Source organism: Falco rusticolus, chromosome 5 (genome assembly GCF_015220075.1).
Source record: "Falco rusticolus isolate bFalRus1 chromosome 5, bFalRus1.pri, whole genome shotgun sequence".
In the NCBI taxonomy this organism is placed as follows: Eukaryota; Metazoa; Chordata; class Aves; order Falconiformes; family Falconidae; genus Falco; species Falco rusticolus.
In genome coordinates, this window is record NC_051191.1 from 13,880,131 (window position 1) to 13,952,219 (window position 72,089).

General features: G+C 41.4%; 2 protein-coding genes and 1 long non-coding RNA gene across 4 annotated transcripts; 2 read left to right on the forward strand and 1 right to left on the reverse strand.

The window, feature by feature from the left end:
• Window positions 1-23,883: 23,883 nt before the first annotated feature.
• LOC119149108 lies at window positions 23,884-31,150 on the reverse strand. The gene is made up of 3 exons (XR_005104574.1): window positions 30,815-31,150; window positions 29,636-29,964; window positions 23,884-23,988 (listed from the first exon to the last, which is right to left on the reverse strand). It is a non-coding gene; the product is annotated as an uncharacterized LOC119149108 (long non-coding RNA).
• A 297-nt stretch (window positions 31,151-31,447) lies between these two features.
• Window positions 31,448-35,150, forward strand: SMIM30 (small integral membrane protein 30). Of its 2 annotated transcripts, none has more exons than XM_037389842.1 (2): window positions 31,448-31,602; window positions 32,368-35,150. In XM_037389842.1, the coding sequence occupies exon 2, from the start codon at window positions 32,439-32,441 to the stop codon at window positions 32,622-32,624; it is 186 nt and encodes a 61-aa protein (XP_037245739.1). In that variant the 5' UTR covers window positions 31,448-31,602; window positions 32,368-32,438; the 3' UTR covers window positions 32,625-35,150. The 2 variants fall into 2 exon arrangements, with proteins under 2 accessions (XP_037245739.1, XP_037245740.1); XM_037389843.1 differs by lacking the exon at window positions 31,448-31,602 and adding an exon at window positions 32,053-32,208.
• Window positions 35,151-53,860: 18,710 nt separating this feature from the next.
• GPR85 (G protein-coupled receptor 85) lies at window positions 53,861-58,153 on the forward strand. The gene is given in 3 exon segments (XM_037390407.1): window positions 53,861-54,377; window positions 55,468-56,690; window positions 56,693-58,153. Coding segments are annotated over 2 exon segments (1,125 nt in total). The 5' UTR covers window positions 53,861-54,377; window positions 55,468-55,642; the 3' UTR covers window positions 56,770-58,153.
• Window positions 58,154-72,089: the final 13,936 nt, after the last annotated feature.

The window sequence follows — 72,089 nt, forward strand, 5'->3', positions numbered from 1 at the left end:
ACACAATTTTTTTCTTATATCAGCAATGTCCTTACATTGCATGCAGGTCAAATCACCCACTCTTTAGAAGTACACGGTCAACCTATATAAATAGACTTATGCAAGGTCTTAAAATTAAAACATGATACATTCTGGGACTTGTGCAGGTCTTAATATATGGTATTACTGTAAAAATTCTGTCATCGTTTGATATATATTATGTCACAACCGTGTACTTGGTGAACAGGTAGCAAATACATGCAATGCATAATGTCACTGCATGTAGACAGCAAGGTTCTGAAGGCAGTAGACCATGGAAATCCAATGGAAAAAAACCAAGAATCTACACAACTATACTTTTTTTCTTTTTCTTTTTTTTTTTGTTTAGGTCTTGGCCTTATTGTCTTGTGTCTCAGTCTATCCATAGGAGCACCTTTACTACTTCAAAACATTTAAGATTTTGAGCTATGCATATGATACAGTAGTATCTGAAGGTCTGATGTGATTACATAAATAGCTATATTATTCTCCATGTCATTCAATATTTGACTGTTCAACTGTTCCAACTCAGGTAGGAATCCATGACCAACAAAATCACCCCTCTCCACATAAACCAGGATTCTACAGTTCTAATGATCTTTGATGCCCAGATCTTAACGGAAACACTTCAGTTAGTCCATTTATCTGGAAAACTGAATAATCCTAAAACAGCCACTCTCACCTAATCTTTTCCTTTTTATAGCAACTTTGCTAGCTGATGCACTTACCCTGTCTCCTTTTAAAGGTCAAACCAAAGTAGTCATTTTCTGAAGACAACACAGGGATTTCTGAAAAGAACATTATCTCCTGAATAATCTGAATGAAGGTGGAAATACAAATCAAAATCCTCATGTGCAGATGCAGAAGTACCCATTGAATTTTTAAAATAAAACACCTATCTATACATTCCATGAATGAATACAGAAGCTTTCACTGGTTCATAACACCATCACATTCAATGTCAAGATGACCTTACTTTTTCTCATGAAATTTTCCAGGTGCTCTAAAATCCACATGCTGACCTTGATTGCCTTGAAAATGTCCAGATCTTAAGACATTCAGACAAGAATGTCTGAGCAAGGCACAATGCAGACAGATACCACACTAAAAAACAAAACAAAACAAAACAAAAAAAAAAAAACCAAAAAAAAACCAAAGCAACCCAAACAAATAAAACACCCAACAACAAACAGCATTCATCATTTTTTCCTCCATACCCCTAGAAATTATGGCTTTAATGTGTCTCAAACTAGTGTGCCACGCTTTTTGGGGGAAAACAGTCCTTACAATTTTTTCCATAGTGAAATCTGAATATCTGAAAACTCCAGGTAAATCTGATAAATAGAGCCTTCTGTGAACAACAGGTTGTTTTAAAGGTAGCCTAGTGATGCTATAGCAGTGTCACTCCCCTTAATGTGGATTAATCACAGACTACCTGTCATATCCTGTGAGTCTGGATCCCCAAAAGCCTGTTTACTAGAAGTGCATTATTCTCCGTTATTCTCCATCTATACAGCAGTGAATTTCTCCCAAAACTTCTGATTTACGACATGATGGATAAGATTCATTTGCTATAAATTAAGACATTTTCAAATACGGACATCAAAGTTTGAGTGAGTTACCCAATGACCAGTGGACAGAAAAAGACATCTAAAAGAGGTGTTTTATCTCAAGAAAGATGTCTAAAATAGGTTAAATAACTTCTAGAGATGCTCATTTCCTCACTTGTGAGCAATTGATGACTAAGTCAAGTTGATGCATGATTGTGGCAGGGGTGGGGGCAAGAGGAAGACACAGGACAGAAGAAAGTGGAGGAAACCAGAAGTGGGAGCAGCCCTTATGTAGGAAGTTGTGCCCAGCTGGACAAAACTGAAGTATTGTAAAGTGAGATGCAGCTACAATAGATCTGGAGACTCCTGCCTTAAAGAAACAATATCAACCAGTGAATTTCCTTGTCCAGATACCATTCTCCATAGAATGGCACTCCAAGATTAGGACCTCTCCTGGATACCAATGTTATGTCCTTGGTTTTGCAGATACTAGCGCAACAATAGATACTCCTCTATAACCAGATTGTTGTATTTTATTTTCATGTCATTTTCCTTGGGATTTTACCAAGAAAATTCTCCTTCTATTTCAAGATGATAATGCTTCCACTTTTAGTTTGTAAATGCATTTAATCTTACTTAATAAAAAGCCCTTACCAAATTGTAAATGGTTAGTTTCACTGAAATTTCTGGACAGAATTACAATAGAATCACTAAAGACAAAACCAAAGGGGAGCTCTTCCAATAAATATCATAGTAGAATCCTTAAACAGAAAGGAAAAGAATAAGAAGCATTTTAGCAACAAATGTAGCTGATGAAGATCTCCTACACATATTGGTTACCTCAATTTGAAATGAATTTTAACACTTCTAGATATTTCAACAGGAAATACTACCAATTCTAATTTTTTATTCATGTTAAGTAGTGTAACTGGCTTCTAGAATCACTTCCAGGAGGAACACATAACTGTAAATGTGGTTAGAGACTGATCTCCCTGCATAATGCATGTATTTGTGTTGGTTTTCACACTTTAGTAATTAACAAGCAACTTGCCAATATTAAGCTTAATTCTTGCCAAACGCCCTGTTCTTGTAGTAATCAATCAGCATTTGTTCCACAGTAGTTTAAGTTCCACAGAAACATTCAAAATATGCCACAAAGTACAGGACTACTTGTGAGAAAAACGATGCAGACACTGTTTGCATCACTAACTGCATGACTTTCTCCTGTTATGACCTCAGTAAATATGATTACAGTAAAAACACTGCTTTGAATTCTGCATTTAGCAAAAAAAAAGATACTTTAAAGTGTAATAGGTAGTAAGCAGGCAATTAAGCCTCTGAAATCAATTCCCTCACAGTGAGGAGATAAAAACAAGGGTGAAAATCAGCAAATGTTTTCCAGGCAACAAAAGAAATGTTGCCAGCTGAACAATGACCTCTTTAGGGCTACAGAGGTTTGAACTCGCTAAAGCTAAAAGATCTGGCTTAGAGAGAAAATGATGCGGAAGAAGCTACAAAAAAAGGAGGTTACTGACTTCCAAATTAATTATTGGACCAAAAAGCACTGAGATGAACATTGAGGAGCACAGTTTCAGATAGAGACCCTACAGTAAGGAGCCTGGACTAAGACATTTTTGGCCTTGATACAAAATGCCAGTGCACGTTGTTTCTTCAGAATTATGAAAAGGATAAGAATTTGAGACTCGATTGTGAATAGTGGGAATTTCTTCCTGCTGATACATAAATATATACAAAAATCAATAAATGTTGGTATATCAACAATTATGATAATGGGGGGAAAATAAATATAAGACATAAATATACGCTAGAAGAGCTTTTTGTGGTCTTATTGTTAGCTAATGAACCACCACTAGGAAATTCAGAAAAGCTGACGTAACTTCTATAGAGGCTTACTTAAATGTATTGATGATTTCTAGGTTATGCAGAGAAGCAACAGCTTGCTAGTATTCAGAACTGGCTGAGCTGTAATAAGAAAAACTTTAAGCAAGAACTGTTCAATTTACTTGGCAACATGCCACATGAGGAGTACAATGGAGCAGTTCTCAAATAAATCCTAAAAAAGAGGGTAAGCGTGAATATTCAAAAGCATAGGTATATAAATTTCAAAGAATGAAGAACAGGAAACGAAACAAAGTTCCAGCAAGTTCAAGAGTTATCCCAAGCTGGTTTGAAATGGACATAGCTCCCCCAAAGACTCAAGGCAGGATGAGAAAAATCACCTTCTTCAGCTTCTAACAGATCACGTCGATAGTGGCATCTATGTCAGAATTGCACATCTGAGGCCCACATCTTCAGCAGCTGTAAATTACTCTGAAAAAATAGTCCTATTATTGCCTCTTCATGTGTTGTGAATTTAACAGTAACAATGAACAAGACTGAAAGAAGATCTTTGTAATGTTATGATTGTTGAAATAAAACCTATTTCTTATACTCAGTCTTAAGCTATTACAATCACAGTGGGAGGAAATCAAGCTGTTCCTTTGAGAAAATAGGTATTAAAGAACTGGGATCCCTTCAGTGGGTACAGTGTGAGGTGGCTCCTGGCCACGATGAGTCTCAACTTCTGCTGCCAAAACATATTTCTAGGAGCAGATTGTCACTCTAATAATCTGCAGCTAGTGTGTGTGTGTGTGTGTGTGTAAGGCAGCGCAGATGTATTGGCTTTTACTAAAACGTCTGCAGGTTGTAACTTTTTTGGTGGGGCGTTCAACACACATGGATGCCTACAGGCATGTCCACACCTGACAGTGTGATTCTCTTCATGTGCCTTGCTGCTGTAACTGCTTCTTCTAGCATCAAATCCAAGTCAAGCTGCAGCCTGTCTGACACGCAGCAGTCCTTATGTTACATGTGAGATGAACCCACACATTTTGTACAAAACCCTTTAGCAAAGCCAGTGTTGCATACAGGTGTGAAAAACTATGCCAGAATTTCCCAAAGATAAACTATCCCCTGTGAACTAAAAGGAAAATTTTTCTCTTCCATAAAAGACATTTCAAAAGGAAAAATAGTTATCCATCTTACTGCAACAGTGTTAGATACTCTTACTGCATCACTCAGGAAATTAAAGGACAGCATGATATCTTAAACCATGTCAGATCAGGAGGAAGACAATCTTGTCTTTGGATTTTTTAAAAAAATCTTAAATTATTTTTAATTTTTTAAGTTAAATTTAAATTTAGATTTCCTAATACTTTCCAAATCCTTCTGCACCCCATCCCTCTTCCCACAGTCAGATACAGCCACAACCACAGTAAATGTTCCCAGAGGTAGTTATCTGGAAAACAAGAGCACTGAGTTTTATGGGGGCTGTTTATATACAACTGTCTTCACAATCATGAAGACTGTCTTCAGATTGCTCTTACGTGGTCATACCTCCACTATACAGCGTTTACTGTGACTGAAGTAAAAAGTGCCTGCACGCTTTGCTCTCTGCAATATGTCTTCATTCATGCTCAGGAAGACACTGGCATGAAGCAAGACATGAAGAAGACATGAAGACTAGTACTGCCTGGATAACCCAGAGAAAGCTTTACACCTCCTCTTCCCTCACACAGGGGACTTATGCCCTTACACTGTCACCAACGTCCCCAACCTGTACTGCCTGTACCACCTGCTCCAGCCTGCCCTGGCATGGTGGGATGGACACTGGCAGGGGTCTGAGGAAGTCAGTCCCTCAAACAGGCAGAAAAATAAAGCCTCATTTCCTTATTGAAATTAATGCATTTGCAAGGGCAACGCCAACACAAGAGGGAAGAGAATCAGGCCTAGATTTGTGCTTACCCACTTTTCTAATGACATAAATTACAAAATGATTTTATGGCACTTCGAGAATAGCAAATGCAAACTTCCACAGCAGTACAAAATAATATTACATCATTATTACTGTATTATTTGAAAAGTAACATGAAAAATTTCATTTCTAATATCCTCCAAGAGGCCTTCCTTCTTCAGAAAAAGATGTTATTTAAGGCAGCATAAAAATAAGAATAGCAGCAATGAGAGCATGCTCACAGCATCCTCCCTGTGACAGACCTGCTAATGGACATACACAAGAAGCTACACTGCCCTTGCAGGAAGATAGCCATGACAGATTAACTTCAGGAGATATCTCTGCAGTTGCTGATGCAAAAGACTTACCTGCAAATCTTCTAACAAGGCAATATGCAGGAAGTGCAAATCCGTGTTTTACAGTGCATACATTTGTTTTACCCGAACCAGATTAGAAAAGAGATAAAGAGCATCCTACCAATACACAGCTATTTAGTGCACAGTGATACCTTTGACACGCAATTTGTCTTTCAAGAGGGGGAAACCACTGCCTGCATTTTAAATCTCTTTTTAAAAGATTATCCAGGCTGACATACTTTTGTGTTTCCTCTCTGATCTGAGGTAGCAGAATCGACAGTAATGTTCCTCGGTGTCACAATCAGGCTGCAATCATCAAGATGCCCACTTCCAGAGAGGCAAAAATTTACCATGTTGACATATTCTTACTGGCAGTGTAGCTGTTTCATCTCACGCAGAAGGAACATACTGCCGTGTTAGGTTTTGACAGGTCACCAGAAAAAAATTGCACTTAGCTGGCAACTTCTGTGCAGAGACACCGTGATATCTAACCCACTTTCATGAAGACCGACAGAAATATTTTCATTATTATTGACAATCACCATGATATGGATTCTCATTATAGCATATTCTTGTTAGTAGGTTTTTAGTGAAGCTTTAAGATTAAAAATACTGTTTTACTAGAATCTAATCTCCACCAAGAAATTAAGGCCATCAATAAAGCTGTAATAACTAACATTTTTTTAGTTTGTTAGTTCCTCCCTCTGTGCCAGTAGCTGACTGAAAGAAGTTTTGACATTGTTACTAACTCTGTAGAAGACACTGCCATTTGAAATCTGAAGTCTAGGATGTTGCTGTCTGTGACCCCTTGTTTACCTGAGAGAAGTTAAATAAATTCAAACTCCTTTGTCTTCATGCTGGCATCTGATCAGAATTGCTGCACTGTTAAAAGGCAATGACCATTTATTCTTAACACAAATATACTCTCTCTTGGAAAAAAAATGCATCCTAGTTTGGCATGGGTTTTATAGTCACCAAACTAAACAGCATGTTACTATAATTGGGGGATAAATATTCTGCCCTGCTGCACGCCCTTTCCTCACTTTTCTTTCATGATGTTTTTCTCTGGGTCCTGACCCAATTATTTGTCTTGAGTTATCCTTGGTGTGATCTCTAACGCATTTGCTCCATGGTTTACTGTACTGCTGTGCTCTGCTTTTGGTTACTGAACAAGTCTGACTCTTGGGGATTGCACCTGACAGAACATATTGGTGGTGGTTGTTATCATTATCATCATCAATAGTAATAATAATATGTGGATCACTTTAAAAATTGTGAACAAACATTACTAATTAATTATATAAAGCAGCTGGAAGGGCTTACAGATAAATATTTTGGATAGTAGCTAGACATAATTGTCATCACTTTATAGTAGAGAAGCCAGAACAGCATTGGGGATACAGGGATCTGCCCCAGAATATCTAAAAATTCGGTAGTGGTGCCAGGACCAGAATTGCTCCAGAGGCAGCCTGCAAGGCAAGAACGAGGTGTATATTTGCAGTGACTGAGCAGTATTGGACCACACAAAGATCTCAACAGGGTGGGGTGAGAAGGGACTCAATAAAATTACCCTGTTAAGCTGGTAGCACCCAGATACCTTCTTTCTTACATTAAAACTCCCTATTTGTCCAAATAATGGTGTATGAAATCTTTCCTATCAATAATGTTTTCTACTTGGTGCTGTTCCTACCATACAGGCTTCTAATTCCAGTAGGATAGAAATGAATCTGTAGTATTTGTCCATGACTAAGTACAAAGATAATCTTCATTTTTAGAACCACCCATACCAAGGAGAAACGTTAATTCTACGTTACACTGCCAGCCAGAGCAGCTAGGCCTTGGTATACTTCTCACCAGTTAAAGAACCTGAGATGGGTCTGCCATGCCCTGGAATGGGAGCAGAAAAGCCTGTGGTAGGACAGTGATGACAGTACATTGGTTTGCTGGATTTCCAGCACACAGGAACCTTACCAGAAAAGAAAACTTATTAATCTGTTTGGGCCCTGCACTAACAAACCTTAAAGTCGCTCTGACAAAGGAGTGAAGAGAAGGGAAATTAATCATTTGTGACTATAAATTGCAGCTTCTCAGCTTGTAAACTCTGCCTGGCATGTTATAGAATCATAGAATCATTTAGGTTGGAAAATACCTTTAAGATCGAGTTCAACTATTAACCCAGCACTGCCAAGACAACCACTAACTAAACCATATTCCTAAACATCACATCTACACATCCATACATCCAGAGATGGTGACTCCACCACCTCCCTGGGCAGCCTGTTCCAATGCTTGACAACCCTTCAGTGAAGAAATTTTTTCTAATACCCAATCGAAATCTCCCCTGGCACAACTTGAGGCTATTTCCTCTTCACCTGACACTTGTTACTTGGGAGAAGAGACAAACATCGACCTCACGGTGACCTCCTGTCAGGTACTTGTACAGAGTGATTAAGTCCCCCTGAGCCTTGTTTTCTCCAAGCTAAACACCACCAGTTCCCTCAGCTACTCTTCATAAAACTTGCTCTTTAGACCATTCATCAGCTTTGTTGCCCTTCTCTGAACACATTCCAGCACCTCTATGTCTTTGTTGAAGTGAAGGTCCCTCTGAACACAGTATTCAAGGCAGATCCTCAGCACCGTCTTCCCTAGTCCACCGCCCACACTGTTTCTGATACAAGCCAGGATGCTGTTGGCCTTTGGGGCCACCTGGGCACCCTGCTGGCTCATGTTTAACCGTCTGTCAGCCAGCACCCCCAGGCCCTTTCCCACCAGGCAGCTTTCCAGCTGCTCTGCCCCAAGCCTGTAGCATTGTGTGGGCTTGTTGTGAACCAGGTGCAGGACCCAGCACTTCTCCTTGTTGAACATCCTACAGCTGGCCTCGGCCCATCAATCCAGGCCATCCGATCCTGCCCTCAAGCAGATCAACACTCCTGCCCAAATTGCTGTCATCTGCAAATGTACTAGGGTGCACTCCATCCCCTTGTCCAAATCACTGATAAAGATAGTAAACAGAACTGGCCCAAATGCTGAGACCTTGGGAATACCACTTGTGACCAGCCACCAACTGGATGTATCTCCACTCACCACCACACTGTGGGTTTGGCCAGCCAGCCAGTTTTTTACCCAGCAAAGGGTATGCCCATCCAAGCCATGAGCAGCCAGTTTCTCCTGGACAATGCTGTGGGAGATAATGCCAAAGGCTTTACTAAGGTCCAGGTAGGCAACACCCACAGCCTTTCCCTCATCCACTGGGTGGGTCATCATGTCCTAGAAGGAGATCAGGTTCGTCCAGCAGGACCTGCCTTTCATAAACCCATGCTGGCTGGGCCTGATCCGTCCCTTGTCTTGCACATGCCACATGATGGCTCTCAGGATGATCTGCTCCATGACCTTCCCCAGCACCAAGGTCAGGCTGACAGGCCTTTAGTTTCCTGGATGCTCCTTCCTGCCCTTCTTGTAGATGGGCACCACACTGGCTAACCTCCAGTCTGCTGGGACCTCCCCGGTTAGCCAGGTTTTTTGATAAATGATGGAGAGTGGCTTGGCATACTTTTCTGCCAGCTACCTCAGTACCGTGGGGTAGATCCTATCCAGCCCCACAGATCTGAGTGTGTTTAAGTGGAGCAGCAGGTCACTAGCCATTTCTTCCAGGACTGTGGGGACTTCATTCTGCTCCTGATCCCTGTCTTCAAGCCCAGAGGGTTCAGTACCTGGGCAGGTAACTGGTCTTGCTATTAAAGACAGAGTCAAAGAAGGCATTAAGTACCACAGCCCTTTCCTCTTCCTCTTTTACTGTGTTTCTCCCTGCAGCCAAATACGGATGGAGATTATCTTTGGCCCTCCTTTTGTTTCTAATCTATTTGTAAAAACATTTTTTCTTATCTTTCATGGCAGTGGCCAGCCTGAGTTGTAGCTGGGCTTTAGCCTTTGTAATCTCCTCCTGGCATAACCTCATGACACCCCTTTCATCCTTCTGAGTTGCCTGCCCCTTCTTCCAAAGGTGGTAAACTCCCCTTTTTTTCCCAAGTTCCAACAAAAGCTCTCTGTTCAGCCAGGCTGGTCTTCTTCCCTGTTGGCTTGTCTTTTGTCACATGGGGACAGCCTGCTCCTGCATCTGAAGGCTTTCTTCTTGAAGAATGCCCAGCCTTCCTGGATGACTCTGCCCTTCAGGACTGCCTCCCGAGGGACTCTGTCAGCCAGTCTCCTGAACCCGCCAAAGTCTGCCCTCCTGAAGGCCCTGGTGGCAGGTCTGCTGACTCCCCTCCTTACTTCCTTGAGAATCAAAAACTCTACCATCTCATGATCTCTATGCCCAAGACAGCCTCCAGCCATCACATCACCCACCAGTCCTTCATGGGAACCAACAGAAGTTTGGAATCAGATTAAAAAAAAAAAAAAATCTTTAAGTTCTGCAGCCCGGAGCACTGCAGGGTTTAAAATACTCAGAATCCAAACTCCTGAATTAATCCCCTAGGCTTCCTCTGCAGTGTGTGGGGAGACCTACAGCCCAAGGACAGGACGCTAGGAAATCGGCTGAGGAAGGACTAGCCTAGTGCCAGCCCTTCAGAAAGATCTGTGGACAGGCACATTACAACCGCTGCTCCTGCCAATGAATCACGCCTTCTATGCTGCAGGGTAGTGCTTCCCTACACCATACACAGGTTTGCATTCCTGCACCTTTCGCATGACCTGTGTTTAATTTTTTTAACCCAGGGATATTGTACAAACATGTTCTCGTGTGGGTGCTGGCTCTAGACCCACTCCAGAGCAAGCACTGCCTGCAGAAACTGATGAAGAGCAGTGAAGGCCATCTAGCCAGCCCAGAGCAGTGCTGCACCAGGACTACACAGGCAGAAAATGGAGTGTGAGGTGGGGTGGGGTGGTACACACATTTCAGCCTTCTCTTAAAAAGTAGATGCAGGGGAAATCTAGATATGGGCAAAAGATAGTTTGAGAAATTACTACCTTAATACAATCAAATACAACCACCCCCACCCCCCCCACTGAACTACACTTCACATCCTAGAACCCTCATATATGCTTTCAAAAAATAGTCTGTAGCAAATTTAAATTGCAAATGAAGCTACTCTAATCTTAGCTATTTCAAATACCTTACTACATGGATCCTTCAGGGTGACAGATGACTAGATTTAGATTTCTTTCAAGTTAGTCTCATGACAACTGTTTGTGAGATAATACAATCTCTTATTTTTCTGTAACTCTGAGGTAGGCTGTGGCTGTTCAATACACACTAAGGACACCTTTGTTCCAGCTCCTTGATGTCCTGCCCAAAGGAAAGCTCAGCTGCTCCTTAATTCTTAGCCCAGGGTCTGTGTAAGCCTCTGTCTGTCAACAAAAAAAAACCTAATCACCAACACTGTGCAAACTGTTGCTGAGGATATAGCAACTACATCATCCACCTGGACAATTACAGCATTTCTAGTGTCTAAACCTTTCTGGCAGAGTGATTTGAGATTTCTAATGCAGGGAAAATACTGTCTAAAACTAAAATCTACTGCATGTTATTTATTGGTTAATCACCAAACGGTAAAGTTATTGGGACAATTTCTCAGTAAAACTATATTAAACTCAATTGAAACAATTTAGGAAAAGAGATAATGCTCTGTGCTCTAATAGTTTTTTAGCTGAGTGTTTACTATTGATAAATTTTTTGAGGACATGTAATTTCAAGTGACACATTTCAAGCCCACAAATCTTGTGCCAACATTGCTAGGAAAAAATGTCCTCTATTACTCCTCATCTCAGTAGCTGCAGTGGGATTAAATCAAGGAGCAGAGTTCTAAACTGAACCATTACTATTCTTATTGATGTAAATAACAGAATACTTCAGAACTAAACCCACACAGGGAGAAGTCAAAACCTGATTGGTTTTAGTTTTGCTAGATCACGTCGTAAGAAACTCCTATATCAATGTCAACATCTAGAAATTCAGAGTGAAGACATCTTTTCATTTTAAATAGTCTGACAGAAAAAATGATACCCATATTCTTCAAGTAGAATTAATGACCCATGCACAAGCCCCAGCATTGTTTCCGTACATTAGAAATAAATCTGAACTGATGAGTTCCTTTAAATAAAATATCTGCAGCTATGTTGTCACACGGGACATTTCTAAAAGGACATGAGACTTCTGCCTTAGGATGACTGTCATAAGGGTAAATTACTTTTATACCATTTCCTACTCCTTCTACAGGTTTTATCGGGAAAATGAGTATATCTTACAATGCATTCTGTACTTGCAGCAGTCTGTCATAGGAATGAATTATCACCAAATTTTAATGCTTCAATACTGTGCATTTTTATTCTCATTATACTCTCCCTTTTTTCTCAATCTTGTGAGAAAAATTATAATAATAAAGAGAAAATAGCAGAACATTTATCCATTTATCCATTCCCTTGACACCCTTAAGATTGTAACCAGAACAGAAAATTATATGAAAATGATTTGTTCTTACACTAAATATAGACACAAGGAAAGGAATAAGTTTAAAATTAATCAGTTCCCTGAAGAATATGAATCCTTGGTCCATCTTCAGTGCCCTAAAATGTACTTCTACATGGAGCATTGTCATCAATTAAAGCTATAGACAGTATTATACATTGACATCTGCTACTGTGATGTGGACCGCTGTGAAGTAAGACTGCAGCTGGACACGATACCCCATTTTGTTACAATGAGGAACAGAGAAAAGAAAGGCAGAGCACTAGACCTCTGAAATGTTTTATAAAAGCATAAATGTTAGGAAATCTGAACTTTACAAGTCTTTGTCACTAAACCAGAGAGGGATACACTTCTGCTAAATATGCAGAATATGTTATATTTAATGGGTTTTGGTCGTTCCTTCTTTTAATACAGAATGAGATACAGGTGCATAAATTAATTTCTTTCTCAGTACATAATATTTCCATACCAAGGAAGAAAAAGAACACCAAACAGGTGTTTGTAAGAGTACCATTTTATAAATATTCTCCCTTTAAAAATATTTGTGTATATATATTTACATACGTATATGTATCTATATGCACACATATATATACAGAGCAATGATATTCCAAGTAAAAATAGTTGAACAACTTTTTGCGGGTGACCTTAGGATGAGCTTGTAGCTAAGTATGCTGTCGTAACTGTCTGTCTGCATGTCTTTACCCAGGGATAAATGTAACAAAAAATACCCTGGATGCCTGCAGAGTATGCATATACTCAATAGCAGTGACCATGGTCAAGTTCAAATTGCATCTTTTTCTGATGTGACTGGTTCACCTATATTCCCAGCGTCTGGTCTGTCCTGTAAGGCACTTTACCATCATGCAGTCAATTGCTATTCCTGTCCCAAAGACATTATAAACTGTATCAGTGAGAAATAGAAGAAACTGAGGCACAAAGACTGACCAAGGGCATAGAAAAAGTCAGTCATGAATACGATCTGGGTTTCCTGACTGTCGTGCCAATATCTTTTTCTAGGAAGCATAATGTCTATTGACCAACCTGCAAAGCAAGATAATTTATTGACTGGAGCTGAGGTGAAGATTTTTTCTTTGATATTGGTGAAATACATCCAAATGCACCTGATATTTTAACCACCTTTAGAAAACACCTGGTGCATCACAGTTAATCTAAAGAATTCTAAACATTTTTCAAACTACAAGTAACTGCATTTAGCTATCTATGTATTCAAGCTTGGATCAGAAGCAGTGTGAGTGAATTCAGGGGCTTTAAATCACATCATGGGACAGACTCAGATCCCCTGGCTGATGCTGGGAGGCATGCTACAGTCTGTTTCCCTCCCCTGGTAAATCCCTACATCTGTCCTGACCCTTATCTCTGCTCATAATACTGCACCTTCTTTTTAAGGACAGTTAGTTACTAATAAAGTATATTCATTCTTTTGCCCACAGTATCTTCCACTGGATTCTAAGAACATGAAGACATGTTCTCATAAACAAGAGAATAACTAGTAAACTAGTTCTAGTTGTTGTGTTAATAAACTCATGTTGATGAGTTCACACCAAAATCAGCACTCCCTGATTTTAAGCAAACACAACGCAACATAAACGTTTTAGCTTAGCACTTCACTTTGGTCAGGTAAACCATAATTCATGTGGAAGAATCAAAATGAATCCTTGGTTTGAATCTTAGTAAGCATAACAATTTATCACATACCATACTTGGCATCATCCCCACCCCCAATGCATTGGTTTTGCTTAAAAATAAATTTCTCTTATTGAATTTAATTTAAAAAGATAAGTTCCGTCCTAGAACTGAATAACATCACTTAATCCAGAATCTGAGTTTAGGAAGGTCATAATAAATTCACTCATTATTGGTCTGAAAAGTACTTTTGTGGATATACACAAAAAAATCTTGTTGGTAAGAAACAATTAGCTACAAGCCTTAGCAGAGTCTTGAAGTAGTTAAAAGTTCACATTATCTGCAAAACTAATAACGAAATCTGTTAGCCATGTATCTGTGTTGTAGGCAAGCTTTAATAATTTAAAAATCAAATAAGACCTCCATTATCCCCAGTAAGTAAATGATTTTTGTATTAATAATACAGTGGTATTATTATATTACCATAGCCAAGCTCTTTTCCTAATTATGCACTCAATACTGGTAAAAAAAAAAAGGAAGTAGAAATCTACTAGTATTCAGAAAGAAAACGGAAAACTATGGTCAAAGTCCATGGCAGTTGGAAAAGACGTCAGATTTTGTGGACAAGGAAAACATAGCTATCTCAAAGATCATAAATTACAGAAACATGGGTCACCGTCTAAATCATATAGAAAGAAATCACAGCCTTTGACTTTGTTATGAGCACGTGGTAAATTACTTCTTTCAGACGGAATCCTTTTCTGGTCTTGGTCAAAACCTTGGCAGAGCTATTTCTGCCACAGAAAATTCTCATGAAATTTCAAGAAATTTTCTGGATCAGATGTGTGGGCAATACATGAGAACAGTCCATAGAAGTCTGAAAATAGAACCATAGAATCAATCATAGAATCATTTAGGTTGGAAAAGACCTTTAAGGTCATCAAGTCCAACCATTAACCCAGGACTGCCAAGTCCATCACTAAACCATGTCCCTAAGCACCACATCTATGCAGTTTTTAAGCACCTGCAGGGATGGTGATTCCACCACATCCCTGGGCAGCCTGTTCCAGTGCTTGACCACCATTTTGGTGAAGAAATTTTTTCTAATATCCAATCTAAACCTCCCTTGGCGTAACTTGAGGCCATTTCCTCTTCACCTATTGCTTCTTTCCTGGGAGAAAAGACCTACCCTCACCTACCTACAAGCTCCTGTCAGGGAGTTGTAGATAACAATAAGGTCCCCTTTGAGCCTCATCCCCTGCAGAATAAATAACTCCAGTTCCCTCCACTGATCTGCATAAGAATTGTGCTCCAGTCCCTTCACCAGCTTCCTTCCCTTTCTCTGGGCACGCTCCAGCACCCATACCTCACTCTTGAAGTGAGGAGCCCAAAACCAAACACAGTATTCAAGTTGCAGCCTTACCAGTGCCAAGTACAGGGAGACCATCACTTCCCTGGTGGCATCTGGGCACCCTGCTGGCTCATGTCAGCCGGCTGTCAACCAGCACCCCCAGGCCCTTTCCCACCAGGCAGCTTTCCAGCCGCTCTGCCCCAAGCCTGTAGCATTGTGTGGGCTTGTTGTGAACCAGGTGCAGGACCCGGCACTTCTCCTTGTTGAACCTCCTACAACTGGCCTTGGCCCATCAACCCAACCTGTCCAGATCACTCTATAGAGCCCTCCTGCCTTCAAGCAGATCATCACTCCTGCCCAAACTGATGTCATCTGAGTGTGAACTGATCCTCTTGGCCTGCTGCCATGTAAATTGACCTATGTTCAAAAACCCCAAAATTCAGCCAGTGACACCAGGCCTGGGTAGAATGGTTTGGGCTGGAAGGGACCTTAAAGACCAGGGGTCCTCAAACTACAGCCCGCGGGCCAGATACAGCCCCCCAGGGTCTTCAATCCGGCCCCTGGTATTTACAGAACACCCCCCACACACACCCCCGCCCGGGGTTGGGGGGGGAAACCAAGCAGCCGCAGGTGACTTCCTGCCGCTTCATCCACACGCCAGCCTCCTGGTTAAAAAGTTTGAGGACCCCTGCTAAAGATCATCTAGTTCCAACCCCCTGCCATGGGCAGGGACACCTTCCACTAGACCAGGCTGCTCAAAGCCCCATCCAGCCTGGCCCTGAACACTTCTGGGGATGGGGCATCCACAGCTTCTCTGGGAAACTGTTCCTGTTCCTCACCACCCTCACAGTAAAGAATTTCTTCCCAATACCTAATCTAAATCTACTCTCCTTCAGTTTAAAACCATTCCCCCTTGTCCTAGCACAACATACCCTTGTCAAAAGTCCCTCTCCGACTTTCTTACAGGCCCCCTTTAAGTACTGGAAGGCCACAATAAGATCTCCCTGGAGCCTTCTCTTCTCCAGGCTGAACAACCCCAAGTCTCTCAGCCTGTCTTCCTAAGAGAGGTGCTCCAGCCCTCTGATCATCTTTGCAGCCCTCCTCTGGACTTGCTCCAGCAGGTCCACATCCTTCTTATGCTGGAGGCCCCAGACCTGAACTCAGTACTCCATGTGGGGTCTCACGAGAGCAGAGCAGAGGGTCAGAATCGCTTCCCTCAGCCTGCTTGGTCACGCTTCTTTGGATGCAGCCCAGGATACAGTTGGCTTTCTGGGCTGCAAATGCACACTTGTGAGGTCATGTTGAGCTTCTCATCAACCAACACCCCCAAGTGCTTCTCCTCAGGCCTGCTCTCAGTCTGTTCTCTGCCCAGCCTGTATTTGTGCTCGGGATTGACCCCAACCCACGTGCAGGACCTTGCACTTGGCCTTGTTGAACTTCATGCGGTTTGCACAGGCCCACCTCTCAAACCTGTCAAGGTCCCTCTGGATGGCATCCCTTCCCTCCAGCATGTCAACCACACCACACAACTCCGTGTTGTGAAGGGCAGTATAAATTAATTAAATTTAATATCTGAATTTAAAACGGCAAATCTATGGAATTAGGACTTTTTAAAATGGAAGAACTTAAAGAAGAAACCAAAACCAATGTAAAGAAAAACCTTTACATTCACCACAAAACGCAAAAAGGTGTCTTAACTTCTTCTCTAACTCTTAGAAAATGATAGCAGACTTGAAAGAAGTAGCAAGAATAACAAGACTTAAGATCAATGAAGATATAAACAAATTTGTGCTTGTACATTGACAAGAATAACTTGCAGAAGCTTATATAATAGTCAACAACCAGAGATATCAATGTAAGAATCTTAAACACCTAGCAAAATTAATTATTTAGTAGCTATTGGATGAGGAGGAATATTAAGACATGAGAATTTATTTTTTTTTCCTCTCTGATATTGCTTAATTCTAATGATCAGCATGAAGAACCAATTTTAAGACAGCTACGCAAATCTCCTACAGGAGACCCTTCAGATGTAAGATATTAACCTTTACAAGAAGTAACTAAATAAGCATTGCAATGAATTTTAGAGTCAGAAAGAAAGATTAAGAAAAAGATTTAACAGGAAAGTGTGGAAGCCTCAGGGACAACATCTGTAGCAAATACAGTGAAATTCTGGCAGCTCTGATGGGTGGGCAGTACACTGAGTTAAGACATGATGCATATCCTCTAAGAATATGAATTTCCCTCTATTAGAATTTTGCAAACTTTTTAAATACCTACCTTTTCTGTACCCTTTAAAGACCCTCTGTGGCTAACACTGCGTAGCCTGAGACAGTACAGGTCAGGGTCTCTTGGCTTTTTTGCTGTGCAACCAAGAAAAAGGATCTTACTATGGATTATCAGTATTCAGAAGAAATATGGTCTTAGTGAAACTGCGAGAGCAGAGAGGGACCTTTCAAGTGCACAGTTTGACCATGCCAGGAATCTGCCATGCTAAACACACTGTTCTAATACAAAGGTACTTTTGATATGACTCCTCTCACTGCCTTCCCTCCTGACTATGGTGGAAAACTGATGGTGTCGTCTCCCCTTCAGTTCTCCTCCAGGCTAAACCACTCAATGCTTCTCCATAGCCTGATGCCTAGAAAACTTACAACAGCAAGTCATCATTTTTCCACAATCACTTATCTGATCTCCATTTGTTGTGCTCTCGGGTGTTACAGTCTGTTTTGGGGCACTGTTTATCTGGATGTCTTCAGCTGGGCACTGTATTTGCAAGTGGGATATACAAGCCTAAAAGTAAAGAGCAGTTTTATTATCATGACGAGCTATTAGGCATCAGTACGCTTACTGGCCTGAAAAGGTCTTTGCAGGCTGGGAGAGCTCATTCTCTGCAGCTGTCTGGAAGGGATGTATTGCTGAGCTGCCATCCCCCACCAGCTCCATTAACACTGGTAACTACAGTGACTCAATTCAACGTCCGTATGATTCCTGGACTAACCCTTAATGACCCCCCTTGAGATTTTCTTTTCAGGTTTTACACCTGTCCACGCTGTATTTTCTTCTTGAGTGTTTCAACTGCTAACAATCCTGTCTCAACAATATCACTTCTATCTATAAGTTTAGCTTTCTGATCTTTCTCAGAACTTCTCACAGGTCTTTCTCAGAAGTATGAGCAAGCGTTATGCAGTGGGTCTGTATGAGAACCAGGACTTGGAGCCTGGGACACAGATGCAGGACCCCTGGGTCCATCTGGGTGCACAGAGTGTATAGTCCTTGCTATTCTTTGCCAACTTCTGGATCACTGTTCACACATTCCTAAGAAACTCTCTCCATTAATAAAAAGTTTAAGAATTTACACAAGTTACCGGAAAAAGTCATAAGCCCTCAAGTACAATGACAATAACTATACAATTAAATACCCCATGAACATACCCAGAGGGAGCACTGAAGAAGACCTGTTACCACAAAATGATCAAAATGAAGGACCAGTGTTAATGCCATGATATCTACCTAGTTCGGATTTGTAGAATTTTTACACTGATTGGCAGAAATGAGGTATTCTTACTACATTTCCCCAAGATAGCTATAGCTTCAGTTAAGTGAGAATTTTTTTCTGCCAAATCTGCTTTTGTCAGACATGCTGCATCTGGCAGAAGTGCCTGACAATGGGCTTATAGCTTGGAGGACATAAATTTAAGCAATTTAAAATTATATGACTACCTATATGATACTGATATGAACTCCCAATCAAGAATAAAACAATGTCAAAACAATAAACCAGTACCCAGATGGTTGGTCTGTCTGTCTTCAGTGATACAGAAGATACAGGGTGATACAGTTATTAGGGCTTACTCAGTGTCTCTTGACTTCTGATCTGGATATCCTGAGAAGCTTTATATAGATGCATTGAGATCCTGAAGACTGCTGATATAGGTATCATTAACACACGCCATTTCTCTGTTGCTCCTTCTGGTGCTTCTGCATTTCCATTCCCTCTCCACTCATATTAGTCTTCATGGTTCTTTATAATTCCTTGCATAGGTAATATAACCACAAAATTATATCAATGAATCATATGCTGACAGCTCCTGATGCTAAACAAAAACAAAACACCTGCACAGGTAGAAAACAATGTCAGAGTCAATGAAGAACTGCAGGATGAGCAAGAGTCAAATTTGGTTTTAAAATAGACCTATCAGTATTCCAGGAGCTGCCACCGGTTCCTGAAAATGACTCCGTTCGTCTCTGTAATGAGAAACTACACTCCAGAGGTTGCCCCATGGCTTATGCAAGAGTCGTTCTCAGCGAATAAATATGAGACATGGACAAAGATGTTTAGGAGACTGGGGAGGAGGAAGGACTGAGAGATGCGCCAAAGAAGGCCACAGACAGGGAACAAGCACAGTAAAATATCTGTAGCACAAACAGGTATCTGCACTGCCACCCCCAAAAGCCATCACACTAAGGGACCGGCAACTCTTTCATCCAAGCAACTCAAAGATTAAACGAACACAGTTAGCACAGTATTTATTTGGCTGTTTGTTAATGTGTTTATAATGGCACAACATATTACTGGTATTTTTAATATAATTTTTAATTGTCAGCAGGAAAAGGAAGAGATGACATTGGCCAAAAATGCTTTCAAAGACTAAGCTTCCCAGGCAGAAAGTCTGTGTGCAGCACAGCAGAGCCTTCGAAGCCCCACACTGCTGACTGGAGCCAAACATGGACTGAGCCTGACCCCTGGTAGGATCCCCAGCACTGCACAACCACAAGCGGAGGATGCTACATTTTTTTGAGAGTTCCTAGCTCCGGGATGCTCCCAGTCATGGCTGGAAGCTGATTACCAGGCATCTAAGCCCTCTGCTACTAGTGCAGGGACACACTGGAACATAATTCCACCATGTCATAGCACAGTCCCCAGCCTCTCCTTGCCACTGTGCTGTGTGGGGTGAGGGGAGGCCAAAGACTCACTCTACGAGATCCTCAGAAGCCATGTAAGATTTGATTGCACAGGAAAAAAGTTTGGGCTCAAGCGAAGCAGCCGACCTCTCTGGGACCCCCACTCATTTCTGCCTGGAACACCAAACTGTACGTCTTTCTGTATCTAAGGACACTTAGCCTTCCTAAGAGACAGAGCAGCTTGGCAGCCAGGACGCTCCTGTCTTATATCGAAAACGCAAGTTCAAGTGCCTACTTTAAATCAGGTACAAGTAAAGATCTGAATTTTTGGGGTGCAAGGTGTTTCTCCATGCGGTACACTATTCTGTATGCAGGCGGACATTTACACACCTGGTTCCTGGGCTGTTCCTGGAAAGCTACCTCCAGCTGAAGCACACCACCAGCACATCCAAAGTCTGCGGCCACACTGCCATGGTGGAGACACCTCCAGCTGCATTAAGGATCCCATTTCTGGAGCTGTCCGTTAACATCTCTCCTGAACAATTAATGGGTAACTTGTTAACCATGGAGCAGTATAAACCCAAAGATGGTTCCGTACACGCCTGGTGACATGATTGTAGACACTCACGGGTTAAGAGGCAGTCAGGTAGTATCCATGACCGTGGTATTACATGGATATACATACAGGACCTAAGTCTTCTTGTCAAATTTGACCTATATTTGTTAAGGTTATGGCTGCAGTGCTTTTAAGGTTTGATATTTTGAATTGCCTAGTGCTTTTCCATCAATAAATTGCTATTGGTATTGATAAAGCCATCAATACTTTAGTTCAGATTCTTGCTCATAATCAGACGTCACAACTGAAACACTGAAAACAACACTCAAGAGCTCAGTTCAGTAATTCGTAGAAAGGGTAAGCATAAAGAAAAAAAAAAAAAAGGTGCTATGCCAAATTTCCTTAGATGATCACAGGGAGGATTAAAGAACATTCATTCTCTCACTACTCATCTCATCATAAGGTTAACTGCATCTAAAGGCTAAGTAATACACTTTTCTGTAATACTGAGATCTTCAGGCAAGTATGACTGCTGTATCTTACGGCTTGGAAATGTCAATTGGAGGAAGTGAACGAAATGAGACGGTAAGGTTTATTCTACTTTCGCAATTATCCTAAACTTAGAGCAGATACTTAGAAAACTGTTAGAAAGAAAAAGAATAAACACATTCCACTTTCAGAAATAAGCTATTTTTCTAGTATCAGCTAAAAGGGGGAAAGACTTTGTATTGAACTTCAGCACGTTAACTCCAGATGCAGCCCTGAGCCTTGATCTCTCTATTAGTCGTTCACTAGGGTTTGTAATGCTAACAGGTAGGAACACTTTTCCTACCTCAAACTGACACCAAGGGATTATCATTTGCCCTTCATGTAAACAGCAGGGCAATTGACATTCCACAGAGACATTAGGAATAAAGCCAAACACCATAGGATTATTAAATAGTCCAGGTACTTTCCTCATCTTCCTAAGAGCAGGTTTTGCACGTTATAACTTTCTACAAACGTATTACTGTCACAATGACTTACTGTTGAGGTTTTTAGTCCAAGCACGACGATAAAAAGTGATCCTGTGCAAAACAAAGGACTACAGTGTGAAGAATGTTCAGTAACAGTTGCTGACCTTTCACTACAGAAAACTGTCAGAGCAGTGAAGTAGGAATGAGGATTTCTCAGTGGTTGCTAAGGGGTTGTGCAGCCTTTCATCTATGTACTAATTCAAATCCCACCTGGACCAGCATTCTTCTTCCAGCCACACTCAGCTGACGGTTCCCCTGCTAGTGAAATGATTGCCATCAGCTTGAGTGTGGGAAAAAAACGTTAACTCTTAGCCTTTTTTTTATTATCCAATACAATCCCAGTTCTGTGGGACTTCCCAAGACAGACTCAGCATTATAGAGCAAGGCACCAGGTCCAGTGGCAATGAAAGTTGCAGAACTGATCAGAAATTACTGCTTTACAGCAATAAATCTAGGTCGCCTCCATCTGACTTCACATCTTAACACTCCTCAAAACCAGTCTTCTATTTCTTTCCCATAATGTGAAGAAGACAACCACTATCTGCGGCTTGCAGTGTAATCTTCTACCCATACCTTCCACCAGGCACCTAAATGCCAACAGATCTTGACATAGCTTTCTCTTTAAACCAAAATCCAACCTTTTCACTCTATACCTACTGTTAAAATACTACTCCATGCTCCTGTCAGCTCCCTCTTTGACCCATCTAACCTTCTCCTTTATGGCCTCCCCACGACCTGCATAAATCTTTTCTGATGCATCAAAAATAATAAAAAGGCATGAAACAGAAGGACAATGTCTTTAAGGAAAGCAATGTCTAAACCAATCTGCATATAGCTACTGTGTTCCAAGATATGCAGCCTAATGGATATATGCTTTCTAATTGTCTGCAATAATGGATAAATAAGAGGTTACATTACTACAGACTGGTGAAGAGAAAGTGTGACTTATTATCTCTATTTGGGCTGCAAGTCGTGAAAGAGTCAGAATAAATTCTGAATCCCTCAGTGCTTGACACTTCCAGAAGATGACAGATACTGGCAAAAGGCATCCCCAGAGATGATGAATATGAGCAATTAGCACCACCTATTAAATATTTTCAAGATATTCTGCAATGGAAACAGATGGACAATGTGTTTATAATTTAGTCAAAAGCATTAGAATGCAGATGCTCAGACAAAATTGGTTTCAAACGTAGTAATCATCTATCACCCCTTTTTTAGGAGTTTATTCTCCACATTCTCAGAAGCATTACACATCAGAATCCATTTTCAAATGGTCTTTAATGTAGATGCCTTTTCTACACGTTTGCATGTGACTACGAAGTTTGTCTGAACAGTCATTGCTGTTTTGTACACAGAGGTAGATAACACTGAGGCATAAAACCTGGCTTCCATACACTGAACATCCAACCTGAATGCTTAGAAAAGTCTCATCAAAAAGTGGGATGCCAGCTGCAGGAATTTATTGCCTTCTCCATTTGCTGGGATACATGTTTAGGACTTTATCTGTTAAGGAACTGAATGTGCTGCTCCTGACATCGTAAAGCAATCAAGCATGTGAGTAAATTTAAACAGCCAATTCATCTCATGGATTGTCCAGATGCCACATATATGCGCTTCATGGGATGTCAGCAAAGACGTGCAGACTGTCACACTGCTCAGACTAAGGGGGAAGTAAAACATCCTAAATACTTTGAGAGCGTATGTGTGTTTATGCATATGTATATACATAGGTACATATGTTTACATACATGTAAACACATATTTGAGTGCCTCTGTTTTATACATTTAAATTATCATAGGCATTGGGTATTTTACCTAAGTGACAAAGTCTGAGCCTTGCCCTGTTGATATTGACGGGTTCACAGACAAAGATTAAATGATTGCAGACCATGTTTACAGACATTTTTTAAGAGAAATAACACTTCCCTAATGCATAAAATGTGTAATTTTCCCTACTCTGGCCCTGGTGTAAGGTCTGTGATTGCACAAAACAGCAGCCTCTGCTCCATTTGACCTCAGCACTGGTAAAATAAAATGGTTTGTAATTTAAGATGCTACCAAGAAATTTTGAAAATATTGACATAAGTATATATCTATGTTTGTACATATCTTTACAGCTACCATCACGGTCATCTTTGCATCTCTGCTGGAACGTAAGTCTAGTGAGCATGGAAAAGGTAGAATTTGTCATTGCAAAAGACATGTCCTAAGATACTCATGGACTTTGTGATTTCAGCAGGAAATTCCATGCATCTTGACAGAGACTTCTCAGTTTCACAGAAGGATTTTCCTTTTCTGTTTCCAGAGAAATCCATGGAAGTTATCATCAGCTACAATGGAAACAGAAGTGGCAAGAATAAGAAGGCACAGGATCCTTCCCTGACTTTGCTGTTGATCTTCAACAAGAACTTCAGGAATTCATTTCATCTTTACAAGACGTGATTATTCCAGATGTAAAATAGGGATATAGGGATGACCATCCCCTCTGTCCTTCATAACATGCCAAGAAAACCACGCATGAAAGCAAATATTTAAACATGACCCAAAATATATAAATCCATGAAAAAAAATTTTCATTAACTTTGGTGGGTAAGTTTGCATTGAAAGCTCTAATACTAATCTGGCTATTATTAATTTTTATATATACTTATATTATTCTTAAACATACACATAATATATATATAGCTTGCCTATTTCACTTGCCTTAGATTTTTATCACCATGGTCACTGGAGCCGTTAAGGTAAGATGTGTCAGTTTTAATTACATGTATTTACAACAATATTTCTCAGTTTACACATCATGAGTGATATTTCTCACTGCATGAATTTTCAGACTGGTAACAGAAGCTAAATGCATTTTCCTTTAAAAGTTTGTGTAATCTGTGAAACACAAAGGCATTAAGCAGTTATATTTTTGTGAATCATGGTGCCTTTTGTAACAACAGCTGTGTATTTAGTTCAACAGTAAAACCTCAAACTGTTTTGCTAATGAAAAGGGAGCCAAATAACCAAGTGCTGGAATGAATGGCAGGCTATTGAAAGCGGACAGTTGGCTCATTACATGTGCCCCTCATGAATGATGTCCCTTCCATTTAGACTGGCATTGAAATAATCCAGATATACTTTGTATTCTGCAAAGTATTTTTAGGGCTTCCTGTGATCAAGATAAGACAAGATACAGAAATACATTCCACAAATAAAATACAATTTGTTAACTTGCAGCAGCAAAACTTCAGCATTTACCAAACAAATGCACATAGCTTTTAGGATAAGTGACTTTCAGTGTAATTATTTATAGGATTTCCTGTGGGTTTACCACTATCATTGGACTGCCACACATGCATCAGAAAATTTATGAAATTTTGGCAATATTGGGAAGAATTATTGCCCCTATTTTTCAGATACAGGTAGAAACATAGCCTCACTGAAGAAAATGGGAAATTTCCAATACAGGTCAATGAGGCAATATTTCATATAGGGAACTCAAGCTCAGAAACACTAAATAATGACATCTAAGATGAACTGAAACATTTTTATTAGTTCTGAATAGTCTCATCTGCAACTATGACTTCTTCTTCCTTTAAAGAGTTGAGTTTTATTCTCTTCTCTGATTCCCTTTAGCAAGTCTCACCCTCAGTTTCACTCTGTATGGCTTAGATCCTTTTTACTCCTCCTTCTTTTCCTTCTCTAGGCTTTGTTCATTTTTAATTCTGTGTATAAATTCAATTGCTTCTTGCCTCAGACATGCTTCCACAAGTCTATAGCTATCTAAACTTTTTGTGCGTGGTGGCAGGACTGCTCACTCTGCACACATAACAGCCAAGCAGCCTGGGTCCTGACCAGGATATTGACAATTGACCATGACGAAAGGGTTCTGAAAGATTTGATTCAGTTCAAAAAGTTCCTTTTGAGCAAGTTCTGACCTGATGAACAGAAATACCGAGCTGCCTTTTTAAGGATCCATTACAAGGACTACACAAAAGCATGTTTTAACTAGCGCCCTAGAACCGTGGAGCATTTAGCGCGAGCGTGGTAACTTTAACAGCTGTCCACAGGTGTATAAATTACTCCAAAACCTTTCTACTACTCAGATCAGTGTAGAATTTGGAGGGTGCAGCAGTATTGTAGGGAAATCCTGTTTGCCAACAGTATCCTGGGCTGCATTAGAAAAAGCACTGCCAGCAGGTTGAGGGAGGTGATCCTTCCTCTCTACTCAGTCTTGAAAAAAGTGCATTTTGGGCATGCAAATGTAAGGGAAACTTTTTATAATACCAGTTTTCTCATTTATGACAAACACACTCAGATTTAGATGGCTAGAACTCCATAAAGTAGGCAAGCTTTATTTCTAATAATGCCTAAAAGCTGAGGAATTTAAAAAAAAAAAAAAAAAGCTATTGACATGTTCCTATAGATAAACTGGTATCCAAATATGGATTAGATCTAAATTTGAAACATATGATAATAGAAGTTTATGATGTTTAAATCAATTTTTACTTTCATGAAATTTCTCGTACTTATTACAACCATATGCACAGAAGTCAAGAAAACATCTGACAGCATTGCTTGGGAAAAAAGATGTACTATAGATGTACTATACAAAACAATATGTGGATGACAGCTGCTACTCCCCCTTTAAATCTCATTCTGTCCTTGTGTTGAATAGTATCTTATTTTGCTTACTATTCAATACTCAATTGAATATTCAATAATCAATATTCAATATTCAATGAAGGTGGCATCCCCAGGCCCTCTGAAGCTGAACTGCTTGTGCTGTATACATTTCCCTTGCTAATATTTTACAATAACTTATTTTTCTCAAAAAGAACCAGACAAACAACACACAATATTCAACCTACCTGTGGCAATACTGATGAATAATGTGAGAACATCTCAATAGCTTACATTAGCACAAAGACTGAAACCAGGAAGACTGGATTAAGACTTTATTTCCTCAAAGCTGGAGGGAGTTTGGATGCATCATTCCAGTTGGTATCTACCTCTGCTTCATTATGCTTCTACAAAAAAACCAAGAGCCTGCCCCTCAATCCAGAAAAAGCATGACGGCCCTCACAATAATTGCAGGGAATCCTCAGATTTGCCATTATTGATGGGTAGCTCCCACATTCCCCTGTGGAGTTCAGCAGGGAAGTCAATCAGTGGGTGTTTAACTCTGGCTGGCATCCTCTGCACTCACTCCTGCAGTTTTGCTGCTCCTGCCTCCTGCCAGCACCAACTCCAGAGCTTTTTTCTGCAGGGCTGGCAGCTGCCTCCATGCCTCTCTGCTCCAGCCAGCACTGCACAGAGGCATCTCTGAAGTGCTGGCAAGAGAACTCAGAGATTCCAGCGGGCAGAGGCGATCCCCTGCCAGACTAAAGGAGCAAAGAACTGAGGGAAAAAGAATCACTGGGCTATTTAATCTTTTATATTCATGACTGTATAAAGGACAGCAGGAAGTGTGTGGTACCAAAAGAAAGAATTTTCCATCAAAAAGCGATGCAATTCTCTCTGTACACCTTTCTGTGCTCCCAGAAAGAAGTAACTTTTGCTTCTCAGAGGGATCAAAAGGAGCCTGCTAGGGGTGACAAAAGAAAAGTAGAAGTTAACCTCCTGACATGGCAATAGGATAAGCCAGTACGAAGGAAGATTATACTCAAAGACCTTCTAGGACTGAGAAGAAAATTGTCTTTGGTTCAGCAAAAGAGGAAATGCAACACCAGAGAGGAAATGTAACACTAAGAAGAGAGGGAACACAGCAAAAACGACAAACCAGAGGCCCCTTCGCAGCAGCACTTTGAATAAACAAAGCTGCCAGGGGTCGCAGAGAGAGACAAGAGCAACTGTCAGGACAGGACTTTAGGTCATACAGTCAGAAGAGAACTGTTAGGCCTAGGAGCTGCTGTGCTACATGCAGGAAGACCTGAACACCATCAAGTGGGAATACAAAGAGAGGGAAGACAAAGAAAAACATGAGTTAAGGATGGTATTCAAAGCTATGTTTGTTGGTAAGGCCTGCCAGGGACAACGTCTAGAGGAAAAAACATTGATGGATGCCTAGCACACTCTCAGCAGCAGAAAAGGAGGACTCTGCACTAAAGATTCAAGAAGCAGAAGTGAAGACCTGGGAAAGGAGGAGGGTTTCTTTAATGGAAGGGTTGGGGGGTTTTAAAGTCTTTATAGATTTAGGAAGAGGAATGAGAGTTTCAAAAGCAGTCAATTGGTCAAAGAGACAATGATGAAATGCAGGCCTTCATGATTGAGATGCTAACTAGAGATACCAATGTGAGCAGCTCCAACTGATGGAGGAAGGAATGAGCCATACGGAAGATGTAGGATGCAATTACAGCAGTTTTGGACAGCATGTTTGGAGAGGTTAGAGATGACAGGAACAAAACAAATTATTTGGTAGTTACAGGAAGGGAATCCAACTGGTGTTTTCATGACAGGGAAGGTCTGTGACTACCTGCATTTATTTGAGAGGAAACTTAGGGACTTTGAGAAGTAGAAGGGAAAAAAGAAGGCAGGGTGAAGTAGTCACACATGATATGAAGGGCAGGGATAATGACAGAGGAAGAAACAGAACGGATGAAGTCAACATTTGTGTGACAGCAGGCTGAGAAGCAAATGTGGAAAAGGTTAATGACAGAAGAAATTCATGCTGTATTTGAACTCTGGTTTTTTTCTGCAGAAGCAAATGAGGTGGTTGTGGTAGAGTCTATTTTCTCAAAGAAAGGGAAGCATCCAGTGAAGTCCAAATGAAGCATGTCAGTTTTTGTACAAGAAAAACTGGATGTAGATCTGTGACTGAAGTGAAGAGATGAGGACACAGTGATAGGCAGCTAAAATGTCAGATTAAGTATCAGCAGGGAAAAGTAGCTCAAGGGTGAACATGTTGATGTAGAAGTGATAATCATTGCCCTGTAGTCAATGTCTTATCGGTAATCTGTTAGCATTTCTCATTGCAGCAGTACAAGTGAAGCCCAAAAGTTAAGCAGAAAGTTTCTCGGATCAGTGTGGTCATGCAATAAACAAATGGCTCCCAAAGGAAGATGAACGAAGCAGAAGCAGAAAAAAAAACAACAACCAAACAAAACAACAAAAAAAACCAAATACCCCCTTCAGCTATTCAGGTCTTGCTCTGTAATTATTTCATAACTTTTTCCTCTCCAGAAAGTGCACTTTTATTTTCAATTTCCAGTCTCACGTATACCTCCTTAGCCTTGTGCTCAAAATTTACAAAGCTTTAGCTTGTCAGCTCTGGGAATTCTCAGTCTTTCCTCTGAATATTAGTTACATAATAGCTTGAGCTAAGCAATCAAAGCGGTGATAGGTCAAAAGGAAGATTTGCCTGAGGTCATGCAAGAAGCTGATGGCAGAGCTTGAAGCTGAATACACATTTTTTCTGCTATTCAGACAGCACAAAACCTGACAAAGCCTCCCTCACCGTTAAAATTTTGTTGGCTTTTTTCCAAAGCAGCGCTGTTTCTGAAGCCAAAGCTACAAAATGCAATAGCATTGAAAGAGCTAATCAGCCAAAGAAATATCCCCAAATGGCACTGCTTTCTAACTCTCAATAGCACTTCCATGATATTACTAATAAATTATGTATCTTACAATCAATATTTTCCACATCCGTCCTGTACTTTGTGTCATTTCTACTGCCTGTAAATTTGTACAGTTGTTGAGAAGAGGGACGAGACAGTAAAATTAGTATGTTACACCCAGTTTTCCCCTTGGATTTTACACTTGCCTTCAAAATACTTAAGTCCAGAGATGCCATAGCTCTTTGGTACTGACATTTCTAGTTATAAAAGATAGACTTGAGAGTCATTGTTCGACTCTCTCCCATCTGTTTTGTGGGACTAAACAAGAACTATTGTAAATTTTAGTTGGTAAGCGGTGGTGACAGCAAATGCAGCACTGAAATGTACAGGGATGATTGAAACATTTTTTGACATTGCAAAACAGTCTAGTATTTACCTGTCAGCAGTGCAGGATGCAGTAAATAGGCCAAGCAAGGCACCAAGAGGGCCAAGACTCCAAGGCCCACTCTCTGAGATGACAGAAGTGATTAAGATGACAACTACCTCCTGTACTTCAAATTGCCACTCGTCAGCTTCTGTAGGGGTTATGGTTTATCTGTGATTCACTAAGGAATGGGCCAGGCGTCATAGCATTACTCCTCCATGCCATGAGAACTTGCTCGGAAATGTCAGGATTTTGCTCCAGTGAGTGTATCTGGCATCAGCTTCTTGAGAAAATGCCTTCAGAAGTGAAAATGAAGCTTCGAGTATTTCAGATCTGAAAAACTGTGGAATAGATGTTTCATGAGTAGAAAGGACGCTTACGAGTTCATACAGATATGTGTTATTGTTTGTATTACCACAGAGTCTAGGCACTGCTGCTTATAAAGAAGATGCTTTCATGCTACTTGGTATAAAGAGGAAGCAAAAAGACTTTTCCTCTCCGTGGAAGTTTATTGTCTAAGACAATTGACAACTGATGGATCCAGACAGATGGGGGAAAGAAGGGCACTAATAAAAGAATGATGAACAGCACAATAGTAACATCCCACCTGAGACATAAGTAGTTCCTATAAGCATGAAGAATGGGTTGCTCAAGGGCAATTACAGTGAAATTATATAAGGCAGAGGCAAAGCTTTGTGTATGTTGAAGCCTCTCTGGGTTTCTACTGCTCTTTAAGAAGCTCATCAGAAACTCCTTCTGTAAAGAGAAATACTTACAGAAGTTGTTTTTTTGCACAAGTCTAGGGAAACATTGAGAACAGGGGTTCCCACTCATGAATTGATGCTTGATGCAACAGATTACAGATTCTAGGTTGATTTTGACATTAGATTAGCAGAGCTTCCTCTGGCTGTTTCTGCGAGCATTCCAAAGACACATATACTTTGAATCTTTAATAATTGCTTACAAGTTGCTGGGTTTTTTTAATTATTATTTTTTAAGCGCACACTTTCCACTGAAAAATAAAAACTGAGCTCTGACTAGGAACTAGCTTTTATCTCCCCACAGCATTTAGAAAAAAAACATTTTAATCCTGCTTTATGTATTTCTACAGGCAGCTTTGCCCAAAGCAGAAATACGATCAAAATCGGGACAAGCTTGACTTAGGTTTTGGGGGTGATTTCAGGGCATTACCTGGTAACACTTTTCAATGTCTTAGGGGTTTTTTTTGTTTTAAAAGGCATCAGGCTGCTCTCCACCTCCTTATAAAACTGCTTCAACTGCTCTCCTCAGAGCAGGAATGGATTTTGATGATACCGAGCAGGACTTGCATCACTGCTGCACGGCAGCCGCAAGCTGACACGAACCAGGCACCGTCTGCGGTCACATCGCAGGCGGCCTGCGCGACCCGTTTGTTTTTCAGCGAAAAGCGCGGACAACCCGCCCGAGTCGGTACATTTTTATCATTTCACTTCAATAAAGCTGCAGCACGTACGTGCGGACCCTGCGCTCGACTGACCCGCGCGCTGGCCGGAGGCTCAGCGCGACGCCGGGCGGGCACCACCGGGCTCCGGCTGGCCGCCGCTCCCGCAGGAGCCGGGTACCCCCGGGCCGGGGCTCGGGGCCGGCCGCTTGCGCCGGGGCTCCCCGGAGGCGCCCGGCCCCTCCGCCGCCCGCCGGCCGCTCCATCCCGCCGGGCCCAGGCCAGCCCGGCCGGCCCCCGCAGAGCCCGTGCCCCGAGCCGCCCCCCGGAACCGGCGCGGCGCGGCGGCGCCCCGGCGGCGGTGCGTGCCGGGAGCGGGAGGCGGCCCGGCCGGGTCACGCTCGCCCCCGCCCGCGCCCCCGCCCCTTCCTGTCATGGCCGCTGCGGCGCTGCGGGAGTGCGGCGAGGCGGCGCGGGCCGGTGCCCCCCGGAGCTGAGGGCCCCGCCGGGGCGCGGCGCGGGGGCGCCCCCCAGCCCAGCCGGGAGCCGGCCGCAGGAGGTGACCGAGGGGCGCCGTGCGGGCAGGGCCTGCGCGGGGGGCTGCCCCAGGGAGCGGCCGGGCCGCCGCCGGTGGGACGGGACGGGACGGGACGGGGCGCGGAGGGGCGGCGGGGAGCGGCCGGAGCCCCGTCGCTGGTCCCCGCCGGCGGCGCTGTCGGAAAAGCCGCTTGTTCCGGGTGGCCCCGGCGGCCGCGGGCACCGCGCGGTGCCTCGGCGCGGCTTCTGCCGGGTGTGCCCCGGCCGTGGGCCCTTTCTGCGGGAAACCTGCGGAGCGCCGGGCGCGCCGTGCGCCGCGGGGGGCCGCCCCCGAGGCCGGAGGAAACGCGGAGAGCGTGTGCCCGGCCCCGCGGGTGCGGAACGGCCCGTGCTGCGGGTCCCGACGGTGCCCCTCGCAGAAGGCGCGGGTAAGCAGCGCGCAGGCGGCAGCTACCCAGCCCCGAGCGGCCGGTGACGGGGGCCGGTGTAGCACGGCACGGAGCAGGCGCTGCTGGCTGCGGGCGGGAGAGCCCGTGCTCACTTTTCTCTCATGGCAAGCCTCCGAATGATTTCATTTCCACAGAGTTGTGTAACGAGGTAGCCAACCCGGCGTGCCCATCTCACGGTAGTAAGTCATTTACTTTTGTAATTGTGAAGGCAAAACCTGAATTTCCCGAGTCCCATGTGGATATTTGTAATACATCGATCACATCAGTTGGCTTTCGGCAAGACAGTTCCGGGGGGGAGGCCAGCAAAACCGTTGATGCTCCTTGTGTTTTCCTTGCAGATACCAGTGACGTACCTGCTTTCCACGGCTTTCCTCGTTTAACTGCCCCTTGGGATCAGCTGGTTGTCAGCATGCCTTCTACCAAGAACACCTCAAAACTTTTCCTGGTCCTCGTTTCATTGCTGCTGGTGCTGCCAGCTGTTGAAGCCCTGGATGCAGGAGATACCATCGCCTTCCTGCTAGGCCTAGGTGTCAGTGTCATCGGATTCTGTGCCTGCCTTGGCTTTTATGCAAGGAAAAGGAATGGGCAGCAGTGATTTCAAGAAGATGCTCAGATGAAGTGAATTTCCAAACATGGCTTGGGGTTGAGATCTGGGGTGTAAGACGGAGCTTTGGTTCTAGATAACTTTGAAAAACCACATAGTAGATATTTCTGCAAACCCCTCTTTCTGGGCAGTACAACAGCATCAAGATTGTACCCAGTAAAAGGGATTTGTAGGATCTGTCCTCATGACAGTAAGATGATTTTATATAGCTTTTGATTAAATACTGCCTTAGAGAACGGTAGGAATTATTTGAATGGGGAAGAGAAACCATAGAGTGGTTCACAGTAAATGTCTGTAAATGGAACGTGAGGAAGACCGTCAACAAGTTCCACAATTTTGGTTTCAAGGGTTAATCAGGAGAAAGCAACTGTTAATCTTCCAGTCAGGGTGACAGAGCACTGGAAGTACTCCTAACTAGATAGCTAGGGAGCGGACTGAGCCTGCGTTGACTTGTGTGCGTGTGCTCATGCTTTGTTATGTTATGAGTTAACACCTAACACCTCACTTCTGTTGCCACAGGGATGAGACTTCAGAGAACTAAGAAAACATGGAAAAATGGGGTTTCTTACGTATTTTTATTGTAGAATGTGCCTCTCCTCTAGCCTGTGTTCTTGTTACCAAGTAAATACACTTAAGAATGGGGCCACTATATTTCCTTAACATGTATTTCACAGAAAAGTACATGTAAGGCTAGGTAAATCACATCAGGGACATGTTGTTGTCTCTTGTTTATTTTTTTGTACCCGGCTTTCCTTTAGGCACACCAGTTTTAAGGCATATTTAATCTGGTATTTGCATTTTTTTCCCCAAAACTGAAGACTTACTTGTTTTAATGAGGAATTATGTGTAGTATTTCTGCTTTAGGGAGTTCCTGGAATTATAACAGGGCAGTTGTGCACATGTTTCTTTTGCAATATGGAAATAACATGTTTTTTTAAAATCCTGGTTTTAGTCAATGGTCCATTGTTCTCCAGTGTCTTCCTCATGACAAATTTGTGTTGCTAGCTAAACATGTAGGCTTCTTACCTAACTGATGTATATGAGTTCCACAAAGATTCAGACCAAAACCAAAGTAAAAAAATCCTGATACAAAATGGCAGGTGTAAATTTTATTCATGCTCAGTCAGATTGTATGTATGTGGTTGACAAACTCTACTCAGTAGCATATTCGGGACTAGTTTCTTTAAATACCAAAGGTGAAATGGCACAGCCAGGAATGTCTACCTGTGGCGGATTCCTCTGGCTTGTTAGGGAGTTCTAGCTGTCCACTTGAGACAAGGAGCATAATCTAACAGCAGCAGAATAAAGGAGCATAGGAAGATGAGCTCTCCACAGTTCAGAGAATTTCCCTCTGGTCTTGTGCTGTGGACACTGCCACATTTGCTAGAAATCTTGTCTTCTTAACTTTCAGAGCTGGGGAAAAAGGTTAAATGTGATGCAGAACAATATATTTTGATACTGTTCTTCCCCTTCCTCTCTTAAGTGTCTCTTTTCAGTAGAGCACAAAGCAATGGCTAGAAGAGTTGTCTGGCAGGTCTTATATAAAGTAATTGTGTGGGCAGATGATGTTCTCCAAATTCAAGTATGCCATTTGTAGCTGCTTTGACTTGTCTCTCCAATCTCTGAGGAGGCACAAGCCCTGGTTATTTCAGTCTTGCAATTTATGTCCCACTCTCATCATAGATAGAGGGAGAAAGGTAGAACAAAAGGTTTCAAAATTGCATGGGACTGAAACTGTAGGACTAACCCAGCAAGCCACAGGAACATAGGTTTCTGCTCTCAAGTTACAGGAACAATAACAATTACTCTGATGAGATGCAGTCTTTCCAGGTAGCTGTTCTTGAACGCTTTCTGTGGCTTCCAAAAGTCAGAAAGGGGCATGACGCACAATTACTAGGTACAAATGAAATCTACATCCGTAAGAGGAGCTTCAGAGAGTAGTGTCATGTTTGAAAGCTGCCTAGCAGCAGTAGATGAAGCTGTATGTGATTATTCGACTGGATGGATAGAAACACATCGTGTGATCTTCCATGTTGCAGCTTGGCTAAACCATCACCCTTAAAAAAAAACAAAACCAACAAACAAACCACAAAATCACCACTCAGTTCCCTTTATAATTTCCAAAATTAGTTAACTTTGCCAGTTTTTCAGTAGAATATTAACTAACTGTGCTTTCAATAGAATAAATTTTATTGCAAGCAGCTTTTCACAGACTCCTTTATCTTCACATTGGAAAAGATCCCCAGCAATAGTTTTTACAGAATTGTGCAACAGTTTCACTGCAGGAGAAGAAAATTTTAGCAGATTAATTTGCGTCGTGCAATAGATACGAGGAACTGTGGTGTTTGCCTAGAGCTGTATGTACTTCATTGCAAGGTGTCCGCACAGCATAATGGCGTTTTCTGGTTCTGAGAGAAGCTTTGTTGTTAAGACTTGCATTTGTTCATGACTTTAGCGTAAAATCTGATACCCCTGTTTTCCTTCTGTCTTAATAAATTTTGACATGATTTGTCATCAGCTTGAAGTGGTTCTTATAAAAAGGAAAATAGGGATGACAAATTACTGAAACTGCTGAAATTCTTTATATGAAATACTATCTTCTTACATGCTTTTGCTTATGTTAGGTGACTTTACAAACTGATGTGGCATAAGGTATGTTTTCAGTTGAACTTTGGTACAGTGAGTGTACTTCTCTGGGTCCTATTACCTACCTCATTTCAGTATCAGTTACTTTACAGCACTTCGAGGGGGCCGCTCCCCTTACTTTGAAAATGGCAGCTTGCAGTTGTGAAGAAGCTCATTTCTCTGGTACAAGGGAAACTTGGAAATACTTTTGACTATGAATTTTCAACATCACTATTACATAGTTGCCTCTGTGCCAGAAAAACCATTTATGGCAGTCTTCTAGCTGGAGACCCAAGAATATAAAGGACCGCTTTCTTTTTTGCTAAATAAATATGTTCTAGTGCTTCATAGTTATTTGAATGATACTTTGCAGTTTTTTAGACTGCAAAACTGCTTGTTTCATCCCAGTGTTGTTTTAAAATAGGCTTCTAGCTCTTTCAGGATTTCAGCTAGTGCATAAAGCAGTTCACTTTGCACACTAAACTAATACCATTAGTGGCTGTCTTCAGAGGAGAAAGCAAAAACAGCCTGACAATGCCCACCTCTTAACAAATACAACCTACCTTCTAATCAGTGGAAGAAAGCTGCAATTAGGGAACATGCAGCTTTTGACTGCTATGATTTCCATCTGTGTTAACAACAGTGTAGCTCAAAAGTAGCCATCCTATGAACATTTAACAGTCAGCACATGGTCCCTTTGTGAATGGACAGAACTCCTTCACCCCTTACGGCATACCTTCAAGTGCTGCACACCAGCTAGGTGGTACCATTCTGCTGGGTACAGCAGTACCTGGAACTGGAATACAAATGCTTCGCCCAGTTCTGAATGCACTCGCGTCTCGGTATATGAAAACTGATAAACCACTGCTGTGAACCCTTCCTCCCACTCAGATAAATCCTGCTGCTGGTTGTGATGCTGCTTTAATACTGTTCTAAGACTTGTCAATTATATGGCATCTTCCATCTGAGAACCCATACATGCTTACAAGTATTAATGTTTGCATCCCTGTCATATCCTTTGATGAGTGGGACAAGTGGAAGGAGAGTCGGTGACTTATGGTCGTGTTCAGGAGGTACGTGGTATCTCTGGGATGCTCACTGAGGTTGCTGGAGCGTGTTGTGCTTGCGGTTCACAGCCACCATGCCCCTGCCACGGGATCTGCCCCTGAACCATCCCAGAGACTCTTCTGTACTGAGCAGCCACAGCCTGAAGCTCTGGTTCCTCTTTGACAAAGCGGTTTACATAAGCTGTGTAAGAAGAGGGTAGGGAGTTGAGTTCACCATTTATAATAAGATAAAACATGACTAAATGGATGAACTGTAGTAGGTAGGTCACTGTGGTAAATGCTCTAATTTACTGTACTACAAAGGTATTTTTTCTGTTGATTTTTACATCTGATGAACGGTTTGGCAGATATAAACTGATGTAATGATGAGATTGTTAGGAGTGGTGGAAAGGAGGGTTGGGTTGGGCTGTCCTCCAGGTGTACCCTTGAACAAATTGTTAGTAAATGGTTTGAAGTCAACAGAAAGTGCAGGTTGTTCACCAGATCAGAAAAGACCACTAATTCAGAACCAAATGTAGCAAAACATATTGGGCAAGATTTGATGTGACTAAAGATGCACAGGGCCCAAAATGCTTAATTCCTGCTGAAATCAATCTTCAAAACTTTAAATGGACAAGTTTTTAATGCATTAGATACTGGCCATATTGCTAAGTGTTAAATTGTTAAAAAGGGTAAGATTTTTAGTTCACATGAATATACAGTAGCACCTAAATACTACTTTTCTGATATTCAGAGAGCAAGCTTTCCAGCAAGCAAGCTGGAATTTACATACCAAGCTACAGTATGGTAAATACCGTAAAAGGACATCTACTTGGAACTAAAACTAAGAGAACAATAAAATTATATATATATTCAAAACATTTCCAGATGATGTACTGGTCTCAGTTTCTCTGTAATAAAATCTGCAAATATGTGGGATGCTCTGTCACGTGAGGGTGCAGGCACACTAGACAGTCAGCATAGCCTTTTGTTTCTGGATCATTCATCTGACTATATCAAAACAGAGATTTTAATGAGAAAAAGATAACAAACCATCCTTTTAGAGTGCTAAGCAAAGAGACCTGTATAAGCTCTTAGTGTAAGTGAAGACCTGAAAGCAGAGTGGCCTCCAGCAGACCTAGGAGCTGTGACCATTAGAGGCAGGGAAGAAAGAATCATGCCCCCAGACACACTGCTGTCAAACACTAGAGCTTGCTCCTGGGTTGGGTTAAAGTTTGTGTTCTGCTTGAACCTTCCTGCATTGGCTATATTCCTCCTCGCTAGTCTTTGTCTTGGAAATGTTAACTGGAACCAACACTACTGGCAGCTTTCCCAGTTGCCATTCATTCGAGGCACTAAAATATTTGCGGACATCATACTGCTACTCTCCACTTTGCAAGTATGAAAGCATGAAATTTACCTTCTCTTCCCGAATGGGATCAAAATGCTGCAGAGCAACGCAGTTCCATAAAAATTACTAGAGGAGGGTTTGTCTTTTTCTTCTGTTCTTCTGTTTGTGCAGCTCTTTGCACACATTGTGATGATACTAATAATAAATAATACAACCGCATGTCCGTTTCCTACCCTCTCGCAGAAAAGCAGCAGTCCTAAAACATGACCAGTTTTAATCTTGGCACAATTAAAAAAATTTTTTGCTTTTATCTAAGTATGTTCCCTTTCCATTTAATTAATTAATTGTGCAATGAGGATGTCTTTAATTAATTCTAGAACTGTTCAAAGACATTTTCTGCCAACCTTTTTCTGAACTCAGATGGCTATGGAAATTACATGGCCAATACCTGCACTTACTTCTCAGACTTTAACCTAACATGATTCTTCATAAGTCAGATGGCAGCAGTTTTAAACTTTATTTTAATCTATTCAAATGAACTGGAGGATTACAAAAGCCATGTTGACTCAGTTTTCCTGGGAAGCACATATTTATTTCAGTGTCTGCATGAACAGCAAGGAACAATCATGCCTTTTTAAATTTTGATCTTTTAAGAAAGGACAATTTTGGTCAATTACCAATCTATCTGAGAAGTGGAGACAGTGTATCATCTATATAGACTATAGTCTAGATCTACTAAAAAAAAATAATTTTCATAAAAAGTAAAAAGGGATATCACAATGGGCCTTACCTAAGTCACTTTGCATCTCTTCATAAAAATTAAAGATGTTGTTCATATATCTGGAGCAGTTGCCAGTAAGAAACCAGTATTCAGCAATAAATGTCACAGTCATGTTTTTCATTCGATTGTATTTGCAGAAACGAAACAGAAACCCCAGAAACTATTATATATTAAAAATAGGCAAAAAAGTGCTTTTCCAAGAACAAGTCAGTGTTATCTAGTAATAACTATGGCCCTGAAGAAAATCTCAGTCAAGCCAACTCAAAAAATTTTATTGTCCTAAAATGAAACCAAGCTGTTCTAAAGGGGTGATGAAACTGAGCCCTTTGAACCCCACACAACTTGTCTATGACCATCTCCCACGCCAGGGTTATGGCCGCAGGCTGTCCTGATGCAAGGGATGCTGGAAACCTCAAATCCTGCCTTGGAAGTGATGGACAGCTGGGTTTCTCCAGGTGCCAAATGCACACCTGGGCCACCACTACTTGCTCCACGGAGCATCCCCCTCTGTGACAAAAGCCAGACAGGTGTACGTATTTATTTAGACATTCAGGAATAGCTGTGTGACTTGCACATCTTTAATCTCCTTCCATACCAGATTTCACATTTCAAAATGTAGTATTGTATATTACACTTTATTTAAAAAAAAAACCCTGTATATAATCTTTTAAAATACAGAATGTGCGTGGGCCAGGGTGAGTGATTCCATTTCAGTGAAGTATGAAAACAGAGGTCACTCTTGTCAGCTGAAAGGGTATTTCTGAATGGTCCATCTACAAAAGGGGGAAAAAGAGATCATCTTTGGGAAGAAACTGAGCCAGGAAATGTACAAGGTGACCTCCAGAGGTCCTTTCCAACCTAATTTACTGTATGATTCTATGAAATCCTAGTTGTAAATGGGATGCATAAACAGCAGCTCAATTCACTTGTATCTTTATGGCAAACAAGGATATATTTGTGGTGAACAAATCTAATCACAGTGTGAGCCCATAGGGAACCTGACTGCAAAAGCTGTGAGGCTGTTCAGTTATCATGTAAGACCACAGGGAAACCAGATGTACCAGGATTCTCCCACTGTGTCTAGTGAAACTCAATCCCTGAGGCATTAAAAGGTTATGGAAAAAAGGGAGCAAATACAGCATATGTACAGTAATCCTCTTTTCAGAGTGGGATTTTTAGAGATGGGTTTATGGGGCTAGTACTGTATTCCAAATGGAATCCAAGTGCTTCAATGCAAAGCCCCAAATGTGAATTATCTCAACTCCCGCCCAAGTCAACATTTTGAAAATATTAAGATTTGACAGCCTGACTAAAAGACTGTGTTGCACATGGAGTTCCCATCGGCATCAGTGGGAGTTTAGGACAAGGTCAAAAACAAAACACAGGTTTGGATGCAGTAGCTGTGTTGACAGGATGGAGGGGTCCCTGTCATTTGACCAGTAGTGCATCTTACACCAGATGGTGCTCATGGGGAACCGCAGCCACATACGCTGCATCCCCATCTCTTCCCTTAGGACAATATTAGCTGAATTATTTACTGTGGTAACTGAATGCCAAATTTTCATCTGGTTAAAAAACAGCCTGAAGTTGCTGAAATCAGTGCAGTCATCCTGATTTAAATTCATTTTGAACAAATCACAAGAGGCTTCATTCTGACCTTGCACCAGCCCTTATACTTCTGTGTAATGCAGCAGAATTATTCTTGATTTCCATTTATGTGAAAATTTAAATTGGTTCTTAAAATAGATGCTGTCTTTTTTTTTTTCCTCAGCCTGCTACCACTAAATTATTTGACCTACATCTTAATAAATATTTGAAAAAAATATTCTCCCCATTCTTGTTCCACAAATACACTTCAGATCTCATATATTCAAGTTAAGACTCCTTTGTTTCTCCCCCTGCAAGATTTATCAACCAAGGCAAAGGGAATGCACAAGACATTTGACTTGTCACCCACTCCCAATGACACCATACTAATACAATGTGCCTCTTCACACACTTTTAATGTATGTGTGCTGTACGCATCTGATGTACATCACCTTATAAATATATTTCCGTCTTGTTGCTCTTACCATTTCAGTAATAAGAGGAATCTGGTTTGTGTCTATGTTAAACTGTTCCTCAAGAACTCCCTTCACCTAGTCTACGTGCGCTTCTTGTATTAGATGAGAAGTACTCCATAAATTTTCTTTTCCTATCCAGAAGTAACAATGAAATCCCAGTGAAAAGGATTTCAGAATTTCAGAAGGACCAGCAAGGAAATTATTATAGCTGTAGACAGAAATATAAAGCACTCAAAATATGAACTTTCATGACTTTTGCCAGAGGTTTCTCTGCTTAACTCCCAATAGACTTAATAGGAATTAAGAATTTAAATCCTTTCTACTTCCAAAGGAATACTGACCTTCCAATAGCAAATGTAGAGCATGTGATCACTTTATGCACACTACCAAAATAATCTGAAATCGTTTGTACATAATAGTCAGACTGCTGCCTTAATGTATCATAATGCCAACCGTCTTAACTCAGGAGAATGAAAATTGCCTGATTTAGTGCAAAATACAGGCATTGGGAAGCAAATGTTACACAAACAGGGTGAAGAAGCACTGACAGACATACCTTAAATACATTCTCTTTCATGTAGCAGTAGGTGAGCCATTTGCTCAGTAAGAATTCCATGTCCTCTTACAGGACTGGGCTTTTGGGTTTTCATTATCTGATGTTGAAAACCCACTTGCCTTTTGTCCTATGTTTGCAAAAGCTGAACTCTGGTTTCACAAGAAATAAATGCTAAGGAAGTAAACTTCATGAGTGAAAGACTGGGGCTTTTTCATTTTTGAACCAGTTGAGCCCTGCCAGCTGCTTACAGTAACAACTTCTGGTCTTATCACAAAGACTGAGAAATGTGCAGCTTATATGGAACTAGGACATTTGTAAAGAGTTTTATAAGTACATGTTTCTCTAAACTTACCCCAGAAATAATAAAAGCCCATAAACAACCCTGGTTCAAAAAATTCCTTCTAGGATGTTCACGCTGAACAGACCAGAACAAATCTTCCACCATCCCCTGGTAGAGACATTTCAGAAATCCTTTCTTAAATCTGCTATATGGTGTAGTTTTATTTACATTACAGCATACCTAACCCTTAAACCATAATGCTGATTCAAAGTATACTATACTTGTATCTTTTTCTTCATTTAAGCACTTGCAAGCCCAATGCTAAAATCTGAACATTTTCTTAGTACCAATAATTATTCATCCTCTTACTCTTATATTTTTCAATTTCAGAATTCCCGACATGATTTAATATGTAAGTTTTTTACATTAAAAAGAAGCATTTAGCATTATTTTGTGTTTTGAAAGGTATCTTACTGTATCTGTTCATTAGGAGCCATATTTGAATATCTGCACCCGCAGATTTTTAAGTAAAGGCTAAATGGTTTAAGGGTCAAAAACCTACCTCACCTTAAAATAAGTTTGGTTTAAGTAGGTCCATAATTGCATTCCAAGACTGCCAAGTGAAGCAGAAGTCTGAAAGTTTTGTAATTAAGACTATAACTTTAGTTGTCTGCAACTTCTTACTGTATCTAATGAAGGTTATTCCAGCCGCATTCATTATCTAACTAGGTTTGCCTGAATTGGCCAAAAGTGCATTTAAAACTAGCCTTGCAGTTCCACTAATTCTATAGTCTCAATTGCCTCTGTCTGCCTGTGACAGCAGAAAATAACTTCTTACATTCCTGCAACAAGTTTTTTTTCTTCTGAATTCTTCTGTCTTACTCCTTAATGGCCATGACATTACCTTCACTTTTTAAACTTTTACTTCTCTTTCAGTATCACTAAGTTTTCCCAAGATGTGATCCATGTTATGGTAACTAACCCACTTGGACAAATAAATTATTCTGAGAAATTGCCAGCTCTTTTTGTATGAAAGTCTTCCATTTGAATTCAGGTTGTTGGCATTTCGTTATGTTCCATGGCTGGCCTTGTGGCAATATCCTTTACAAATTCAATGCAGGAAAATTCAATGTTTAAGTAAAAAGAAAGTAAAAACTGCTCTCTTTCCAATCAAGAGCATGCAGGTTGAAACAGATATATCTTGAGAACCCATGATATCAAAGAGAATTCCTAAGTTTTACATAAATTCCTCAAATTGCCACAGTTTTGTTATGCATGCATATTTATGAGGTAATATTATACATAATAGAGAGATACAGTATATCAAGTAAATGTTCTGTTAGCTTCTGAAGCTTAAATACAGATTTTACAATGCAGCACAGAATTACACAACAGGTACATTTTACTTGGCCTGTACTGTGAGGAACTGGTGTGTTCACTCATCAAAAGAGCTCTTTTATATCCAGGTACATAACCCAGATTAGGAAAAACAGATTGCTATTATTTAGATCTCTTACTTCCACATTTTATTTTAATAATGGAGAGCAAATAAATCCACTGAGGCTTAATAAAATTATGTAGTGAGGAACTGCAAGAGCTTAAGAGGTGATTTAGATACCTAAACCATGACTTAAACAGAATTTAGGACATAAAGCCTCCAGAGAGGGACCCAGAAATCCCTCACTGCAGCAACAGCAAGACTTCTCAGTGCTCACTTTTCAGTTGGACCTGAGGTTGCAAGCTTTCCATTCATGTCCAGAACTGCAAGAGTGTGCAGTCCAGAATCTCTGTGACCTAGATGTGAGACAGAGCATAACCTAAATGCCTTACTCCCAGCAATGTCCCTAGAAGAGTCTGATTTGAGTGGTGTGCTCAGGTAACGTATATCAGCAGCAGTGCTGAGCCCACTGAATGCACAAATGCTGCAGAAAGCTCACCTTTTCCATAACCTCCTAATAGTTACATCCCATGAAACAGAAGATCTGGAATTCAAGCTCAGTCTCCCACATCCAAAAAATGTTTCCTGCAGTTCCAGGAGGTCCAGTCCTGGAAAGCATGCTCTCCTGTTTGTCCTGGACCCTCTATGTATAAAAATGCAAGGGCAGTGGCACAGAAGGTGGTGGCATGTGGACAAGAGAGACTGATTTCCATGTCTGCTATTTAGGGTAGCTGCCTCTTATGTCAAGACTGAAGTCCGGGTCTCAGCTCCATGGCCTGATACTATGTGGTCAATCAGAAAACAAAGCAAAACCAGCACTAAACAATCAAGGTAGCAGAGACAAAATCCCACATGTTTCTCCTGCCAGCACAGGGTCTTATCTAGTACAGTGCAACATCTTGTTCCCACTCAGTTTTTTACCCTTTTCTTTAAACACCATACGCAAACATTGCCTAACTATATGCAAATAGTAGTCCAATTAAGCAAACGATATTGCCGTTTGCTAATATTGGGTTTGACTAGTTTGGCAGGTGACATTTCAATAAAACATTAATTCTTTCATACCTCCATAAAATAGGCAATGGAGTAATAAATGTATATTTACAGTTGCATCATAAGGCTGCATTCATGCAGTTCCTCCTACTGTGCCATCATAGTGCTGTTCTGATAGTATCTGCAGAATTCAAACTGTTGTGTTTCTTAACAGATGACCTACCTTTATCCAGAGATAGACTGTTCTCTGCATCCTTGCAAGTGTAAAACTTAAAATTGCTTCTCCTTGTTCTACATACAAATGAGAACATTTCATACTTAATATCCAACAAACTGACAAAATGGGACCATGGCATTAAGTTCTAGGTATGAAATTCGTTGCAGTGAACAAGTAACAGCTGAGTTGACACAGGAATATCCAAGAGTATTTCTGCTTTCTAGATCATAAAACCTGAAGCTCACTAGAACATATATTCGTGCTAGCTGCTTGCAAAGCCAGTGTTCACTCTACATCTCAGACATTACAGACTTGCCTCTCCATTGCCTCAGTTTTACACATTTCAAGCAATTATCATTCAGCAGTATACTTTTTTAACCAACTTATATTTTCTTTGCAGACCTTTAAATCAGTCCAGAGTCATTATACTGTACTGTCTGTATTATCTTAAATTAAAATTTGAACAATAAATTAGTAGGAAGTCTAATGACTACGTGTGAACGGGTCATATCAGCAAAAATAAATATTTCTAACACTGACACTTAATTTTTGTGCCTAAGTACAGCCTGAAAGTCTTCTGAAGGCTGTCAGTGACAGTTATCCTGTTTTATCCTATTATTTTTAAATCCCCTTCTCAGTATATTGCTAGAAATAGAAAATGCATTGCCAAGTAGTCTCTCTAATCCTACAACATACTGTCCATTCATTGTTCACCTCTAACCTAACCTTAAAGATGGCAGAAAATGGAAACATTTATATATCTCAGCTCTACAAAAGTGGTTGATTTGACATATATCCCTACACACTGACAACAGTCATGCAAATAGTTCTATGACCACCGGAAGAAATGGAGAGTAACTGCAACAGAAGCAAGGAGGAGCTCAGTAGTGTGGCTGTTGATCCGTTTGATGCTGGCCTGACGAACAGCATGTGTGCAGTCTGTCACAGAACCAGCAAGGTCTTTGGGTCTAACACAATGCTGTGCTAGCTACTTGCCATTCTGCCCTTGGATAGGGAAACCACGGTGACATATCCAGTGTCCTGCTCAGCCACACAGCTGAGTGCAGCCAAGCTTGGTCACAAAGAGTTTGAATTGGGAAGGGATCAAGACTCCAGGCCGTGGCCAGTTTTGACTAGCAGATGAACTGCTGTATGGACGAGGGTCCCTAAGGAGTGGTGGCCAGCCTGAGAGTGGTGGCCAGCCTGAAAGAACAGCAAGGGGAAAAGGTAAATGATAGGACAAGCAGCCAACACCTATATTCACAAAATTTATAAGAGCTTCACCTGCCTCTGAGCCCCTGCTCTGATTTCACTAAAATCAGCCTCAAGGTCTAAAAGACATTGAAGGGGAGGAAACGTGCATAAATTCACTTAGTCATTATGTAGCTTCATGACAGAAAGTATATGAAAAATAATGAACCATAATCACTCCTTCATTAGGCCCCAACCGTGTCCTAATAAAGTCCAGTAAGCCAAGAGCACAGAAAAAGATGGGAGCAATATGTGCCAGCCTGGCAGTCTCCCCAGTCATCCGAAGAAGCATTCCACACATATCCATACTTGCTGGAAAACTATGGAAGAGCTTGAGACAGAGTAGGTTTACATAACTGGTATAGTTATGTGTATCTCAGACATGAGGCTGTCTATACTTAATATCAGGTGCACAAAAATGTTGGATGCAGCTCAGCTGGAAGAAGTCATCCTTCCCCTTTCTCTCAGGCATTTTCAGATTCCTCTCTCAAGGCAAGCATTCTGTTCCGTAATGTCACTAACCCCGTTCATTTTGCTCCACAGTGTTCCACTGGTGTCTATAATGGCAATAGGAAAAAAGTGTTCTGTGATTGGCACCGTTAATGACCATGACTCTGCAGAACTGCTGTGTGCTTCAGCAGTGGTTAGCTGATTTCAGGTCCTGAATTTCCACTTAGTAAGGTAAACCAGGAGCATTACATAGCCTGTGAGAAGGCATTTTACTGAAAAATCATGTGTTAGAATAGACAAAACTAGTATCAAATATAGTATCTGAGAAGGGGTGACGTTCACAAACAACACAAACCAAACACTTCCTTTGTTTAAAAAAGAAAATCTACAAACTTTTGTCCATCATCAGTTTCTAAAGCTAATAGGTGCTTTTAAAATCATACTAACAGATTCCTTCACTGGAGTAAATTACCAGAGCTTTCAGTGTTAGTGGTCCTGAGATGCTGACTTACATTGGCTGCAAATCTTCTCCTGTGTGGGGATGCTCCACTTTTACCTGAACGTGGTTGGTAGAGTGTCAGAAGGCCAAGACAGCAAGTGTTCTTCCGAGGTCAGCAGCTCAGGACCTCACTGTAGATCCTGTCACCGAGGCACTTCTACAGTGCTGCCCATATTGAACAAAAACTGTTAGCAGAAAAAGAATTTCAATACTTCCCATTAACAAGACTGCAAGTTCAGAATTATCCACATTAAAAAAAATGTTATACAGACATACAACATATTGTTCACCCTCTGTGATTTAAAAGAAAAACAACCAACCAAAAAAAAAACCAACAACAAACTGGAGCTAAACAAATTACTAAAACTTTGAATTTTTAATATTACATTATCTATATATACAATTTATGAGGGACACAAGATGGCAATATTAAAGAAATATTCTTAACCATTCAAAAATATTATCTCAACAAATGTATCTCCTTGGAACTACTACTTCATATTCTATGAAGTTTCTTCTTTTACCACTTCTGTGGAGTTCAACCATCAATCTGCATACTAAGGATGTGACTGGTTCTATCTTTTTTTAATTACATGTTACTACTCCACCTTGGCTGTGAAAACAATTAATTTGGTAATTCTTCAGTACAGGACAACAAACATGTGGCGCACAAACAACAGAGTGCATGTGAAGCTTTGCCTCTCTAACTCTCTCTCTCTTTTTTAAACTCTCTCTAAATCATATATATATAAAGGCCATTTGTGAAGTCCAGCAATCTAAAAATGTAGCTTATCTTTTTGCAGGCGCAAGTAATTAGCAGTGCAATTTAACATTGGTAATTATTCATGGCCACACTAGAATAATTTGCATTTCTAACTATCTGATACCCAAGTGAAGTCAAGTAATTACATGTCTACACTACTTAAAGTGCACAACAACTGAATCTAACACTGCAACACTGATTTAACAGTGTACCAAGGAAACCTAGATGCAAAAGACATGTCTGTCTTTCCAATGTATGAACCGTTAAAAGGTGTTTAGCAGCCTGAGGATACAGGTAAGTATCTAACAGGATTTTCAGAAGAATATTTGTGCCTCATTCCCATTAGAGTCACAGATGTTTTCCTCTGTGGGACAAAACCTTTTTCATGTGGTCAGCAGATAAGCATATGTGTGTTTGCTCTTAAACCTTAATTTATCCCTGTGTAAATGTGCAACATAGATCAACTTTTAAGAACAAAAATTAAGTTTCAAAGGGCAGTTATGAAACATTTTTTTAAAAATAGCTAATTAAATGTTTTTTGAGAAATAGTTACAAAACATCTGAGGATCTGGGGAGGTCCCAGAAGACTGGAGGTTAGCCAGTGTGATGCCCATCTACAAGAAGGGCAGGAAGGAGCATCCAGGAAACTAAAGGCCTGTCAGCCTGACCTTGGTGCTGGGGAAGGTCATGGAGCAGATCATCCTGAGAGCCATCATGTGGCATGTGCGAGACAAGGGACGGATCAGGCCCAGCCAGCATGGGTTTATGAAAGGCAGGTCCTGCTGGACGAACCTGATCTCCTTCTAGGACATGATGACCCACCCAGTGGATGAGGGAAAGGCTGTGGGTGTTGCCTACCTGGACCTTAGTAAAGCCTTTGGCATTATCTCCCACAGCATTGTCCAGGAGAAACTGGCTGCTCATGGCTTGGATGGGCATACCCTTTGCTGGGTAAAAAACTGGCTGGCTGGCCAAACCCACAGTGTGGTGGTGAGTGGAGATACATCCAGTTGGTGGCTGGTCACAAGTGGTATTCCCAAGGTCTCAGCATTTGGGCCAGTTCTGTTTACTATCTTTATCAGTGATTTGGACAAGGGGATGGAGTGCACCCTCAGTACATTTGCAGATGACAGCAATTTGGGCAGGAGTGTTGATCTGCTTGAGGGTAGGAAGGCTCTACAGAGTGATCTGGGCAGGCTGGGTTGATGGGCCGAGGCCAGTTGTAGGAGGTTCAACAAGAAGTGCTGGGTCCTGCACCTGGTTCACAACAAGCCCACACAATGCTACAGGCTTGGGGCAGAGCAGCTGGAAAGCTGCCTGGTGGAAAAGGGCCTGGGGGTGCTGGTTGACAGCCGGTTAAACATGAGCCAGCAGGGTGCCCAGGTGGACAAGAAGGCCGGTAACATCCTGGCTTGTATCCAAAACAGTGTGGCCAGCAGGACCAGGGAAGTGGTCGTCCTCCTGTACTGGGCACTGGTGAGGCCGCACCTTGAATACTGTGTTCAGTTTTGGGCCCTTCACTTCCAGACAGATGTAGAGGTGCTGGAGCATGTCCAGAGAAGGGCAATGGAGCTGGTGAAGGGTCTGGAGCACAAGTCCTGTGAGGAGCGGCTGAGGGTTTAGTTTGGAGAGAAGGAGTCTCAGAGGGGATCTTATTGCTTTCTACAAGTCCCTGACAGGAGGTTGTAGACAGGTGGAGGCTGGTCTCTTCTCCCAGTTAAAAAGCAATAGGTGAAGAGGAAATGGCCTCAAGTTGTGCCTGGGGAGGTTTAGATTGGATATTAGAAAAAATTTCTTCACCGAAATGGTGGTCAAGCACTGGAACAGGCTTCCCAGGGAGGTGGTGGAATCACCATCCCTGCAGGTGTTTAAAAAATGCATAGATGTGTTACTTATCAAAATGGTTTAGCGATGGACTTGGCAGTCCTGGGTTAACAGTTGGACCTGATGATCTCAAAGGTCTTTTCCAATCTAAATGATTCTATGATATGACTAAATATTAATATCTTAAAAATCCTAATTATTACCCCTAGGAACTGTTACAGTCACTTGAATGCCATTGTGTTATAGATGAAAACATGCACCACTGAGGCAGAGACCACTAGAGAGATTTTTCAGTGTGGAGTGAAATTTATGCCTGTGCCGAGAGCCAACCCAGGAGCCAGACACTACCAACAAATGTCTTTACTCTGCAAATACTTTAAAAGCTCAGGAACCAAATATATTGCAGGTGAAACTCTCCATTGTGCAAGGGTCTTACACAGGTCTCTGTATTACCTAAGTCATACTTAAATACTATTTTAAAGTTGCACAAATCTACTGCACAGGCAAGAAATTTCCCTTGAAAGAATTCCTTGAGCCCTTTGAAAGGGATGTACTTTGGTAGCATCTGTCACAGTCTCTTAAGCAATACATAACTCTTGTGCTGGCCTCTGTACCAGAGGTGGGTACACCTTGCAGAGTATCTCTCTTGTTTTGTAGAAATGTTGCAAAATCCTACAGTGCTTTGGAGTTTGCATTATGCAGACTCGTAGATATTGCATATGTACAAATTTCAAGACAGCTAGTAAACATGTTAATTACTGAAATGATCAAGAGAATAGGGACATGAGTATTTACACTTCAGCTATTCACAAGTTCTGGCCCTATGCTGAAATCCTCATTCCACTGAAATTGTTGAAAGCTGTTACTGACCTCTGTGAGGCCAGTATCCCCCCCCTGATCTTGTCAACTGTTACTTGCCACCACTAGCCTGTCTTCTAGCCCAATGCCTTCCTCAGACTCCATTAGTGAGATTTCTCAGTGTCAGACTTTTCTCAAAAACCAATTCCATTCTGAGGAAAAAGCTCAAAACAATGAGAATCATCTACCCAGCATCTTCACCTGGCTTACACCTGTGGTACAGGATTCCAGGGCACATATCCTCAAAGGAAATTAGGTGCCAAGTACCCCAAAGGCTAGATACCAACAAGATTCCTCTGCAATAGCATTCAACTGCCCCCCAGCCCAGTGACCATGCTCCTGGCACCTTTGCCACGTGCACCCAGGCATCACCACCACCTGATGGGAATGAGCTGCCCAGGTCTGCAGATGATGCCAAAGACCAAGAATAACAAAGTAGGACTCTCAAATAAGGTGATCCTGATCTGGAAATGGACTTAGTGGGTCAAATTGACTGGATCCAGTCCTTTGGTCATTCTTAGACAGCACCTAAACTGAAAAAAAAATAACAATTGGAATACACGATCCTCAGTCACCGCAATAAAGCCGAGTACTTCACTGGTTACTTTCTAGGCCATGATTATTAAATAACACCAATAGCAGAAAATGAAAGAGCTCTGTACCATTACTGTCAACAACTTTGCAGTGGGGTTGCCCAAAGCTGGAGATGGCTCACAGCTTTGATCTAAATCAGAAAATGAGGAATATAGTCTTGGTGCTCTCATTTTCTAGAGAAAGTTCTCATCAGTCTGCTCTAGCTCAAATAAAGTATGTGAATGGTCTTCCACTTACACTCCACTTACACTCCCACCCTTTACCTTTCCTTCTTGGGGAAAAGCAGACTTGAAACTTAAGGAGAAAAAGAAAGAAAAAAAAATGCAGGGAAAATTTTTTACTCTCCTGAGAGTAATCACTTCTTTCCTTTGAATATAGCATATTGTATATAGCATGCAGCTCCTCTGGGTTTTTTTGAACCTCTTTCCTGTTGCCCTTAGTGTTGTCTCCCATACATTGTGTATTGGGTAATTCATTCAGGGTTCAGGATCTTTCCTTGCGGCAAAGCCCCAAGAAATTCTACTTGGTTACCCCTAATCTGCTCACCTTGCAACAAAGGCTGTCTCACACTTTTTTTTCTGAACCTTTCATATTATCTCCAGCCCAGCCATTCTGAAGAACTAGTTAGCACTGATCTCTTCACCTGTCCCTTCATAGCTCTTCTTCTCCCCTTCCATTTGCACATCCATTTCCTGGTTCATGATTCCTGGAGCGTTCTTTAACCTGCTTTCACCTGCCAGATTCCCCATCGCATGGCTCCTGGATTTGCTTTCCCTCCGTGGGGGATGTGACCTGTTCCTGGTAGAACAGCTTAACACAGCATTATGTCACACTCCACCAGAATCTCTCTCTTTGTAACAAGGGTTTCTCTTGCCTAACTCTACCCTTAATAAAGACAGCACAATCCATCTGACTTACTTTAGATGTGATTCAGAATGAGAGGATCTTCTCCCTAATGTATCTTGTTTTCACCATTGACTATGATGGGAAACTAGCTTAGTTGTATATTGCTTCAGTCGAGATGTCTACATTTTGTTGAACAAAATTAGAGCACTGGTTCTCAGATTACACATGATGACAAATGGATTTATGCTGAACCAGTGGCTGAACACTGAATGAATTCCAAAGTCCACGCATTACTTCTAAGCAGTTTGTGACAGGTCTAAAAGAAAAGCAGGTTCTTAAATGTTACATAGCAATATACTTCTGTAACATCTCTAAGAGAAAGTACAGACAGAAAATGTTAAAAACTACTGCACTGGATCTTTTTTACAACAATGAAGACGGTGTTGTATTGTTTATTCTTAACTAGAAATCATACATAGGAGTGTAAGAGCAGGCCCTGACCATGAACATACTATAGCCATCCTTTACCATATATTATAGATCCGCTTCCTAATCTGGCATTGTGTTTTATTTCCATGGCATTCAGAGGATTCTTTGCTGTATTAGACCATTAAAGTGCCTGCTCTTGTTGGCTTAGTAGACACTCCCTTGTTCTTCACATTTTAACATTAAGGATTACTTTGAAAGTAATTATTTATGTTACTGTGGGTACATAACATTTGTCAACAGAAAAGGGGTTGCTGGAGAAGTCTGCTTAGCTTACATGACTGTGACATGAAAAATGCAGCTTGAAGTAGTAACTTTAATAACGCTCCAAAATGCCAGTTTTAAAAGTAAAACTAACCCCAAAGACGATCACCAACACAAAGCCATCATAATCGCTTTCACAGAAAAAAAGGAAAGATTGTGTGGTACCTGACCTCTGTGTGAGTTTTCTGCTCAAGAATAAATTTTATCTGAAGCAAGTCACACGCTTGAAACGGTGTGATTTTTGTTTTAAATAACTGTATTTGCCAGTGGCCACAGAAGTTTGGGCTTGATCAGGCTGTTACTGAAGCTAATATTTTGGGTTGGCCACCCCTTCCAGTGACTTTTAGAAAGTGCCAAAAGAAGAAGAACCCGAACTTTGACAACAGCCTTAAAAAAAAAATGCCTGTTGTCTACTAACGGTCTCAAAGAAGTGGCACACATTATGAATCAACCACATAAATCTATGCCCCAGAAGGATTTATTCTGACTTGAGCGGAAGCTCCCGGTGAGGAAGTTCCTCAGAATCCCAATCCCTCTGCCCAAAATAAGCCGTTCCTCAGCTGCCAGGCAGCCAAAACGAATCGCTCTTGGGCCAAGCCTTTCGCTGTGGTCCTGCCTCCCCCTCATGAACTTCCACAAACACCCAAAGGCAGGCGGGCGGGCGGGCAGGGGGCCGCGCTCCCTCGGGCTCTACCCGGGCCCTTCCCGCTTCCTCCCGGCTCTGCCGCGGTGGCACCGAGCGAGGGTCCGGGCTAGCGGGCGCGGAGGCCGGCGGCGGGCCCCTGCGGCGGCCCAGGCCACAGGCGGCCTCACGGCGCCGCCGCCTCGGCCCACCGGCCCGTATGACATCATCGGGACGGCTCGGTGTCGATCCCCGCCGGTTAACGGCGCGGGCGCTGCTCCGCGGCGGCGGGCGCCGTCACCGCTCTCGCCCTGCGCGCTGAGGGGGGGACGCTGGCCCTGCTACGGACGGAACGGGCTCCCATTAAAATTCATCACCGACGCCATGCAGCGCACTGACAGTTCTGCGCCGGCTTTGGGCTGAGTGTCGAGAAGCCGCTTTACGGGCTGCGAGGGGGGAAGCGGCGGAGCCGGGGAGAAGGCGCCCCGTCCTAACGGCCCCGCGGCGAATACGCCCTCCAGGAACCACGGTGCTTCTTCAGGAGCCCTCCCTGGCTCGGGGGTTAGAAAGAAGGAATTCACCGGGTGGGAATCGGGAGGAAAGAAAACGAGCCACGAGCGGGAGGATCCAGCCGCAGCAGCTGAAGAAGCCGCCCGGTCCCTCTCCTGACAGGCTGCGACGCGCACCACGGCGGCCGCTTCCTAGCCCCCATTTTCAGCGAAAGGGGCGGGAGGGGGAGTTCAAAGACATAAACAAGGAGCGCAGGACCTAATTCCTCCCCCTCCCTTTCCTCAAACTAGCTTGCCCAGGCCCGCCAATAAATCCAGCTCGGCTATGCATCGCATCGGGAACGTGCTGCCGCGGAGGCTGCCTTCCCCTCACTGAGGAGGCTGCTGTTGCTGCTGTTGCTGCTGTTGCTGCTGATGCTAGTGCCAAGGCCGCCTTCCCCTCATCGAGGAGGCTGCTGCCGCTGGGACTGCCTACCCACCCCTGAGGAGACGAGGCTGCCTTGCCCTGACTGAGCCAGCAGCAGGTGCCGCCGCCACCGAGGCTGCCTTGCCCTCATTGAGGCGGCCGCCGCCGCTGCGTTACTGGGAGAGATTGTGCCGCTGCGACAGGGGAGGACGGGGCTCGGCGCGCAGGGAGGAGGCGCAGTGAGCATGCGCCGCCCGAGCCACTGACTGGATTCTTAGTCAAGGTACCCAGGCAAAAAAAAAAAAAAAAAAAAAGGGGGGGGGGGGAAGGGGGGGGTGTTAAAAAAGAAAAGAAAAAGGAAAGCATTGTGAGAAAGAAGAATGAAAGACGGCGGAGGAAAATAAAAAAGATTCTAAAAGAGACCGCCAGGATAAAGCAGCCCTCGGTCGGCGGGAAGGAGCAGCTCTGGCTTGTGGGGATCTCCGGCACCAACAGGTAGGAGGAGAGGAGCTGGGGGAGGCTGGGGGTGCCGAGGGCTGCCGCAGCTGCAGGTGCGTGTGGGGAGGGCCCCCCCCTCAGGGAGTGGGTCTAGGGGGGGTGATTTCTGAAGAAGCGGCATGATGGAAGTGTGCACAGACAATGCCTCTTCCGCTCCCCGGAGCTCCCCGCCGCGGGAGGCGCTCGCATGGGTCCGGCAGATGCGGCTGCCAGGCAGCGGCACCCGGGCTCCCTTGCAGCGCGGCGCAGTCCAGCCCTGCATGGCCGTGCGCGGGGGGAGCGGGTTCTTCGTGAGTGTGTGTGTGTGTGAGTGTGAGCGTGAGCGTGAGTGTGTCAGCGCGTGTGTGCCACCGTGTGTGTGCGGAGGTAGGGCCGGCCGCGCGGCGGGGACAGCTCCACAGAGGAGGGGAAGCGGCGGGGCTGGCGGGAGGGGGGAGGGGGAGCCTGATTTCATGGTTTTAAAACGATGCCATGATCTGATCAGCCTCTGTTTACACAGCAGCAATCAGGCTCTTTTGTGGACGGTAAGAATGGAAGGATTTTGCTGGGATTCAGTGGGAATATCCTTTGTACACCCGAGGTGGCATAGGAAACACTTCGTGTGAATAACGAAGGAGCCTGATCATGCCTGCTGTGGCTCCTGTCCCTGGATCTGGAGGGAGAAAAAAAAAATCCAACAAAAAACCCCACAGCAGCAGCAGACAGTTCTTTATTTTATTTTATTGCATGAAATATGTTCCGGTATGATTCACTGGGAGAATTAGTGGGAGTCGCGGAGCCCTAATTAGATAAAAAAATCAATTTATTATATGTTTATTTAAGCATAACCAAAACCAGCCCTCCCAAAAGGATGGGCATTATATCTTGGGTGTGTTGCCTATTTTTGCTCAGTATTTACACTGACCGTTGCTTGTTATGAATTATGTTGAGGCTTTACAGATTTGCATTAAAGCGGGGCGGGGGGGGGGTGGGGTGTAGACCCTGAAGGATAGTGCTATTGACTGTCTGGCATACCTGTTTATTTGAAAGCCTAAATGATAAAATTATCGTTTATAGGAGGAAGGGAGGGGGATAATGAATACTGTTTCTCTTACAATATGCATGAACAAACACGGTGATTAATGTGCTTTGGTGACTTGGGTTAAAAAACATAAATTCTGCAGGGTTTCTTTGGGTGTGATCTGTATCAACACAGCAGCTGCCTCTAAAACATTGACAAATCCTGTAGCCATAAAATAAATGTAGGTAATGTCAAAATATCAGCAGTCTTTGGGGTTTTTTTTGAAGATGTCAATGATTAACTCTTGGGCTTGCAGACTGGGAATCTTTTGATTCATAAAATCTCTGAGGCTGTAACTGTAAAATTATATATGCTACCAAATATAAGGGGCACTGGTCAGTTCTGAAACTGTCACAAGCCAAATCTGTGAAATGCCAATAATCAATCAAGCTAAACAGTAAGTATAAAAAAAAAAAAAGCCTCAGGATTCTTAAAAACAAACAATAGTACTCATTTACAACTTCATTTGGTTCTCCATAAATTAACATCTTTGTTAGCACTTTCTGACATAATTTCTTGTTAACTTAAGAACTGATAGCTCGATTTTTTTTCAGATATTTTGATGGCATGACAAATCAGAAAGAAGAGGATGTACTGTATGACTAGACACAAGATCAGTTCTGTTTTTGGATTACATTTTCAGTAAGATGTATGGATCTATTTTTTCCTTGTTCTTAAATATAGATCATGAGACTTGACTGAGGCAATATACATATCATCCATCCATCTATGGCGAACTACAGCCATGCAGCTGACAACATTTTACAAAATCTCTCTCCTTTAACAGCTTTTCTGAAACTGACTTCACTGGGTTTCATAATAGGAGTCAGTGTGGTGGGTAACCTTCTGATCTCCATTTTGCTAGTCAAAGATAAGACCTTGCACAGAGCTCCTTACTACTTCCTGTTGGATCTTTGCTGCTCAGATATCCTCAGATCTGCAATTTGTTTCCCATTTGTTTTCACGTCTGTAAAAAATGGCTCTACTTGGACGTATGGGACTCTTACTTGCAAAGTTATTGCCTTTTTGGGGGTTTTGTCCTGCTTTCACACTGCTTTCATGCTATTCTGCATAAGCGTCACCAGATACTTAGCTATTGCCCACCACCGTTTTTATACGAAAAGGCTGACCTTCTGGACTTGTTTGGCTGTTATCTGTATGGTGTGGACCCTCTCTGTGGCCATGGCTTTCCCCCCAGTTTTAGATGTGGGCACCTACTCGTTCATTAGGGAGGAAGACCAATGCACTTTCCAGCATCGTTCCTTCAGGGCTAATGATTCCTTGGGATTTATGCTTCTTCTTGCCCTTATCCTCCTAGCCACACAGCTTGTCTACCTCAAGCTGATCTTTTTTGTTCACGATCGCAGGAAAATGAAGCCAGTCCAGTTTGTTGCAGCGGTGAGCCAGAACTGGACTTTTCATGGTCCTGGAGCAAGTGGTCAAGCAGCTGCTAATTGGCTGGCTGGATTTGGAAGGGGTCCCACACCTCCAACCTTGTTGGGAATCAGGCAAAACGCGAACACCACAGGCAGGAGAAGGCTACTGGTTTTAGATGAGTTCAAAATGGAGAAGAGAATCAGCAGAATGTTCTACATCATGACATTCCTCTTTCTGACCTTGTGGGGTCCGTATTTGGTAGCCTGTTACTGGAGAGTTTTTGCAAGAGGGCCTGTAGTACCAGGGGGATTTCTAACAGCCGCTGTCTGGATGAGTTTTGCCCAAGCTGGAATCAATCCTTTTGTCTGCATTTTCTCCAACAGGGAGCTGAGGCGCTGTTTCAGCACAACCCTTCTTTACTGCAGAAAATCCAGGTTACCAAGGGAACCTTACTGTGTTATATGAGGGAGCATCTGTAAATCTTTAGCCTTGTGAAACACTACCATTCTCTGCTAAGCAATTGTGGCCTGTAGCCATGTCTTGAGGAGAAAATCAAGAATGGGATGTCAGCAGTTGTAAGGATTTGGGCAACATTCTGCAGTCTTTGCAATAGCTCACCTCTAATCCTATTTTAAACCTAAACATGTTCCTGCTGACCACTGCTGAAGGTTTGTAATTAAGAACAAAGGACTGAACTACTGCCCTGAATTCCTTTATGTGGTTGAAATCTAGATTATGAAAGTAGCAGGTGCTAAGTATCAGTGCTAAATGCTGTGTATATCACTACATAAAATAAGACCATCAAAAAGATTAGCATTGGACATCTTAATAAATTAAGTTGATATGAGGTTAATGTGTTGATAAAACTAATTTTAGACATCTGAAGATCTTTAAAACATTTCATACAATTATTGTTTTGCAAAGACTGAAAACTGGGGACTCAAGTACTGTAACTGATTAAAGATGTGCCATGCATTATTGGATTATCACACTTACAAATCTGTTTGCCTTGTGAGTAAGTTTTGGGGAGCGTTCCAAAGCAGTATTTTTGTTCAGATTTAGACTTTTTTTTTTTTTTTTCCCAAATATATTACTCTTTCTAAATACCATTTTCCTTAACAGTGAAATTACTAACATTTAACTGTATTCTGTGGGTTTTGCTGATTTGGTAAAAAGTTTAATAGACTCTTATTTATATTTTTAAAAAAGCTAGATATCGGTCTGTTAGGCAACGTTAATGATAATATCCAGTCATAATTGAACAGTTATAATTACACAGAATAAACACATGTTGCCTTAAAGGGTTATCTAGTATCTTCCATTTTGTTTAGCATTGAAGCAAAGAAGCAAGGAAAATTGAATCAATAACTCTGGTCAGTCATTTGGGAGTGCATGAAAGATCACTTAGTCCTCTTTTTTCCTTTTTACTCCAATGGTTCCCAAAATCAGTATGCACATCACTGGGATGATATGATTTTTTTCTAGGTGTGCCGCCCTTTCTAGTTTGTTCTGAGAAACACAGGCAGTTGATGTATGTTTATATTTTAAGACAGCTGTCATGGGGAGACCGCAGCCTTAGTATGATATCTTGCACAATTTGTGAAGCATTTATTCTACTGAAGGCACAGTCTTGTTTATATTTTCTGCACATTTTTGTGTATTGGTTGTTTTAAATTATTTAAGTTTTAACTTGTGAGAGCATATAATATGATTTCTTAGTATTTTAGAAATACATTAGAGTCTGTGAGTCTTTCCTTCTTTAAGATACAGATGTGTGGATTTCAATATAAAGTTGCATTTGCCAAAATTTACCTGTGTAGCTTGTTAATTTTCTTGGAATAAAATTTTACATTTTTCCAGTTATACAATTAACCTTTTTTATTTTGTCTAGTGAGCTAGCATGAAGTACTGAGAATGTAGCCATTATGAATTATTATCCTTTGCAGTCACTGTATTCCCAAACTGTAAATGCATGAATGATGGGCACCACAGGATTGATAAATGATATTATCTACAGTAGCACTATTGTGTAGTTTATCATAATTACCCATCTATCTGTTCTAATATGTCAGTTATATTTAAAGTTACAACACAGTATTTGACATCAACTTCACAGTTTAATTTTGGAAAATGTGTATATTTGAAGCACAACATCATGAGTTGGTCAATCATAAAGAACATGGATTTTTTCTTAATTTCTGAAGAGACAAGACTAGAGGTCTTAATTCAGTATTGGTATATCTTGTCCTTTGTTGTAGTTTTATGACCAGCAAGTTAATATATAAGTACACAAGCAGCAGTCAATAATGGAAATGCTTAAATTTGTATGATAACATTATACAACATATGCAACAATTCAGAGAGTTGTGTCTTATCTGTGATCAGACAACTTGATCAAAGATTTGGTGAGCAATCTGTTTGACCTCACTTACACTTTTATACTGAGGTTGATTGGTTGAGAGGCATGGCTTTATATACTGTGTTGAAACAGAAAAATTGCTAAAATAATGAGTCCTCATCAGTACAAGAATGTTTCAGAACGTAATTTGAAACGGGACCAATAAACTTCTACCAAAAGGACTTTTTTATTACACTGGAAAAGGCTTTGAAATTAAGATAGTTTAATAATTGTCAAAGATAGCAAGAGCGAATAAAAACTGAATCGTATGTTGAGAAAAATTCTGAAAGTTATCCCACTTAAGTTTATTAAAAGGTTGATTGGCAATAACTTCAGTCTAATTTCTATAAAATAGTAACCTTTACAAGGAACATTGATATTACATATTGTAATAAAGAAGTACATATAAATAAAATTGTAAATAGTGTTATAGCTGTAGAAGTAGTCGGTTCTGAAGATTAGCCAGAAGATTTTCAACTATGAAACTTAAAAAGCTGCAAATTTAGGGCCTGACCTAACTCCTAATAAAGTCAGTTGGTGTTTTCCCATTAACTTCATTTGGAGCAGAAGCAGGCCCTAACATTTCTATAGTACTATGCTTCTGAAATACTAAGAAGGCTGTATTTACTATGCAGTGGGAAAAGAAAAAGAAATAAAAACAATTTAAAATTATTTCCCTGGAAGTTTTGCAAGCAGTAACTGATGTAAATTAAAATAATAAACAGTAAAGAAGTCTGAAAGCAAATATTTTGCTAAATGTTTTTCTTTTGATATAATTCCTTCGGCTAGCTGAAAACATGCAACTGTATTACTGCCTGACAGATGAGAGGTACTTTTTGTTAAGTGAATTTTTATAATTGTTCCAGTAAGAAGTCTTGTGACAGAAGTATTTCCTTTTATTTTCTCCAGTGCTAAAAGAACAAGGGGATGTTCAGTGAAACTGAAATGCAACATATGAAGTAATGTTTTATGCAAAGTTATTACTCAGTGGAACTCACTGGCACAGGATGTCAATTAGTTCACAGAGATTCCTACAAGAATTGTATGCATACATGAATTGAAGTAGTGCTTGCAGGTTTTGTCACCGGTGTAATTTTTATCCTAGAGTAGCATATCAAACCTAATGTATCAAACCTAATATAAAATGAGCAAGAATGTTTATTCTGATTCAATACACGTGTGACAGTATGAAAAGCTTTTTGCTTTCGTTTTAGTACAGGAGTTAAGCTGTTGCCAAAGCTAGAATTCTTACAGGGCTGGTGGGTTACTCCTTTAATTTCAGAATAGCAACGAATACCACACTATTTTGTGTCTGTGTTGATCTTGAATGCTCATGGGTAATGTGAAGTTAGTAGTTTTAATTTTCCTGGTGGCAAAAAAGAAAGAGTAAGGACAGATTCCATGGGGAAAGGCTGTCTGCCCCTGTTGCTTTCTTGCCCTCTGTTGCCCCCTTGGCCCTTTGGCAGCCTCTCTATCAATCCTTCAAGATTAAAAGTTTCATAAACCAAGTCTTCTATTTCTCCTGCTCCTTAAGGAGTGTCTCAGCCATCCCTCCTCCTCAGCAGATAAGTTCCTGCAGCAGCTTCCCAAGATTTGTCAGTTTCCGGGTTCCCTTCCTGAAGACAGAGAGGGATCACCAGTTGGCTCCAGGTGCCTTTGTATAGTTCATGGAGTCTTGGCTAGCACGCTGGGTATCTCTGTCTCTTGGCTTTGGTCATGAAGGAGATTCTATTTAGGTTATGCATTGAAAAATGAGAGTGGGGAAGGGGCAGCAGGAAACAACTTCCCCACTCCCAACTCCTTCATAAAGAAACCCCTGTTATTGTTGCATTGCCCAAGAGCATCTGATTTTTTTTAAGCATAGTCGGTGCTAATGACCCTCTAAATGATTAAAAATGTCCAGTTATCCAATTAATGCAAGGGTTTTGGTACAGCCACAAAATCTTATTATAAAATTGCTTTCTGTCAGTCTAGGCCTTGGGGGCAGAGGAGTCCAGTGTATCTGTTTCCTTTTAAGTGCACTGAGTTTGTTCACTTGCACTTTCTTTGTTTTGCCTTTCAAGCTTATGAACATTTTACTTATATTAATAGGAATCCAGTATTACAGCAAGCTGTTATTACTCATGGGTTTAAAAAATAATATCTAGGGGAACTGATAATTTTTGAGGTGAATTAGAGAGGTATTTTGACAAACAATTGCTTTTTAGCAAGTGTTGAATAAAGCTGTGGGTTGCTGGGCTCTTTCATAGTTTCACAGTCAGCTTTCGGTTATTGAAAACAGGAACGGAGTAGACTAACCCGCATAGAGCTAAAACGTAGGTAATACAAAGGATATGCGCATTAGATAAGAACTTTCTGTGTTTATTGCATTTATCGAGGAATGAAGTTATGCTGAAGTAAAAAGTAAGATCAGAAATTCAAAGAAAAACGGTGGGCGTTTTCCCTTTTTTTTCTGCTTTGTTTTAGCATAGCACTGCTAATCTGCAACCTGGGTTACACACCCACAGACAACCAAGAGTTGACTGTACAATTCTGCATACCACATAGACAACTTCCTTCTAGTTTATATTCATTGAGAGCTGTGTAAGTGCACACTGCTAATCTGATTGACTTTTCAGAGAAAAGGGAAGGCTTAGTCTGAGATGCTGTTCTTCACAGCTAAAATTCAATGTATGTTCTCTGCTTTTGTTTGCTGAAGTGATTTCGAGTGTGAAGAAACCGGTGATCTAAATCAGTAATGATCATAAGCATTCTCTGGCCATGACCATTAACAACAGGACATAGTATTTTGCAATGCGTATACCAGCAACAAATCAAAGAGTTTGATATTACACACCATGACTTTCCCTGAGTGGCTGGAAAATAGCTTATGCTTTATATTCAGAAAAAAAAGATAATGAAGCTGTCCATTTAAATGGATAAAGTCTTTAACTAGCCAGTGTGGAAGAAGAAGGGTGAATTTTAAAGATTGCTCATTATAAATAGTGAGGAGGTTTTGTGGTGTTTTTTGTTCAGCTGAACTGTGTAATTACATAATATATGATGATCAAAGGAGTGCCACAGTAAGTTAGATTTTTTTAATAGTCTAAACAGGAAATAAGTAAAAACAGTAACAGAAGTCATATAAGTAACAACAGCCATTTGAAATAAAATAATTTTAGTCATCCATACATTTCCTAGAATTTAGATAGCAAAACAATTATTGACATTTTCAGTACTTAGTGATTTTATGTACGTGATGCATTTAAAGAACAAAGTCTTTAGACAGTGAGTTGGCTGATGCAGCCCATTTTTGTACTATGCTTCGTATTTAATAAGCACAAGAGATATAAAACCATAATTAATCTGATATGATCTTCACCAAACTGCATAAGCTACAACAAAACTTCTCAAAAAATTAGGCAAATTACTGTCTCCAGAGATTATTCAAAATTATCCCTTGGTAATTCATGAAAAGTCTGCTTCAACTTTGTTATAGAGCCACCTAGTTAAAGATGTGTATTTTTTTCATCCTTTCATTGGTTGGCTAAGGCAAGTTCTGCTGTAGCGTACAGTTAAAAATCCCAAGTACAAAATTATTATTTTGAATTTCAATTATTATGCCACCCACGTGTGACATTGTTGTAGTCCCATTTTAAATAAACGCACAACGTTTATGGTTGAAGAATGTAAATAATCACGATGCAAAAAAACCCCACCAACAAAACCAAACCAAAAAACAGTCACATGCTTCCAGTTCATTCTTTCTTATTTCCATGGAATGCTGAAGGTTCAATTTTAGAAATGCAAAGGCAAACCATGAAAAACAATATGTTAGAGGGGAGAGAAAGAATAGCCAGAAATACTTCTGTTAAGGTTATCTTTGCAATGGAGAAGGTTGTTGTATATGCATTGTATCTTCCACATGGTTATAATCTACCAGCTTGCCTACTTTTTGCCAGTATATGCAGCGTAGATACAATTAACTGCAGTATTTCCTGAGCCCTTTTAATTTTCATTCTATAACCATCAAGCTCAGGCATGCTTACATCCTTATGCAAATTGAAAAAAACTGCTAAAATTAAAAAGTTTTGCACTCTTAATACTTGGCGGGTCAGGTCCTTGAGGTAGTTTAAAAGGGTGGCACAGATACTTGATGACTACTCTAGGTAGCAGGTTGGAGGATACACAAAGTTTTCACCCTTGTTGATGAGCCAGCAGCCCACCACAGGCCTGCTGACCCACTTCATGCTGAGTTTAAGTAGGCCTTTGTTTTTTCATACTCAGTACTAATGGGTCAAATTCAGCTGTGAGCAGAGATAAGAAACGCCTAGACAACATTCATAGGCTACAGACAGGTGATAAGTACTTCTCAAAACAAGAAGTAACAGAAGAAGCAGAGGCCCAGAGGTGAATGTTTTATGTGAGGTGGTTGGTATTTCATGCTCCGTTGGCCCCTCAGAAGTGACTGAGAAGATCTGTTCTGTTCTTGATTCTGTTTATTTTTGGAAAATGCATGCCATCTCAGCTACTCCATTTCATCCCAGCCATTACCACTTGAGCATTTGATTTTGTGCTTAATCAAGTTTGTATATTCTTTAAAATACATACTTAATAGTAAAACATATTTGTAGCTTCACACTGATTATGGAGATACGTATCAGTGTATGTACTAGCTTATTTCCATAAGCATTTCCTGTGTTACAGACACACAAATCCTATTTTTGAAATTAAGGCACTCTACAATTACGTTTTTCCTGAATTCTCTGTGAAGGCCCTTAAGCTTTGAAAATTTCTCCTGTTTGATCCAAAACACTAAATGCAGATTATTATTAAGACACACCGCAGGGAACATTAGATTTCTCTGACTGCAGGACTGTTTGGACATCATGAGACTGGGAATGTATATTTAGCTCCTGTATAATAATTTATGATAATGACTGGGCAATAGAATCAATAGTGGTGGGAGTGCTAGAACAGTATTATTTCAGTAACTGCAACTTTTAAATTACATCGTAAGACATCTAGCACAAAGGAGAAATGCTCCTTTTGTAAGATGATTATGTAAATGGTAAGTAAACACACACAAATGAGTACAGTTCTATAGGATTTTGATTAACATATTCAGTCATAGCTATAGCAAGATAGGCATAAAGCAAAAAAGAAAAAGAGAAAGTAGCGTACCATTTGATATGTAATCCTTGTAACTTTGGCTCAATTCCTGCAGTCACTAGTCCAGGAAAAATTTCCCTCTCCTATGTGGAAATTTGTCTCAATAAAGACTGTAAGATCTTGATAATATACTTAAATGTTTATGTTTTTTACTTGACTAGTTCTCAGTGAGAGCATGGCATAGCGGGACTCTAAATGCAATCTTTGTCATAGTCTATGTGCAAAAGAAATCTTTTGATTGGTTCAAGAGGGATTGTATATGCATCTCTAGAGAGACTTTTCTCAGACTCCAAAATAGAGTAGTGTGGTTGGTTAGAGCAGGGCCAGCTCAGGCCCTGGGGAAGGGCACAGAGTATCACACTGGAGTACAGTAACTGAGTATAACCTCAGGTGCAAGGAAGGTGAGGGACATTTAGTAATAGCTTCCTATGACAACGCTTGTAAATAATGCTTTTGGTCTCATGCGTAAACCTGCTTGTAAGTTCCTCGGTGGTAAGGGCATCGCAGTAAGGTGGGGTGTAGCGCTGCAGCTGAGGCTTTATCGCCGCTTCTTTATGTAGGGGCAGACGGGGAGCAGTACACATTATAGGCTGGTTCATGCACCAAGCGCCTTGTGTGGCCTTTCACTAAACTCAGCAGCCTAAGGATTTACCCAAGATAGATTACTTGGTTACTGTCAAATTTTTGAAACTTGTTTTTCTTTCAGTGTTTTCTGAGCAGTTTCTATTCTTAATAGGTAGAAAGAAGTGCATGTAAGGTGAATGGATCGGTTGAGCAAATCCTTTTCAGCCCAGTCTTGGTGTGAAGAATTTCATATGGATGGAGATAGGTGTGGAAGCCCCTTGCAGTTTTACCAGATCTCTCAGACACTGTTGTATTTCACTGTAGTTAGCATATATGCACAGAAGGGTCAAATGGTCTGCCCTAGTCAGCACTGATTCTGTCTTTCCAATGTACATACCCAGAAAGACAGACACCATTGGTTATGGAGACTCTTCTATATAGATGACCTTCCTCTAAGCACAAAAGCTGAAATTTGTTGTATCCTTTTGTATTGGAGAAAACTATTTGATTTTATATCTTTTGTATTAAAATTTCATGTTAAATTTGTTTCTTGGCATACTAACTTAAAGGCAGTATCACAGAAAAGCCCATTGCCCCCTCCCAACTGGGAAGACCACCAGTCTAACTGGTAAACGTAGTATCAGCAGGAATATTACGATCCTTTGGCATCACTTAAATAAATGCTGATACAATAACCATTACTGCAATATTTGATTATACAAAACCCCTGAAGGGGTTAAATTCCTGCTTTGACATTTTCCTTATGCAAATAACCTCATTCCATTTCATGCAAGACAGGTTTGGCAAATGTGGATGCTTTGGGTGGTGTTGACATCTAAGTTATGCCATCTAAGGACAAGCGCTGGCTGCTAAATAATTTATTCATTTAAAGTTCAGAAGAGACTGTGTAAAACTAGCTACCACGAAAAAACCAAGCAATGTTTTCTGAAGTCATGTATGTGATCCATTAAACATTGGCTTTGGTACCTGGATATTGTCAGAATTAGCATTCAAAACTAATACAGAATTAGAACCCAAGCTGTCAAGATAATTTCTAGTCACTGAATACAACCATGAAATGTTATTGTTATATATATTCTCCTTGACTGCTCCTTTGCAAATATTGGAAAAGTGCATATGATAAGGCTCAGTTGGCAAAGCCTTGACCATCTGAAATTAGTAATAAAATGCTTATTGCTTTCAGTGAAGGCAGGATTCTACGTATAAATCTTAATTTCTAAAGAAAATAGGTGTATGCCATACAATTGATGTATACATTACACTCATGTATACCCAGCATGTCTCAGAAATGAGTTGTTAAGGTCCAGTTCACATTCTTAAGTTTGTTCGTTCTGTTTTCTTCATGTCAAGGTCTTCATATTATGCTCCTACAACAGTGAAATCGAAACTCCTGTTGTAATTTGTATTTATGTAACCATGTTGCTCAATAGCCTCTTTATACATAAGTACCCCTTTGTATTAGGTGCTGTGAAAATACAGCTTTTGTCTAAAGGCAAACAGCACAAGATGGGTACAGACAAGTGGGATTCCAAGGAAGTTATGTGACAGTGCTGGTAAGCATGATGGGCAAGGAGATCCCAGCCATGTTCAGGTGCTTTTTTTGTTGAGATATAGAGAGAGATGATTGAAAAGGAAAGTTTTAAAAGAAGTGAAAAATAACAAGGGGATAAGATTCTCAGAAGAGAAGAGCAGCTTAATAGAAAGTACAAAGGCCGTTTCCTGAAAATCTAATTGTCAATGATAATTGTCAGTGATAGCCTGTCAACATGAGCAGATTGGAACCTCTTGATAAAGAAAGAAAGATGATAGGCCAAGAAAAGCAGAATGAAATGACATCGAAGCTGAGGGAAGTACAGAAAATAGCTGCTGATTCACAGCATTAGGCAGGAAGAGGTTATTAGGGGTCATGTTGAAAGTAGGGTTCAATGCTTTCACAACTGGTGAAAGCCAAGGAAATTGACTGCAGGCAGTGGTTGCAGTCAGTGATCTTAAAAAGGAGAGGCAGACTAAGATGGCAAAATAGTTGTCAAAATAAATGGGATACAGACCCTCCCCCCCCCCCTTTTTTTTTTCTTTTTTTTTTTAAGTTAAGGAAGAGACTGCATAATGCCTTCGTTGTTACGGGAGGAAACGGGGCAGAAGAAGGTGGTGAAACCAGCAAAGGAGTCATTGAGGGTCAGGACTAGATATCGGAAAGGATGATGGGAGGTGAGGATAGCTGGCAGAGAGACCAAATTTGGATGAACGTCCTTGGAGTAGAGTGGGGAGATGAGGATTTGAGATCCCAGGAGGACTCCAGGAAAGATGGAAAGGCTGACAGTAACAAGAAAGGTGAATGGGAAGGGGAGGGACAAAGCAGCAGTGAGCAGCTGTCTTGCAGGAGGATGGCGAAAGCCAGCCGTGTGCCCAGGCAGGAAAAGGTTGCTGTTCGTTAGAGGTTCTGCTTAGCACTGACATTGTGCCAACCCATGGCAAAAGGAAGCGATGCTAAGGGATTGATTCTAACATTAGTGAGGTCTGAGCAACGTAGCCTCAGTGCTCTGTGTCCTGTAGCCAGGATTGCGTCTGAGTTCAGTAGCAGCTTAAAGAAAGACTGAATAGTATCCATCATTTACCGTTCTTTCCTTTTTAACATTTAACAGGATTTTCTGTTCTACTTCCATGTTCTTTTGCTTGCTCTTTTTGGAATGTTACTCTACTAAGGAAAACCACGTGCTTAGTAACTGACTCTGTGTTTAGAGTATGTTGGCCCAGCAATTTTGATAACTTTCAGACTGAATGGTAGCTTTTCAGAACAGTGAAAAGTGCAGTTTCTGTGCAATTTAAGAGCACTGCAGTGTTTTATTATCATTATCTCACATAATGGTGGTATCTTGGTCTGGTGAAGTGACCATTAGGATGAAAGCCAGTAACTTCTAGGTTGTCATTGCAGCTTTGCCACTAACATAACCGCATGGGTGACCTTGGGTGATTCATATAGGCCAACTTTTCAGCTATCCACTAATTCTAAGCAATTCAAGGACATTTTGGGTTCCCAGTTTAAGATACTAGTGATTCAATTTCCAAGGGAAGGCAGCACCCATAAGTATAGATTATGTTAATGTCGTAGGTGCATAGGTGGTAAAACCAACCAAAAAGGTTGTATTTAACCTGTTTTACCAAGTCTTTGCCTTCTGCAGGAAGTTTTAACTCCCGCTTCTCAGACTTTTCTTTCCTGAGAAACCAAGAATATTCTGTCAAGAGAAGTTCTATTTCCTGACCACTCTAAGACTAGGCCCAGCAGCATTTCCAGATAGTCTTCAAAAAGTAAGGTGAACAGATTAATGGTCAGCTTGAAAATATGGGTTGAGAACTTCTTTTTGCATAGTTTGCCAGTTGAATAAAATGGCTAATAACTTCCTTGAAGGATGAGAGATTTAATTATGTGATGTTTCTAGATTTCTGTAACTTGTTCTAAATCAGGATTTACCCCCTGTAATTGACAAGACCATGGTAAGATGCCCACAGCTGCCCTAGGCAAGCAAATAATTGTTAGAGTTTTTTCAGTTAAAGGCTGGTGACACAGTGTGCTGGTCAGCTTTCATTGCTGACAGGAGACTGCAGCCCAAAAGTTTGGAGACAACTGTGACAGATTATTTGGGATGTTCAGATAACCTCATCTTGCCAAGAGATATGTTCATTAAGTTGTCAAAGACCTGAAATGTATGCGTTGCCCATCCATCTGGCATATAATTTAAATACAGCTGAATTCCTGACCTCAGATATGATATAAGCATTTCTGAGTAGACATGACTGATAAATTTGCATAAACAGAGGCTCTCAGAATAAAAATGCATTTTAAAGGAGAGTAAAAACCCCTCTACTTCTGAGGTCTAGAGACTTGTGACAACACTGATAGATGGTAACATACTCAAATAAAAAATATTTTACTGAGTACTAAATAATATTTTTAAAATGTTTGCACAGGATTTTTGGTACAATTAATAAAGTCTCTGTGTAGCCTGAAGAAAGGTGTCAGCAGTTGAAGTGCCTGAAACTGAGATACTGAATTAATCACAATGAGTTTTCTGAGGTCTGAGTAGATAATCTGCATGATTTTAAATATTAAAAGCCTTTGTCAGGGTAGATGTGCCTGCAAAAATGCAAGCTGGCAGTTACACATGATTAAGTCACAGTTGTCTGGGCAATTCAGTATCTGGGTTATCACAAAATATTAGAAATAAAAACAAGTATTGATACCTGATTATTTTTTTTTAAATTACTTCTATCAGGCAGCAGTGCTGCCATCAGTTAAGTGGATTTTAGCAATGTTATTTTAACACCTTCATGTTTGAAACCCAGTCATACCAATACAATGTTAGAATCCAAACCTGCAAAACCCGGGTGATAACCCTATAGGAACAGTTGTATGAGCAACCTAGTTCCCTTGACTTTCAGTGGAGCTTCAGCAAACAGATCTGGAGAGAGGTTTTCAATGTAGGCACCTCAACCAGAGCCTGAGGCTTGGTGGTGAACATCCTTTCAGTGTTTCTTCTGGTCTCTCTGTGAGAACACTGCCTGGCTCTCAAGACTGAATGTAACGAAGAGAGTCATTCTTCTTTCACTGTGCAGGAGAGCTGGTGCATGAATTTAAACTTCTACACAAGCAGATGGCAACATTTTCTTTTCCACTCCCTTTTCTCAGCATGGAGAGCATCACTGTCTTCAAGTCACGAATCTGGGGATATGTTTATCAACAGAGCTAATAGAAAAGCCTCCCTCTGCTGTATGAGCAGTTTAAAGAGTGGTGTATTTCTCACAGTCTCATGAGCATGTTGAAAACCTGCTTCACTTGTGGGCATCTCTGAACAGCCTTGCAATAGCTGTTCCTGTCAGTGAGGCTCTTGTGGATACCCACGGGACACCCATGTCACCACGCGTGACCCTGCCTTTTAATAGTTCCTCAAAATCCACATGGAATTTAGTAGTTCCGTAGGGCAGAGACTTCTTCCAGCACTTAGGTGAAGAATGTAAATGCAGACTTTTAACGTTTTGCTACCAGAGGTAGAGGTATTAGGTATTTCTATGACAATTTTCCTATCACCACTTACTCTGCACAAGTACTGCCCCACTCGTTGTCAGTTTTTCCCTTTCTTCTTTTCCAGTTGCTACAGCCTTGAGACATTGTGTTCTGGGAGGGCAACAACTGCAGAACTCAACAGTATTTGTCCCTACTCAACAAAAATTCAGCAAATACTAATTCATGTCCTGAGCTAGCTCTGCCTGAAGCCCCTGTACTTGCTTCCAAGTGTCTCATTGTAAGAGGGCAGAGTTTGTTCCCAGGTGAAAAATTAGGTTTACCCTGTCAGGACTGCTTAAGTCTATAAATATTTGCAGCATCTGGTCTTTAGTCTATCTGCATTTTTCAGTGGTATGGAGGCTTAAAAGCAACCTAAAGTGCAAAATGCTCCATGACTGTTGTTCTGTCCATCATAGGTCCTTGATTCAGCTCACAATGACCATCCTATAGTAGCTTCCTATACCTATCACCTAGCAAAGAATCCAAACAGGCTGGTATTCAGGGATACCTCTGGTGACTTCAAGCCATGCTGTGGTCAAGCCTGCCCCACTGTTAGTGCTTGAAGGGCATATTTAAAAAAGGTGGCATGCCTGCTCTTGAAAGCCTCCTCCAGAATGCAGGCTTGCATCCAAACAGTTCAAGCTATGGCTGTAAGCCACAAACAGTTCACAAGGTGATTTCTACAGTCTGAGGGGGTAAACAAGTGCTTCTGTACTCAGGAGCTGTGGTGGCATGGGCATGTCCTTAGCCAACTGGTTGACTAGTCAGGGTACTCATATTTTTGTTGTCATTGCCCATGCCTCTAACCCAGGCAGCACACTGAGCAGCAAGAGTTGTCTCTGAGGACCAAGGAGAGGACAAACCATGGGCACTGCAATGTGGGCAAAGGGAGGAACTGCAGCTGGAGGAAGGAGACGGACATTGCATTTCAGTGTGAAAGGGGAGGACATACAGATGACAGAAATGAGTGTCAGGAGGCGGGGTACCTGGGAGCAGTGTGGATGCCTGGGGAGCAGAGGTGATGTAGACAGACTACAAGAGACGTAGGGGTCTTGGGACAAGGAGCAGAAGGACTACACGGGCAGGTAGGTGGATGGGTCTGGGTGGGAGAGTATGGTGTTTTGAAAGGCTGTTGGAATGTAGCCATTCATTAGTAGCCATTCTGGGCATTGGGAGGTTAGTTTTAGACACAGCCAAGGTGTCTTCGCTTTAGGGGGAAATGTGAAATGTGCTTAAATAATGAGATCAATGCAACCAGAAAGGTCTCACTGAGTATGGGGATCAGTGGCAACTGGAGCTGGTGATGCTGTTTTTTCCAGGTCAGCTAGGAATTCTGTTGCACACCCCATCGAGGGCAGGACAAGGCAGAGGGAAGGTATGGCAGGCCATACTTGAACAGTGTGACTTGATACGTTCCTCTGCAGCCTCTCTCAGTGTGCTCCTGCGAGGACTTAATTGGAACTGAAAACCGCTGCTCCTCCACAGAACTCCTGAGGGAGAAGGGGAACAGCATTGCCCTGCACCCTCGTGGGGATGATATCTTTCCTCCTTTTCCCACATGTGACACAAGCAGGGAAATTAATATTCCAACCCATTGAGCCTGCTTGGTGAATCTGGCACAGCATTACTTAAGATGACTGCGGTTTTTACTTTTTTTTTTTTTTTAATTGATTCCATCATCTCAAAAACCTTGAAGATCGTATTATGTGCACAAGCATAGTTAATTTATTAGTTGCAAGGACCTCGGTCATAAAATTTCTATACCCAAGGCCATGGTGAAATTAAGACTTAAGGCATTTAAGCAAGTCTGCATGTGAGTAAATAACGTTCGGCTCCTGGTGCCCAAGAAGTGTCCAGAGTGCAGAGAACCGACACTTTCAGCACAACACTGCCCTCTGGAGCTTTCTGAATTTCTCTCATTGCAAACCAAACAAAGGACATAAAGGAGAAAAATAGGAAAAGGGCCTTGGTCTCCAAAGTAAAACTGTGCACGGTGTGCACAGTGCAATGAGTAATGAAAGCAGCTATACTGCAAAGGCGATGGAAATATAAAGACATTCATCCCCATCACAAGTACCAACAAATATATTTCAGCATTGAATGGAAGGTGGAAAGAAATTGAGAATTTTAAACAGACCTGGAAAGAATGACATACAATAACAAAAATGCTTTTTAATTTTGCTTAAAGGTGTTGGCAGCATTCTAACAAAGAAAAATCAACAAGCTATTGGGAAGGAAAAAAATAATTTGCTCTCTCAAAAATCTATTTTGGATGCAGATCTTTTTCTGTTATGCATCCTTTCACATTTTGATAGTGTTTATGTCAACGCAAAGATGATATGTTACCTTGTGCTGTCAGGAGCTTACCAAAATAAACCTCATCAACAAGGCATTAAATAATAATATCACCTTTCCTGCGAAGCTTTTATATTCTCTGTGATGTACTTATGCATATTTTTAAAAGAACTTAAATTATTGATTCCCTCCTTCCATCAAACCTGTCTAACCAGTGATGTGTATGTAGAACGTAGTCCTGTACTGAGCTCTGTTAAAGAACAACCCACAACCCTTAATTGAAAGCATGGGCTTGTTAGAAGTGAATTTCC

Bases quoted from the DNA above. Each gene is read 5' to 3' on its own strand.
- SMIM30 (XM_037389842.1), top strand. From the start codon at position 32,439: ATGCCTTCTACCAAGAACACCTCAAAACTTTTCCTGGTCCTCGTTTCA.